Consider the following 72,089-nt stretch of genomic DNA (forward strand, 5'->3'; position numbering starts at 1 on the left):
AGAGCACTTATAGTTATGTGTGATATGTATTAGTGATTACTGATTGAAACAATGTATTTATGTAAGATATTGATTTTTATATTTTGTATAATTTGTGTTCATTGTTATAAAAGTTACTGTTTAACTTACACCAGGTCTATTTTAAAATGTTGGCAATAAAAAAGGCTATTTTAGAACCATATTCTTGATGCCAATGTCTGAAATTGTATGTAAAACTAAGCCAAGTGTAACCTGAAGACGATTCATCCATAATAAAGCACAGAAGGAGGCCTATGTCATTAGGTTGGTGCATCATAGAGAATCACTTAAAGCTGCATGTTTTAATGTTTGTGCATTTAGTCCAGAAACCTGTCCTGATTTTCCTTTGCACCTCTGTATGTGAGTTTGTTTGACTAGACACTGCGGCTGCTGCTGCTGCTGCTGCTGCTGCTGCTGCTGCTGCTGCTGCTGCTGCTGCTGCTGCTGCTGCTGCTGCTGCTGCTGCTGCTGCTGCTGCTGCTGCTGCTGCTGCTGCTGCTGCTGCTGCATGTAGTCTTTCAGGGAGCCAGGCTATAAGCTAAATCTTTGGCTATATGTGGCTATACTATATTAGCATTTCTCCAGCGAGGGGCCCCTTGCATGCAAATCAGCGGCCAGCTCCCTGATCGCGAAGGACAGCTTACTAGGCCCCTTGAATTGTTCCGGTCAAACAATGGCTTCCTTTGTCAATGTGTTTCTCTTTCTCTACATTGACAATACAGGAGGGTACTTCTGGCTCTCTGCTCTTAAGACATGTTTGCAAAATTACATCACTTCATAAGGCTCTTCAAACAAGTAGCTGTGCCATAGTTTCCAAATAGCTAGGATTTTAGCCACATTTTTTCGTAATCATTTGGCACTGGTTAAAAAGAGAGAGAATGCTTTTCTGGCCCATCTTGTTTATGACAAGCACGTGAAATGCCCTAGAGCAGTTGCGAACACGCTTATTATATTAAATATATGCTACATATGCGTGCTTATATGACGCGTATAGTGACATTGCGCTGACCTTTCTCCTCTGCGTGTCCAGGCCGCAGCAGAAGCCCAGCTGTGCCCATTCGGCCCGTCAGTGCTTTACAAATCGACATAATTCAAAATTTCTCAACACCTCAAATACACAATTAAATATTGTATAATATAGATTATTATCATTATCGTTTTATTTTATTTTTGCACTTACAGTAAAGTCTGTGTGAGTAAATGTGCACAAACCGTTGCAGCTTTATTGCGGTGCATGCCTATGTTACTATATTTAGAGAGAAAAAAGGGCTGGTTTCAGAGTGAGACGAACATGGATTGAGTCCTAATGTAGCCCATAACTTTGTAGGAATCACGCATGTCAACGTGGTGCTAAAACGCACAGCACGTTTATCCCAGAGAACTCGTGGTCCAGGGGCCATAGCGCGCACCACTGGGGCCGACTCTGCTCCATCTTTTGTTGGCAGCTATTGTGGGGGCTGCGTGTTGGGATTGGGGGTGTAATGAGGAGACTTCGACCCCCCGATGGGGGTGCATTTGCTGTCCAAAGACCGTTAGACAGCGGCTGAATGAATGGGGCCTGGATGTCATTGTAATGCACATGGACAACTCCCCCTTCATTGAGCCTCAGAAGCGGAGGCCGCTGCTCGGCGCTGGCCGGCAGCAGAAAAGCGAGAGCAGCTCTCAGTGGGCAGCGGGCTTTGGGTGCAGGACTGTATTTGCTGCACACACCACGAGGCCGGAAAGCCACAAAACGGAATGGACCTGATGGATCAAGCAAGCGCAATACTGTGGATGCACGCACCGACCGCATCAAAGACGGGACAAAGGATTTACGCGTAGGTTGGACTCATTTAAACAGGCCAATGGGAAGTGCACACCTCTGCGGCAGGTGGTCTCTACTGTAGCTTTATTAGCCACTTCACACCGCACTTAGCATTAGAAATACTTGCATTAGCCCTGACTTATTGATGGTAGGCCTAATGCAGGTTTTGAAATGTAGATTGGTGAGACAATGGCGCAGTTAAACATTAAATAAGATAAATAGCGCATTTGCGATTCTAAAGGCGACATTAGGAAAGCGGGACCAGCGTTTCCCCTTGAACAGCGGCGCGCCCCCTTTGTCCAACAGTAAGAGGCAGCGACCAAAACTTCCGGGACCCATGCCCCTGTTTGCAAATATTTTTTTTTTTTAAAAAGGAACTTTTATTTTTTGTATGAAACAAATGTACTTTTATTAAGCATAATCACATTCAAAGATAGTCCCACTGTCGGAATCTGTATGTATTGAGCTGTGTAAGTTTAAAGATAAGTTTAATTCAAGCTAAACGAATTAAAACTAAATGGTGATATTCTCACCGATGCTTGGTGTGTAGGCCAAGTCCTAGACTTAGATGCATAAATTAATATTGCATATATTGACAGAGTAGACCAGAAGGATTTACTTGCACACTGTGCACAGGTTTATGAGCTTGTGTGCACGAAACGTAGGCCTTAGCAGTAAAACTCTCTGAGAGGATCCATTAGAGAGAGCTGTGGCCTGGTTGCTAAATATTTAAAGATAAAACACGTTAAATGTGGTTGCCTATTATTCTGGTGATCACCTATTGTGCGTAAAAAGTGAGAAATTCAAATGTGAGAGAGATGTGCATTTGTGATAAAGCTGCCCCCCTCCTTAGCACTGTTGTTCCTTGAGAACCCCGATTGCATCCTATAGCCATGTGTTTTGGTAAACGTCATCCACTACAGCTCTTTATCAGCAGAAGCCCATGTCTCCTTCTGCGTGTGCGGCTGACACGCTGCAGAAAGTCAGGCAGTTGGTTTCAAGGACATTCAGGGCTGATGAGGATTTAGTTTTAATGGGGGTAGAAAAGAGGGGGGCTTGGGCCCTGGGCCATGACGTCACGATACGTCCATGTAATCCTCTTGCGTCGAAGCCCAATCAGCGGAGACTCGGAATTGTCTGGGATGGGAAGAGAGGGCGCTCTAATCCTGGAGACAGTGATCACAGCCGAGAGAAAGAGCGCGCGAGGGCACGCGGCCAGCGCACCGGATTGTGCCTCAAAATGCTCAGATTAAAACGCAAAGGAACCAAGTGATTCGGGAATTCGGGACATTACTGAAAAGGGAAGAGGATTTTTCCCCCACTTCTTCTTATAGGCTCTATGGTAGAGACGCGTAGGGAAGTGATAGAGTGCCCAGTGGCCAATAGAAGAATCAGATGTAGCCTTATGTAAAGCCACAGTTTGTGTATCCTCTCAGATGCACGAGAGAGAGGAGGGCGTTGATCACCAACGGAGGAGCTGTAGCCAAGCCAATGGACCATACAACACGGAGTGGATGTACCTTGCTTGCTCTTGGGCTTTGTTGGGTTAGGAGTCTGTAGCGAACTCTGCTGATGGTTGTTCCATCATTTATGGCGACACAAGAAGCTTAAATGCTGTCAAAATATTCTAGATTGACTTTGTTAGAATATGACAGAAGATGTTATGCTTTGTCTATATTTTAGCCGAGCTGCGAATTTGCTGGTGTTGTACGCAGAGCTGTGGCGCAGTCATATCAATATCTTTGCATAGAGGTGCAGAGTGTGCCCGCGCGTCATAGTGCTGCTGCAGGCGATAAATCTGCTTCCAGCCTAAGTGGTTGTGCGTGCGTGTGCATTAAGTGTTCTGGAAATCCGCTTTAGAGCTGCATTTGTGTTTCATGCACGCAAAGGTGGGTTGTAGTTTAAAGTCGTTGCGATGTGCTCCATGGAAGAAAAATTGTGTGTGCGTAAGTCACGCGAGGTTAAAGGCTCTGTACCCGCAAGCGAGGTGACAGGGCGCCTTTTGGATGGGTTGTCACTCTGCGTGTTCACAGCGGACCTTGATTTAATGTCCATACAATTAAGGCACGCGGTGAATGCCAAGAGAGGAACCTACACTGCTTCGCACTCTATGCGCACATTTGGTAAAGCTGAACATGCTGTCCTGGATTGGATCAGAGGGTCCTGGTGCTGGACACATTACGCACAAACGCACGCTTTTATACGTAATGTAAGGTGTGGGACTGCTTCTGTTTGTGCTTTTGATTTTGACTTGTTTTGTGTTTATTGGTTTGACGGCTCTCTGGACATTGACAGATCGGACACGGGCCTGTGGGCCTTTTGAGGGCAAACTGAGCTGCTGCATGTCAAATTGTACCTTACAATTCAGTGAATCCACTTCGATATTGGGTCTCTAGTGATAATTTGGCAAGTTAAACAGATAATATGTAAACATATATTACAAATGTGATTTGTAATGCAACGTCGTTTTACCCAACAATACGATCGCAGTCATAGCCCGAAATACTTATAGACTGGCATAAGCGTCTCATCGACGGTGTTTATAGTGCCCCCTACTGGATGGGAAAAGGCATAATTTACCATTTTCCCCATGACGTTAATGTTAGTGTACACTTCTTTACTGATCCATGTGCACTGCTTGTGATTATTTAATGTAGTATTTATATAAAGAATTATTGGATCGCTTACATATATGGCATGTATGGCTTTCATTTTCATAAAAAGGTGTATTTTAGACAGTGTATAAAGGCCTTGCAAAATGTTTCTGGCTTTAATCAGAATTATTGCACTGATGACCATTGAGATAGTAAGAGATTGGGAAGTATAACATTTAGTACTAACGTTTTTAATGGTATTAAGAGTTTTATCCTTCACAATTTAAATAATATTTAACCATAGCATATTTGACCATAACATAACAATCAGTGGGCTAAAATGATATGCAATTTTTTGAAAGTTATGTGTTTATTGAATATTCATGTTGAAGTTAAATTGAATTAAGTTTGTGGTGATTGTCTATTTATGTGAAATGTGTGATATACTCTGTAACAATGTAACAATGTAATCAAATAAAGCCTTTCTATGTCAAATTGTTTCTTATGCATTTTGTGAAAACAATGGCCCATTGCACCAACAGCTAACCCCTTCAAATGCATTAAATTATCTATATATATATATATTTATATACACACACACACACACTTTTTTTTTCTCCATTTTCTTCCGCTTGTTCTAGTTAGGGTCGAGATGACTGGAGCCTAGCCCAGTGACTTTGGGCCTTAGGCGGGGTACACCTTGGACAAGGGCCAGCTCGTGGCAGGGCTGTTTCCCTTTTGTAGAAAATAAATGTGGTGAGATAGATCACGTGGGGGTGTTAAATCAGCACCCTGGAGAGCTCCGTGCGTATAAACACTGAGATACAGTGTTAAAGTGGGTCGCTTTGCCCAGTCCGCTGAAGACTATAAAAGTCTAGTTCATCCTTGACAGGGTAAGACAAAAGAAGGAACTAACTGAGCACTGTAATCCTTTCAGTGACATTTAAGCCCTAGGACTGCCCCATGGAGCTCTCTAAGGTAATTGTAGCTTTAAATCCGCTAACACAATTCACAACATCAAGACAAGGTAATTGCTGAATGGACAGTTTATTAAGGCTTGATTTCCTCTCGAAAGAAAAAACAAGATAGATCTTTTTGAACAGGTTATTATGCCCACTACAACTGTGGTCTATGACATAATCAATATTTATTTAATATTTCATGTCCTTCTTGTAGTGTAGATACATACTTTTATGGCTAAATCTTTTACACCATGTCTCTGTTACATCATACATCTTCAGACATTTTCTCTTCTCACAGTGCCATTGTTGAGCCCTTCCCATGCACTCAAAACCAGCTTTCCTGAGGGCAACGCTGATGTCTTCGGTCCCGCCCTTCACCTTGTCAAAATGTGAAGGACATATTGCTTGGCTCAAACCTAGCTACCCTTTTTTAGAAGAAAAAAAAACAGGTGTGTTAAATAATTTCACTAAACTACAAATGATATACTGGCCAGGTAAAATACAATGCTGCTAACATGTGGGTATTATTAGTGGGTAGTTTACACTAGTGTAGTGCACAATAATGGTTTTAAGATGGCATGTTGTGCCACTAGTACACTTTGAAAATGTTTATTTTCTATCCAAAGAAGTACCATCCAAAGAAAATGATGCAACATAAAAAGACATTTCGGAACACTATGCAATCACTACTTGCAGCATTCTTGGGAATGAGAAATTTGATCAGTAAAATACTGAATTATTAAATAGAACCAATAGGAGTGACTGTCGATTACACACATCACTGTGTCCTAGGATTATTCTTATTAGTGGATTGCAGTTTGACATTAAACCACACACACTTGATGTTTTTAGAAATATGTTTTGTTAATAATGGTTTCGGCTAATATCCAAGAAAGACGCAGAAACCACTTTTTTCTTATTTTTTCTTACTTGATGGTAAATCAGTTACATTAATTTTAGGTTATACATCTTTAGGCTTTCTCCATGTATATATAGATATATATATATATATACTTTTACATTAAAGCTTAGCATTATGACCAACGTGATAGATTCATCTGAACCAAATCTAGGTGGGGAGGGGCAAGAACAAAGGATTAAGACAGAATGATGGTGAATGAACAAATATATGAACCCTCCCCTTTTATGAAACAAAACACCATAGCAACAATTCATTAAATGCAGCAGTAATATTACATAATTTGAATATTAAAACAATTTAAAATGGCAAGTGAAAGATCTCTCTGACTGGGTTGAGTAAAGAAGCTAAACCTTCCAATGAAACATAGAAGTATCTCAAAGACAATCAACTGAAAGCATCGCCATGGGGTGCCAAAGATGTCAAAAGTACAATTTCTGATTTAAATGAGTTCTGGTTGTGGAGGACACATCAGTCCTTTGCTTTTCCTCCTCTGAAATGTCTCAAGTCCTGTGTGACTTCACACTATCCCTGATTTCTCCAGCAATGTCACTGTTAAAGCAGTTCTTTTGAAGAGTCATCAATAATTAGAAAAAAAAAATTAAGGCTCCAGAAAACAGGATTCTGAAATGAAAATTGTCAGTAGTAAGCCAAAAAATATATAGATTCTGTTGATCTGAATGAAAAATAGATAAACCCATCAAGTTTTAATATCTCGCAGATAGTCCGACATTGCCTTTGGGATCCACTAACCCTGTTGGCACAAATTCTGAAGCATGGCAATGCTGCCCCCATGTGGACAAAGGGGTCAGGACACATCCGTTCCTGATGGTATTGAAAAAAAGTGGCAGATCTTTTCCGTGGTGCAGTCAAACCCTGATTTGATTGACTTTGAGGGGATTAGCAGGGGAGATAGGACCAGTCCTTGAGAGAAGACGACAAGATGGAAGGAGGAAAAAAAAAAGTGTGGTGGTGACCAAGTATCACATTAAATTTTGTTTCCCTGCACAAGAAATGGATTGCAAACGGGGCAAAGAAGCACAAGTTTCAACATTGGCAGAGATTTGCCAAGATAACATGGAAAAACATGAAGGGCTTTGTTGCATTTTCATCTTCAATCTCTTAAATCAAAAGTTCTAGAGTAACTGCTGATCAAGCCAAGGAAACGTTTTCTATTGTTTATTCCTGTTTTGGCGTTCCTGTAAGAAACAAAAGACAAACATTTAAAACATTTTAGAAGAGCAAACTTTATGCAATTATTGAAGCATATCAATTGCATTTATCTAGATAAAACTAGATTTTACCTGATCCAACCGAGAGCGATTCTGTATCTGAGGCGGTTCAAAAGTCTGTCACCAAAAGCAAAAAGGAAAAACAATTAAGTCTCTTGTTTAATTATGTTAAGTGAGTGAAATGTTGTACCTTGCGCACCTCTTCCTCCTCCTCCTGTCTCTTCTCGTAGTGGGAGAAGTCATCAAAGATGGAGGTGGTGTGCTTGTACTGCGCAATGATTTTCAGCACCTGCTTGGCCTTCTCCAGAGGAACCTCCTGAGTATCGCGGGAGTTTGTCACCGGTTTGTTGTCGTTGTTTTCTAGGCGGATGTGGCGCAGCTGGCTGTTAGGCACGTCTTTAACAAACAACCAGTCCACATCAAACTTGCCCTTCCACTTGTCCTGTGCCCATACGCCAGCGCTGGTGCCATAGTCCACTGGTGAGCGCATCTCTGCCACGCCACAAAAATGGCCGCTGCCGTTGACGCTGTACAGCAGATAGACTGGACCTTTTCCATTCATGGCTCTAAACGCTCCGTCCAAGCGTTTGTTGCCATGCTCTGTGCTACACCATATGGAGTACTTGATGGACCGATGGATATCGTCCTCAGAGTAGCTCTTAATAATGAAAACACGACCGTTCTTCAAATTCCACTCAAAGTCCTTGGGGTTGTAGCTATGCGAGGCACGCAGTTTCTCCAAGACTGGATGGGACTCTCCACCGGGTCCCTGAATTACTAAATTCTGTGGACCACCATTTCCTCCCACCATTCCCATAACACTGCCGTCTTGGCCAGGACTGCCCTGCCCATAGCCCTGGTTCCGGTTGCGTGGGGCGACCCAGCGGGTTTGGGCCTGAGGAGGCTGGGTGTGGTTTTGATAGTGTTGCTGTGGGGGTTGGTGGTGAGGTTGGGGCTGTAAGGCCATTTGCTGCATATGGGGCTGTACCAGAGACTGTGGAGGGGGCTGCAGTTGACCCTGTTGCATGGGGGGCTGCAGTGGGAGACCATGGGGCAGGCCTAGGGGTTGCTGCTGCAATGGAGCTGTGGCTACTTTAGTCACAGGACCCTTATCCCAGGTTCCTATGTTCATGTTGTGTTTGATCGGAGGGGGAGGAAGAGCACCACCTGGATTGGACATCCCTGATTTCACTTTTGACTTCAGCTGCTGGGGTTTGGCTGGCTTACTGGCAATGGCAGCCCAAGACGTTGGTTTGGGGGGTGGCATGCCGATGGGTGTGGCTCCGTTCCCTGTGGGTGCAACAGCTGGTCCCCCAATCACAGAACCCACTGCCTTCACCCCTGAGCCCTGACCCGTGACATCTCCACCGATCTTCAGCCCCACCATACCCTGCTCTAGACTGTTCATGCCAGGGGCTTTGTTGAGGGTGTCACTATGAAAGCCTGTCTGCCCATCGGGCACCAGAGTGCCCCCTAGTGAACTAGGGGGATAACTGTAGCTGCCACCATACGCTGAACTTTGAGTCTGCTGGCCCTGGGAACCACTAGTGCCCCAAGCAGAGAAAGCAGGATTTTCAGGAAAAAAGTTAAACCTATGCGGGTAGATGCTGCTTCCCAAGCCCCCCGGCTGCCCAAACACTGTGTCCGGCATAAAGTGATGGTCTCCATTACTCAGTGGTCCGTAAGGGGTGAGGTAGGGAATCGGAGGGTCCCCACCTGTAGACCAAGGTGCTTCACTGAGAGGGTATGGAAATCCAATAGACGGCGCGTAGTAGCTGGACAGGTAAGGGTCTGTGATGGACTGGTAGCTGTTGTTCTGGATGGCAAAAACACAGAAAATAATCAAAATATAAGCATGTAAAACAGTCCTACATATTCAAATTAAATAGAGACGTATACCTGAGTTGATTGCCCAGGTGTAAGGTATGGCTCAAAATCATTGTCGTGGACAGTCTCCTTCTGATGCAGTGAACCATTTTGCACTGAAAAATATACAACATTTAAACAATCAAATAATTAAAAAAGGTCAGAGGCAGACTTATTTGAACTAATAATCGAAAGACTTAGACTTTCTCAGTTTCATTTATCAAAACTAATAAAAAAAAATGACAAATACTAAGTCTGTCACTATGTTCGCCATGTTAACATATGGTCAAGATAATAAAATAAAACAACCAGAAGAAAAGAAAATAATTCCAATGGAGGCTTTCGAAATTATGCCGTATCATTGATTTGATGATTTGCTCCCCAACAGACAGTGAAAAAGTTTGATTCAACTTAGGGGTATCAAAATATTGTAATACGTAATTACATACAGCAGATGTAAATATATTGGCAGCAATACTATTTTGATACATTGTCAGAATATCCTGTGCAATAGACAATTATGCCCTGTTATCATGACATTGAGATATTTTCTAATTATGCAATTAATTAATTTATCCCTCCATATTTTGTGAATTATTCTTAAATGTAATGGAGCAACTTGCTGGTGTAAACCTGGGTTTGTTTAAAGAGTAAACTTAAGCTTTTATTATACTGATTGGACTAAAAAACAAAGTGTACTGTACATCATACAAACACAATAAGTAAATCCACCTGCTGCAATCAGTAAACACACACTGATGGTCATCATGCACTATGAAACAAGAATGATCCAGTTTAATTTACCTTTAGATGCTTGCCCCTTCGATCTCTGCATCAGGTTGGATCATGCAGAAATAAACAGAAAATCTGTTATTTTTTGGGAGGTTAAATATTCACAATCCAAGGGTTTCATATGATAAAAAGGATGTATAAAATAGGAAATAAATCCCATCTTTTGATGAAAGTCCTCAATAAGTCACCTATAAAAACAAAGTTGCCTCTTTTGTTATGACTTCCAACTCGAGGGACAATCTCACATTCCCTCTTGAAGAGACAAAAGGTATTTTTTGAAAGACCAACAAAAGTACGATTATATAAATATAACTATTTATATATTTATTTTGGCAATGCTCCCAAGCACAGTGGCCAGTAAAACGAACCTTATATAAACGACAAAAACACGTCAATGTCTAATATATATGTTTAAACTACACTGTGGCAGATGACATTCATTTACAGTTATTTTGTATAAGTGAAAGTACACATTTCTTTACAAAACTCTGTTGCCCAGTATTTTAGCATTAGCTTTAAGGTTTCACGCCAGAGACACTCTGGTAGGCTTTTTTTTTTCTTTTCTTTTTTTTCCAATGTAGCAAAAACAAACGTTACCATCTTTTAGATGAACATGTCTTTTGACAACAGTTGGACAGCACCTTTTAGTGTGACATAAAAAAGACCGATCTTGTCAGATAACCAAGTGTTAGTGGCTAGTTAGCACTTCCGAGGAATAGCTGTAGCCCAGTGAATGCTAGCACAATTAGCCCCGAGCTAACAGTATATATGAAGCTCATGCGAGGAGGGCTACTTCATCCTTCCTACCTGAGGGTCAATGCTCGTGGTCGACATAATTCATTAAGCAAGTCCTTGGATTCGCGCTGAGTCCGGGCTTGTGACTGCGTTTCCAGCCCCGTGAAAGGAAATAAACTTTACAGCACAGTTGCAGTTAGCACTCACTGCTAATGTGGCTAGTTATGCCGCTGAGCGTAAAGGCTCGTAGTCTTAGCACAGGTTCAGCTGTGTATTTTCCGATCAATCTAACTTCTACACTGCAAGTCTCTCGCTTCGTATCAGGAGATGAGGCGAGTATTTGTGCTGGAGCTCAGCCTCTGCTTGTATATGACCGTGTGGACCTGTTGTGTCTCCTGTCTTTCGCCCCCCCTGGTCGCCTGATACTTGTCTTTTTTATTCCTCAGAGCCCTCCTCAGTTTCGTTAAAGCCCCGTGCACTTCCCCAATGGCCGCTCCATCCGGGCTTTGAGACTCGGCTGTAGTTCGGCCCGATCACCGCGGGGGGCGTAAGTGTCGTAATGGACCAGATCAAGAGAAGACTTCTGGATAGAAGATGCAAAGAGCCACTCTGCAAAACTGAAGGGGTTTCTTATCTGTTGTTTCCACTGTTAGTCATCCAAAATGTCGATCATTACCAGATTTATTGCCAAAACAATTTACAATGAAGTGGACGAACCTGCCTTGATCACAAAGCTTTTTTGTACTTAGTTGGCCAACATTGTAGTTGCTCTCTCCCACCACTAGATGGTCACATTATAAACTTAAAGACCGCCCCGAAACAATTTCTACGACAAAGTCTGAGGAATAAAGTCTGGCGGTAATGCAACGCTCGGATGCCAACCGCCATAAAACAACAACAACAACAACAACAACAACAATATTTCTATTTCACTTGATCCATATTTCCAATAACATATATTAAAAATATTATCTATATACATTATATATATATATATACATATGTGTATATAATTTTCTATTGAGTTTTTATTTCATAATTTTAAATCAAATCTTTGCTAATTAAATGGAATTGTATTTAATAATATGCTTGTTATACTCGGGCTGAAATCTAAATATTTGTATAAATTGTAAACACTTATTTACTGTGACTGGTACACAACATTCAAACTAATTTAATTGGGTTATTTTCAAGCAGCTATTTCCCAGGGGGCGGAGCCACATGGTGTGTTTGGCTGTCATTCATGTAAAACATCAATAGGCTTGCCTTTCTGGCATGTAGTGGCTGTTCTGGAAGGTAGTTTCCTGTAGGTTACTGTCCAAACCCCACATTCTCAGTGGATGTGATGTGCTACCCCACTATGGATCGCAAAACAGATGACTGGCAGAGGACAAAAAGGAATACAACACCTTATATTTCTCAGTATTATGGATGACAGAAGGACTATGTTGCATTTACTCAAGGAGCCTCGGATGAGAAGGGAAAGAAATAGACTTCAGACTTTCCACAATTGGCCATCAGATGCCCCTGTTTCATCTTATGACCTGGCTAAGGCTGGCTTTTTCTTCCTCGGTCCTGGTGATAAAGTTCAGTGCTTTTGCTGTGGAGGTGTTTTGAGATGTTGGGTGCATGGAGACAGTCCGGTAACTGAACATAATAGACATTTCCCCACCTGTAATTTCCTTTTGGGGAGAACTGTGGGAAATATTCCTCTTCAGGATGGTTCATCAGACTCAGTGGATGGGCAGCTCTTGAGTCAGCTCCAAAGGATGACCATGGACGACCAAGGCACCACGGGTCAGGCAGTGTACCCCGAGATGGAGGCTGAGGACACCCGGCTAACCACTTTCCACAACTGGCCCGCAGAGGCATCGGTACAGCCAGATGTCCTTGCAAGAGCGGGATTTTTCTACACAGGTTATATGTTAGGTCTCATAGAAGTGATTTTCAAACATTTCATCAGTACAATAGTTTGGAAAATACAGCTCTAAAATATATATACCGTAATTTATTTTTAACAGAAATAGGAGGTAATAATAATGTATTTCAGAGTGTATTAGTAAAAGGTTTGCCCCTCTCCTAGTTGTTGCCAGAGAGAGCTGTCTTTGTCTGTGAGTTCATGTGTCGTTGTGCTGAGTCATGAGGTCAGGGACAGAATGACCCAGGCGCAGCTGGGGCCATTAAAGAAGCGCTATCATGAGACAGGAAAACAAGAATTAAAACTTAATAAGGTAAATTGTGTATAATATACAGTGACATATTATGATGCATTTGTTTTATCAGGGCATGGGGACAACGTCAAGTGTTTCTTCTGTGATGGAGGGCTGAGAAACTGGGAACCAGCGGATGACCCCTGGCAGGAACATGCCAAATGGTTTCCAAGGCAAGCTGACCTTTGGGTTACAAAAAAAGTTCGAATTTATTGAATGTCATCATCAAAAACAAATATAATTTTCTATTCTTAGATGTGAGTTTCTGATCCAGTCCAGAGGCCAGGGCTACATCAGTAATGTCCAAGAGGCCCATTTCCACCTAGGGGAAACTGTGGTGAGTCTTAGCTATTAATTAAGTTGGTTAATTATATGTTTGTTGTTTGTAAGTGCATCTTTTATTTTTGTCAGAGTGAATCACAAACTTCAGCTGCTCGTGAATTTGGCTCCAGAAATGGTAAGTAGATTAAACATTTATTAAAGCAAATTAACTGTACGAAAGACAATTATGTTCTTCCCTTTATATGAATTCAAGTGTATACCCTACTAAACTACATCAATTAAATATACTAGAGAAAACGGGATGTAAATGATTCTGTTAACATGGTGATGGTGAAGCGTCTTCTTTGTGTCATTTTAAACAAAGATGGTTTCTGTGAAGGTTGCACCTGAGCTAATAGCTGTAACTGAAATTATTTTGAGACCTCTAGTCGAACAAATATTCTATTGCTCAACCCTCATGGGCTCTCAATAGAATTCTATATTTCGTTAACACTTTTGTATTGTCGTTTTACCACAAAAAAATGCAATTTAGAGAGGTGATCTTATTATCTAAATGACTTTCTGTGTTTGTAGATGTGGTTGGTGGATTGGGAGCGTCCTCGATCATGCTCTCTCCTGTGGTACAGACAGTTCTTCAAATGGGATTTGAAGCCAACCTTGTGGAAAGCCTGGTCAAAACCAAGTACCTTCTGACTGGACAGTTCTATACCTCTGTGTCTGATTTAGTCACTGATGTGCTACAGGCAGAGGAGGAGGACAGACAGAGGGGAACCACCAGTACTGGTAATACTGTAACTATTCACTTTGTACAAGGCGCAAAGAGTATTATTCACACTCATTGTCAAATATATTGTACCTTTTAGAGCCAGAGGTCAGACAGGGGACAAGTACAAGAACCCAAACCACTATTAAAGAGAAAGGTAAACATTATTACAAACACACATATACATATATAGTAGATTTAAATGCATACCCTTTTTATTTTAGATATGTTATTTTATCATTGTTTTATGTTGCATCAAATCACCAAAGCAAGTTTTGTGAATTTATATAAAATAATCCCAGTGAGATTTTAATTCTCATTCCAGAGGAATCCTGACTACCGGTAGATGTTAATGTTCTCTCATTTGTTCCACCCACAGTGAAGGACCCCAGTCCTGAGGAGCTCCTGAAGCAGCTGCAGGAGGAGCGGACATGTAAAGTGTGCATGGACAAACTAGTGTCCATAGTGTTCATCCCGTGTGGTCATCTGGTGGTGTGTGGAGACTGTGCTGCCAGCCTGCGACACTGTCCCATCTGCAGAGCGGTCATCAGGGGCAGTGTGCGGGCCTTTATGTCCTGAAGAAGAGTTGTCCTTATAGTGGAGTTCAATGAGTGGTGCTTTGTATTTCCTTCTGTCTACACTTTGAAAATATTGGTATTGAAGTTTGATAATGAACATAATTAAAATTCCATTTAATGCTATATTCTGTTGGTTTTTTGGGCTCCCTCTGAGCGGAATGTCTTTTACTAGTCAATGGCCATAGTCACTCAATGAATTTGACAAATCTACATTTGCCATCAGGGAATCTGTGTGAGAGCAGTTGCCTTTTAATGTATGCTTCTAGTGTTAAAGCACAAAATATAAACAGATATAATGCAAATATGATTACAAATTACTTCATTTTATTAACAAACATTTATTTACATAAACACACAAAACAACAATGCACAAACAGGTTTGATTATTCAGACACCAAATAAAAACAAACTAGAAAAAAAAATAAAGACATCATCTAAAAAGAGATGGACTTTGTTTTTGTGAAGTTACACATTCACAACTATCTCCAGTCTCTGGAAGGCTCTACCAAGTGGAAGACTGGTCTGATATATGAGCATGAGGTGCTTTGTGATATTTGATTTACTTATAAATTCTACAGCAATACAAACAATCGGTTCAAAGAGGAAGATTACAAGCAGACTGTAACCAAGTTAATTGTGCTATAGAAAACACAATTGACATTCATTCAATATAAAAAATCCTCATTCAAAGAAAGTAGTTTTATGGGTGAGTGGCCGTACATGTTGTACTTTATCACCTTTAACTCCAGGGGGCAGTGAAGAGTAACAAAAGAAATGTTGAAGAATCTTAAAATGAACAAAAAAGTACAATAGGATTATTTTCCCCAGACATGCCTCTAAAAATTATGTGGCTATTTTTCACCTGTCTGTATTGTAAAACATGCTATTTTTAAACAATATGGAGATGGTTTGTGAGATCATGACTACGGTACTTGACTAATATGCTGCTCCATTCCCTCCACTGTACTTTCCTTTAGTACAACTCAGATGCTGACCTTCAGTTGTCAGATACACCTGAATGACAAATCCCTCATTGTTTGAGCCTCAAATCATACATAACCAAGACAACATAAAATACAATACTGGCAGTTGCACTGAATTGTAGAGACTCAAATAAGCTCATTACACAATAAAGTATCTTTCAAGTTAAAAATATGCTGCTGTGTAACTTCTTGTCAGATTTGTCAGTACTCGACGGATCAAAAGTCAGGGAAAACAAACCCGCCCTGAAAAAAAGTCACAGAAAAAAGGGCTGTTTGAGGTTTCCATAAATAAAACATGCCCATCTATGTATTTTGCACTTTAATATGTATTTTTATACATCTAACCCCTCCCCTTTTCTTGCTTCATTATTTATTTACAATTAATCTATTTTTATGTCAGATGTTTGGTTCTTTTGGTTTTTGGCCTCCTGTTACTCAGTGCTCCGTCTTGTCTCTTTCTGCCCTATTCTTGTTTCAAAACTGGGCATAGAATAAACAGACAGAGCCTAATTGCCCATTCTATTCACGATGAACTGTGATCGCCCCTAAAGCCAAGATTTGAACCAGCAATAACAGACAAAACCATCCAGGCACAGATTCTTGGCAAACATGAAATGGCCTAAAGTTGTGCCAAATGTGAGCCTATAATTAAACCTTCTCAAGTGTCATCACGCATAGCTCCTTAAAATGTCTTCTTATGGTGTAGAAAACACAACTTAATCACGAATTGAAGAAACCGGAACATAACAATGGAGAGCTCAAGCGAGATGCCTGAGGAAACTTGCTGCATCACATCCAGGGTCTTTTTCATTTACGTAGACCTAAAAAACACACAGAACAAGAGCCATGGGTTAGAGCTGTGTATTTGATTTTAACTACAGGGTAATTGTATTTGACTAAAAATATATATGTCTGTAAAGGCAGATACTATGCTCAGGTTTGTTGTAAGTATGCTTCGGTCAGGATCAGGTTTGTCAATTAAAAAAAAAAAAATCCAGATAGTAATAGATATCAAGACAAGCATCAGCACTTAATACTTATTTTCAAGTATAAAAAAGAAAAGAAGAAAAAGTGAATAGTCTTGATCTACATCAGAACTAGTTTGAAGTAACATAGTAGTAATAAAAATGTTAGTTTGAGTTGAATGTCTCTTGCATTCATTCCCAACAGGGGAGTCGGGACCCCAAAGATTCTTAGGGGGCCCCATGGGTTCTCAGAAAAGAGGTTCAAACTAGATTGTGTACCTTTTGATGAAAGGAAGGTTTATTAATAGCGTCTATATAGTATTATATGCTTATGGTTGTTCTATATTTATTAACCAGGAAATATTTGTAATTTTCCTAATAAGACAGTAGGATGTTCGGGTCACCAACTGATCTTTGGGTAAAATAAGGGTTGCTGGGAGAAAAAGGTTGGTCTATTGTGAACTTTTTATTTATTTATTTTTTTATTAATTGGTATTAAACCTTTCTTGTGGTATTAAAACCGAGTTTGAATGTGTTGTATTGTGATAAAGTTCAATTGCCAATTCGATAGAACGACAAAGTGATATATCACAAATACTTGGTTTTATCTTTTTTATGTTGTTCCTCAAGTTTCAATTCTATTTCAATTTTTTTGGGTGTATACGATTTTGTTTTGCAACTTAAGAATCACTTAATTAAAAAAAATCTTCAAGCAAACACTATACCATACTATACACTATACCCAGGGTCCTATTGAAGATGATTTTCTTGTGTCTCTAGTTGCGTGCACACATCCAACACACACACACACACACACACACAATGGCAATAACATGAAAGGCCACCTCATTCCCTTAAGCCGTGCCAGGATTGTGCTTGTTCACTGTGAAGTTTATTCCAAAGACACCGGACATGATTCCAGTCTCCGGATACTGAACCGGCAACCACACAGCAGGATTGTGCCTCCACACAATACTCAGACAGGTAGTAACAGAAACATACTTGAATGAAAATGATAATAATACATCAAACCAACAATGAGGTGTGATGGCAGGACAATGATACTTACGGATACATGGGCTTTAAGAGGAGATGGGATGGTTTCTCATTAACATGGTACAAAGGGAATGGGTCAAATCCACCAATAAAATCAACTGAAAAATATGAATAATAATAAATCAAAAAGAAAATATGCAAATTGTAAAAGTACAAGTAAAATAAACATTGGAAATGATCGTGACCTGAGCAGAGGTGTAACAAATGCTCATAAGAACAGTACTGAAAGAAATATAGGCAACTGTAATCTATTGTTTCATTCATTAATTTATTATAGCTAAGATAATAAAAAAGATAAAGGATACGCTATCAGAAATATTTTATAAAACTTGCAGAGGGCCGGATTATGTAATTATGGGGGAAAAGTTGTATTTGTTTATTATTTTGGATGTACTATGTATTTTCACCTACATATTTAATGTGTTTTTTGAATTAATATACTAGAAGTGCATCCAAATTAAAAAGTGTCATGCGTGTACTGTACTGCTGATGCAAGGAAAGGACCATATGTGATCAAAGAAAGGTTTGTGCCTCTAGAGGTTGCACAAAAGCCTGAAAACGCGGCGCTAGCGCTTGTAGACATTATTGTGTTGCTCATGGGTCGGAAAAGTCAGGAAATGTCTCAATGACAGGGGGCCAATGAGATTAGGGGAACTTTCCAGATGCAAGTAGGGATCAAAGCAAACAGAAACAAGTTTAAAGAGAAAAAAGCAAACTCAAAATGAAAGGGGAAACATTTGACAAGATCAACAAAGGCCAAATCAATGACATCCCGATAAGCAGGTGTGCGCCGCAGAGTGGAGATATGAGCAGGATGAGAGCGCACCACATGTCCTGCAGAGAGGAGCTCTACTAAACTTTGACCCCAGACAGACTGTTTGATTCTACGGCTTTATCTGGAGACTGCAATACAAGCACAAAAGGCTCAGAATGGCAACTTCCTGCCCTTTGTTTTGCTTGTGATACAGTCATGGAGATAGTTTCAAATTAGGTAAGTATTTGTAATTCCCTGCTGGGTTAAAAGTGTCTGACGGTGTTAAGAGTGCAAGCCTTATGCAGATGACAGAGGTGCCATTCATATGTACGTTATTATTGGTGATGATAGAAAATATGAGTGATAAAGACAGGCTTGTTTGTAACACACTAAACGCTGCTGTTTCTCTTCTCTTACACACCATCAGTCCTGAGTAGGATATTTATGGGCTGCGCTTTTGCAAGGTTAAACTCAAAACTAGCCAAACAAAGCCATATTATAGCTCTCAAAAACTCTCAAAAATATGTTTACTTTTCCATAGATACTTCAATATTTTATGTGATACTTTTACTGCATCTGTACTCCTACTTTCACCAACTTGAGTATGTCTTTATATCTCACTTTGAGACCGAAAGATTGATTCCACTTCCACGTCTTCTGTTTCTTTGGCTGCAGACGGTGACTGTAATCTTTTTCACCCATCTCTCTATTCACTCCCTGATCTGTCCCTGTGTACCGTGTCGGAGGATTTTCTGGGGCTGTGACTCAGCAGAGGCCCGGCAGCACAATTAGCCGACATGCTAAAGTGAGCTTATCCTATCACTACGCGGCTAACTGCATGACCTACTTTACAAAGCGGATTTTCCCCAGTGCTGCCTCTCTACCGGTGTGCCTGCTCTCTACTGATAAGTGTCTGGAACAAATCTGACACAACAAACAGTGACTCAGGGATGGGCATTGAACCAGGCCAATAGAGATACACTGGTGAAAGTGGGTGTGTGCAAACAGGAGCTTTGTCAAAATAATGTCAAACAGCATCAAGCAGCGTGCATTTGCTGGTGTAGCATGTGTCTGAGCACATAAAGGCATGGTGATGACGTACGCCCAAAATAGTTTCATTTCCCTTCATTGTCTTTTGTTGTAAACATTAGTCTATAGCAGAGGAGGGCAGTTATCTGCTCCTCGAGGACCAAATTTAAATCCAGGCAAGTGGCGGATGGTCCGACCGCGATCATTGGCATAACGAAGTATTATCTATTCATTATAAGCACTTTTCTGTAGAAGATAAGCATTCAAATTTATTGTATTATTAATTTCATGTCATCTTTATTAAGTGGACCCTGCTCTCTGGTCCCGGCCCCTGACATCTGTAGATGTAGGTTAGTGTGACCAGACGTCTATTTCCCCGGGACAATCCCAGCAAATGTATCCAAAACCATTGATTTGTCCCAATTTTACACATGACACGTACGTCCCAATTATCCCAGTATTCCAACGGCCAACAATAAAAATAGGAATATATTGTCATTTCTTTAGCCGAATGAGAGAAACCACTCAGTTGCACTGACAGAAGTTTCAGATTATATTCTGACTCAAGTGAGTCAAAGAGATGTAAATTATTATGAGTATTAAATAATGTACTTAATTACTTGCCCTTTTCACAATTGTATTGTTACCCCTCCAACCCAGGCATGTCCCAGGATTTCATTTTAAATCTAATAACATTGGTGTAGGTTATGGTCAAAACTATCCCCAAAAATAGAGATTTCTTATGAATAGAGAATACTTTAGTTGTTTTCAGAAGATGGCTTGGATCTACAGGCTGCAGTAAGACAATGTAGTCCCATGGCCTATCAGTGAATTTACTTTTCCATTTCCATCATGAGTTAGTTACTTTGTCAAGAGTCAAACAAAAAAGCAAAGCAAGTTCTTTTCAATGAGCATTGGTTAATAAATGACATTAGTCTTTGATAGTCTTCTAAACCAGTTCATTCATCTTCTTACTCACACATTTTCACTCTGACGTTCACTGACCAATTCAACCAGTACTGTCCTCGATGAGAGGATGAAAGGAAAGTAATGATTTCATGTCACTTTTCCACTGCCTAATCAAACATTGAAATAGTTCTGTTCAAATGGATACCGTAAAACACTATAATTTGTTTCTACAACTCCCCTCACTCTCAGGGTGCAGCTTGCGAGTTTATTGACCAGTGCCAGCCTAATGATCCTGTCAGAATGAGCTCTGAGACCTACAACATCTTACAAGCTCACGCCTGGACAGAAGCTGTACTGAAGCGAGTGAGAACTGTGTGGGAATCAAGAAGAGAAATACAAAGTAAAAAGAATGGCAACGTTGCAGAGACGGACGAGAGCTGGAGAGAAATGCTTTAATCTAGGCATGAAATGAGAGCGCACTATTCTGGTAATAGGGACGTGTGCGTCTGAAAGAACAAAACGTCTTGTACGAAGGACTTATTACAAAGAGTTGGAGCTAATGAAGCGGTGTCCAGATTTAGGAAAACTAGCATAGGTATTCACAATTGAAATCTCTGGTAAATCTGACACAAAACTCAATATTCTTGGGCTTTATTAATAGCAAAGAGATTACGCTTATTCCTGTGTCTACCTCACATCGCTGAGTTTACACTGTTGATCTTGCATAAAACTACTACAAGTACGTAAAGGGACACATGACCAGTGGATTACGGGTAGAAGCTATATTTCGGCCTTTTTGTACTTGTATTGTTCGTCTTTTTTTCAATCGTGCATGTTGTAATTGCAAACCGTATGAACGCCTGCTTTTAGATATCATTGTGTAGGTCATGGGTCTGAAAAGTCAAGGAAAAGGTAATTGCTGAGGAAGGGAAAGAAATAGCTGTCTTTCCAAGTTGGAGCGAGCCCTGTGGGATTACTTCGGGGTGACTGGTGATTAAGTGGTACAGACTGGAGCTGAAAGGGATTGTTGGGTGGGGACGCGCTCCGCTCACAGACGGTGAATGCCTGGTATGTGACCGCTTAAGACGAGGAGAGCTACAGTAGGGCATGTAAAGACGACACACGGGCGAGAGCTTTGAGGCAGGTTTGTTCAGCCAGAGGTGATTTTAATGGACCTGAGCTCGATTGCAGTCTCCTCATGAATGCTTGAACAAAAAAAAGGCTTAGATGTAAAGTTACTTGTGGGTTACTTGTACTTGTTTGTATTGTATGTACGAAGTGGGAGGTGTTCAGCTGACCTTTCCTAAAATATGAACCTGAGGCTAATGGGGTTGAATTGCTTAGATATTTACCAGTGCAGCTCTGGTTTCACCATGTGTTCTGATGGTTTGAGTTTTTCTTTTAGTAAGATTGAATATTATTTGAAATAGTATAATGATATTTAGCGTTTATTCATTGATTGGTGAATAGATTACGGTCTATTTCATAAAGTTATGTCCATTCATGTTAATATAACCATAATATTTTATTACTGATTACTCTTTTTTATTGACCAAACATACTCCCCAGGTTTGCATGCAGGTGTATTAAGTAGTACTGTAGAAAAGTCAATTTGGATCAATTTGTAAACTATACATTCAACACCTTTTCTCTTTTACATTTACATGAGTACTATTTAACCTTATCTAGAATAAAAAGGAGGGCCATGCTGAGCCAAAACGCGTTGGCGTCAACAACCTCATAGAGTGCTCGGATGGGAATAATGAACAGACACAATTGCTACACTTTTTTTTAACCCAAAATACAAAGCTGTTTTTCCTCATTGTTTCGGTTTGACTGAAAATGTGACATTGGTCAATACATAATAATAACTATTATCTTTTAGTGGGATTCAGTGGGACCTCTTTTTCCAACTAAAATACAAAACAAAAGATACAATAAAATATAGAATTGAATAAAATACATGTAGCTGGTGATGGGGGGAGGGTACAACTCTGCACGGACAGCTGGAGTGACAAATATAGGGGAGCATTACAGAGATGAAAGTGAGGAGATGAAGAAGGCACAGTGCAGTACTGTGTGTGTTGTGTGTGTGTGTGTGTGTGTGTGTGTGTGTGGTACCATTTGAATATGCATGTTTTTTAAAGAACTTACAGCTGTCTTCCTCTTCAGTCATGGCGCTAACAACGTAGCAGGCGTACACAAAGCCAAGGAGCTGTGAAGACATAACAATACGGCACGTTAGGAAAATAAAAATGACTAAATAAGTATAACATGAATATAGTATGATTAATTTGGGATAATCTGCACAGGGCTGTTGGTGGATTGTGAATTATAAGATAAGATAAGATATTCCTTTATTGTCCCACATGGGGAAATTTCATTGATGCAACGCAGGTAGATCCAGAGGTAGAAACAAGGGGTAATAACGTGTCACAGGTATGTCAATAAAATATTCAAATTATACTTGCTAAACAATGTTATTGTCTTTGTCAACAAAGACAATACAACAATCGTATGGTTATTTCTTTAGTTGCTTTAGACCAACCAGACCACAAGAAAGGAAGCAAATCATTAATTAATTATGACGTTTTAGCACATGCTTTAAAATCACCTACGTGTTCTACTCTGATTAATAGTGCTGACAGATTTTAATAAAAGATTCTCAATCCCCTAAAAGTATAAATGAACGTCAGCACCTCTTTTTCAGAATCAAAGCGTTGTGGTAGCTGAAGTCTCTCCATGTGCACCACTGTACAAAGCAGCAGACAAAGGGTTTGGGCTCGTGTGCGCAGCTCATAGTGAAGAGCCTGTGATCCTGGGATAGTCGCTCTCCACACTCAACCATGCACCCATCATCTGGCACTGGGCCAAGTCAATTAAACCAATCGGCCTCATCCCTGCTCTGCCAGATCTGTCTGCATGCCAACAGGACAGATACACGGCTCCATAGAGGAAGTAGTGAGTGTGGTGTGACTGCTATTTCCACACCACTCATTTATCCTCGCAGTATAAGCCCAGTTTAGGTATAATTACAATAGGTCCAAAGGCTGTTTAGAGACTTTTGAATTCATCTTTGATCTTAATGTTTGACTGACTTTGCGATTATATAGAAAACTAAATAAAATCTTAAAGGACTCTGACAACTTAATCACAAAAACATTGACTTCCGCCTCTTCATAGAGACATTTCACCGCAACAAGCAGCGGATTGTCTTTTACATGTTTCCATTTTCGAAAAGTGTCTATGTGACGTTTTAGAACCCAACATGTTTCACTCTGTCTGAATTTTTCAAATAAATGCAACTAAGTACAGGGATGTGGGCGGGGATAGGAGGTGGGTGAAAAACAGATATTTTTGAGCACTGTAGAGTCTCAGTTACAGGTCACTACAGTAAGATAACGACGAGGGAACACATTTGTACCAAGGTTAAAAACTAATTTAAGTTGATTTGGCATCACATGTCTCCTTTAAACGTCACAATGTAACAAGATTTTTTAAATAGTTCCAAACTACTACAAATAATCCCTGTCTGATATCTAATTCATGGCACATTTTTAGACACTGAATGATGTTTTCTTCATTCACTCCACACCCGGTGATGGTAAACTACTTTGTCTCTGATAGACACAGCACATTCATACAAGGGAAAGGTAGGTAGGTACTAAGTAGGTAACAACAACTGGTCCGAAATGGGATCAAATTAAAGGTCTAACCACTCAGCCACAGCCGCCCCAAATGCTTGTTAAATGCTTTATGTGTAAAATAAACTTTACATGTAAGACCAAAAGACTATGACTGCCTCTGTGATCAACCTTGATAAGACTTTGCCATTTCCTCACTCATTTTCCTATCTAATTGTCGGTCTCACCCCATCCATTAAACTGGCACCAAAATGGAAGTGAATTAGCATATGTATACAGGCAGTGTCAGACACAAGATGGTGTTAACAGCAGGGGGCACTCTAGGTTGTGTGTGCATGTGTGTCCCACTGAGTTAATATGCAGCAGTGTGGTTCATTTACATAATGGGCCCTGATTGCTGTTGTGGTCTGGGATTTACAACATGTTACGGCAAAACATGTCATAGCAGCAAGATTCAAAATAGAAAGAAGAGAGGAATTACAGGGTATTCTGGGGATGAATGACATGCTTCTGAAATGGAAACAAACAATGACTAGGTTGCTAAGTGTTGAGTGGTGTGACCGAATGTTTATGTGGTTATGAAGTAATCTTACGGTAAATGTGTCCGCAGAAGTGATACAGACTATTATGTGTGTGGACTTTTTTTTAAGTGCAAAGGAGGAAGAAATTGGAGAATTCTGTGCTCAAGTGGAGGCGCTGAATCTTAAAATACAGTGTCTGCTTCATCTACTACTACTACAACCAGATACACAAAAATGTAGGGTATGAAAGTGATGTCTCGCCATAGTTCAGAGCCAAATGTAGCACGTCCGTAAGTGCTGTACTATGTGATTGGTGAAGACATAATTCTTGTAATAGTCGTGGCTAATCAGTGAAAGCGCTGCTCTTTTTTGCTCTAGGGCTGCGCTGTCCTGGAAATAAGACCATGTCCCCAATAACAAGTGACATTTCATTTCATTTCCGGTGTTTTAATTGCTCTAAATAATGCTGCATTTACACAGCTCTTTGACTTTCCCCGGTCACTTTGCAGCATTGATTTGAAATGAATTCCATGATAATTTAGCTCATAAGCCAGGCCATAACAGAGAAATGATTAGTTTTACTAGTTAATAGGAAAAGGCAAGTGCTTGTTAAGGTAATTCTAAAATGTTTGACTAAACCAGAACAAATATAATATGATACTAATAAACAGGAAAAAAAAATAATATGTAAAAATCTTTAAGAATGGCCAAACATAACAAACTATAAGGAAGCAATGGTGCGTTTCAAACTGAATCCCAAACAAGAGCAGATCTAACACAGTAATATCTGTATGCTAATCCAAGACGCTAACTCTTCTGGCCACCTGCTTGTCTACATGGAGATTTCATTATTGCTTTGCTTAAAAAAAAGCTTTTTTTATTACTTGAAAAACACTGTATGCTGGCTTGCCTGTCCACAGAGCTGATCTGTAACTTGGCCTAGTGGCTCCACAAAGATTGGCAAGTTTAATGCCATACTGTGGATCATTCCTGGTTGAGCAGTGACATGTCCATAAAGACAAGCAGGTGGCGGATCCTCCATCAGAGAAGTTATGCACCTCTAAACCAAATCAAACTTTTTCAGTCCCCCCATAATAACAACAGTTTGTGTTCGTGACCCCCAAAAACACCAAAAATAGGCTCCCCACAAAGTGATAGAGTAGGCTTTTTTCGATTGGGCATGCCAGAAAACTTTGTAGGATGTCAAACAGAATACATTTTCAATATTCCCCACATCATCTGAGGACCTCCTGAAATAATTTCACGGCCCAAATTACTGCATATTTGAACTCAAACAGTGAACGAAACAAATGATATGAAAGGTTCTGTGTTTTTGTTTTTTTTCCTCTGCAAGAAGAGGCCCCACTGTATGAATGAAGACGTGAAGAGGGGGGCCAGCTGCTGATTGAGGGAAAAGGGTTTCTTGTATTTGCATAAGTTAATGAGGGTCAGGTTAAACTAAATGTGCCTTTCCAGTGCTCGTCTCCTCCTTTTTTCCATTTAACAATGTGTAGTTAAGACATGGTGAAGTTATCCCTAAAAAACAACCTCATCATTCAATAGACGATGTTGACCCTTTGTACCAAAAACAGTTAATCGCCTGTTCAATAGAATTATAAACGGCTTCATTGAAATTCATCATTAAAACCTGTGCAGGTGGGAGTTAGTTTAGAGCACCCACATATGTAAATTAAAAGTTTTTGATGGTTGTGTCCAAGAATGAACTGACACTTCTCTTCACCCTATTTCTTGTATCAATCTTATCAATTAGCATCAAGGGCTCCAGAAAAAACATAGCCTCCATCTTGGCCTTATTGACGCCTATTCACAACAAGCCGATCCACAAACTCATTAAGACACTATTGATTAGGGGTCGGAGTCAAGTATAGTCCCAGAATACTAAGATCGTGTGCACCGTAGCAAAAAGGCGTACAGATGTTTTGCAGGTTAATTACCCGGCGCCTTCTGGAGTGAGGACTGAATTAGGTCCAGTCTGTGTGTGTTTGGCAGCTGCATGTTTAATGACAAAAACATGATGAGATAGGGACTGTCGAGACCCCCATCCACCTGTTCATTTACCCATCAGCCCCTCCTGTTTCTCCCTCCATATGTGTATGTTCACGAGGACAGAGCTACACTGGACCCTGCGGGGATAGAAAGTGTCTGAGCTGCTGATTTGCATCTATCTCATCAAATCACAGCGTATGAGCGTGTCAAGGAGAGAGGAGATTCTCTTCTGATTTTTCATGTGCGAATGTGCTACAAGAAATACTACTCCATGTGAAGAAATGTACCATGTAATTTGTAGTAGCTCAGTGACAGTGGTGCAGTGATAGTACTCTGTAGGTCCAGTTCGTATTCGGCTAATCCCTTATCAGGATTATTTAACTCAATATAATTGTACAAATATAATAATCGGGACCATTTTAGAGGCAAATGGAGTTTTTCAGTTCCCCTGAATATAAAAAGCTTTAATATCTGGTTTGCATAACTTCATAATTAAGCTTGATATCATAAAACTGGTCACAGACTAGATGAATTGTGATCTGTTTGACAATTTGAAAGAGAGAAAATGTTACTGTTGTTTGGTCATCCTATCAATAATCATGAATAATCATTAAATCATCGTTTTACTGAAATCGGTAGTATAGGTTGTGGAATCTTACTCACACTTTATTGCACAGAAGTAATCTACTATAACAAGAGTCAATTACATTTCTGCCCTTTTGTGTTTAATGTTCTGATTCATTCATGAAAACATTTACAGGCACATTTGAGCACATTCTTGATGCTTTGTTCAAATATCATCTCAATATTGTTATCAAGATAATGAAAAATCATCAATATCATCCAAACCCAATGAGGTATTTATCCAGGTTTGAATGTTGTTCAGTACTTTTTGGTATGCACTGAGTAATATAATTCTCAAGTAACAGCAGCCATGGCATTTCCTTCCATGGTTATTCCTTCACCCTCATATGAGATTTTCTGCCGGCTCCGACAAACTTTTAACAAGACCAAATATTAAAATGAAATTAATCCATGCAGCCAAATCCATTTCGCTGTAAAACAGATTAGCAATTAAATCTCCTGACTGCGAGGGCCTTTGAAGTTACAGTGGCAGTGGCAGTGCCTGTGCGAGTGACAGACTGAGCCCAGCCTGACACAGAACCTGAAGGTGCTTCTCATGTCTGCTGGTTTACAGACACACATTAATACATTTAAATATCAAAGACAACATCAGTCTCTGGTTGAATTTACGTCTAATATTTCACATTTAACAAAATTATCTTTGTGATATGCATTTATACAGGCATATATACAACCATCTGTATTCTATCAGGCCTGTGCAAATACAGTCATATTTAGTGATGATAGAGGGTATGTAAGTCTTAATTGTGATAACCATGTTTTTTGTTGCATGAATGAATTGTTTATCTCGGTTCAATTCAGTTATGGTCACAGTTGATTGGAGTTCCATCCCTCTAGAGTCCTTAAATCTAATATATATGGTTCAGCTTCATTTGGGAAGCTGAATCCATATCAACCTAACCCCAAAATCCTATTGATGTGTGCCTAATATACATCAAAGTGCAATCACACCACAGGCTAATAGAGCGATCTCATCTCCCACCCTGACCTCAGAGAAAATAAGGGATGTGGGGTTCATAAACACACACACTAGCACACACACACACACACACACACACACACACACGCATATAAACACGCACACACACACACACACACACACACACACACACACACACACACGTGTCTGACCCCTCGCACTCAGAGCTAATGACTGTTTTGTCCAAGCTGTGGCTCTCCTTCGACCGGAGCCCCTTTAATCAACCAGGGACCCTCCCACTCCGACTGCAGAGCTGCACTACATAAACATGTTCATAGAATACACACATGTGAGTATTGTAACTCATTGAAACCAGAGCGTAAACATTTTTAAGTAATTTAATTGTATTCATTATAATTTAATCAAAGGTGCAGTATGTAACTTTCCTGGTGGGTCGTCCACCTGATTATATATGAAATATATATTATATAACAGTAACAAGAACTAAGTCCTAAGCCAGTGTTTCTCAACTGTGGTACATGTACCACTTTTTACTCCACTTTTTGTTCTCTTTTGGGTTTGTCTTCATTTGGAACTATTAAAGCTGTAAAAACTGCCTGTAGTCCCATTGTTAGTCCGTTTAAGCCATAGTTTAGACCTAGAATATTCCTGTTTTTGACCTGGTTTAGATCTGGTGGTACTTGGAGGGGAACATTTTTTCTTAGGTGGTTCTTGGTGTGAAAAGTTTGGAGACCTGTTCTAAGAAAATAAACTCAATTACTACCAAAGTTATTCAGAATTTTAATTACTACTCACTAATGAATAATTTTATTTTTGGAGCTACTCTATATCCAAGAACTGTGTCCAAGGTATTTCTCTTGTGGATCATTAAAGTTTGTCTAAGTCTGACAATGAATGAAAAACATTTCCCAACAAAGTAAGTCTTGTGCATTTACTTACATCACCAAAGGTTTGTGGACTGGGAGGTCCCTGTCCCTGAGCAGGAGCTAAAAGTGAGGCCCCAGTCCCTAGTTCACTCTATGAAAATAGAAGCAGCAGGAACTACATACCAGGTTCTTACAATGCCAAAAAAAAGAAGAAGAAAGAAATTGTATTGCCTGTGATGTTCACAATCCCAAGTGTGGCATTAAACTTATATCTTGCATTGAATTAGATGCAACACTCTTACTTCAGGGGGAGTTACCTCTTCACAGATCTGACTTGTTTGATTGAGTATTTGACAGCTTGTTTCCACAAAGATAGTTAAGTTTCGTGCCATTCATTTTCTGGCAAAGCAATAACTTGTCCATGTAGAGTATATGTATAGTCTGTAAATCATTCAAAACCAATTTAATTTCAAAATATGTATCTGGATAACAACATTTTTGCAGAGTGCGAACCTTCAACCTCAAATGTTTGTTTAACTTTTTTTTCTTTGTAAAAATGAAAGTTAAACAATGTTACAGGAAAAGGAGGCAGGAAGACAGAAGTTAACAGTGATAGTATGACAAGGGACAAAAACAAAAGGAAGTGTGCAACGGACAAGAGAATGACAAGAGCATTTTCGACATTATCCCCTCTCCAATCCTCTTGATGCACACTTCCAGGGCAAAGAGGCAATAATACAAAAACACCAGCATTTCAAAAGACTTGAAAAGGCACTGACAGAGAGTAGTTTTAGTTAACAGTAAAAGTGGCAGGAAACTAAGGAATAGGTTTGATACTCAATCACTTTTTTTGATACCACAAAGACATCATTTTCAACACAAAATAACAGTACTTTTGTTCTGTCACTGTCACTGGAGCAAAGGTCAAATTCTGCTGTATTTATGTTTTTTAGTTTAGTTTTTTATTATTGATACTTGGTCAAATGTCTATCTAGTTTTGATCACTCGTAGCTGACAACCCTACAACATCTGTCTTTGCTACAACAATAACATAAGTTGTACATACAGTGATATAAGTGAAAGAGTACTGAAAATGTGTACTCAAATAAAAGTACAGCACACGGCAAAGTATGCATGAAGAATACTACATTATGGGCTAGATTTATTAAGCGTTTGAACAGGTGCAAAACAGCTCAACTGGAGCAAAAAGCATGTGCATCTCTGAGAGCTAATGAATGTGCAAAAATTGGCATAGAAGATTTTAATGATGGCATTTTGCAGGTTCTGTCTGATTTATCAAGACTACGAGGAGCAAAACTGCATGAATGTTTAGGACGTCTGAAAAGCAGATACCATATTTTATACTATGAGTCGCACCTTTTTACATAGTTTTGGCCCGGGTGCGACTTATACTCCAGAGCGACTGATATGTGATATTATTCGTTATTTTCACACTGGCAAATGCAAGAGAGCGCTCTTGGCTCTAAGCGACGCAGAAGAAGAATCTGCACTTCCTCTGGAGTTTGTGGAGTTGTTTAGAAGTGACACAGAGGAAGAAGAATTCAATTCAGTGATTTGGGGTAATACTGATGCTTTGGTAAACTTGTAAGCATGTTCTTTATGCTATAGTTATCTGAATAACTGTTCATATGTTACGTTAACATAACAGACATTTACGACAGTTCGTTATCTGTGTGTAATATATAGACTTCCTATAAGTGATCTGTTCTTCTGTATCTACCTCTGTATCTACCTGCGTTGGACCAATGAAATTTCCCCATGTGGGACAATAAAGGAATATCTTATCTTATCTTATCTTAATGTAGCTAAAGGTGCTACGTTAGCACACGTACAACTATTCACCATGTTCTCTAATCTGTTTCTGCATTTCAAGATGAAATGTCTGTTCTAGGTCTTGGATTTTATCAAATACATTTCCCCAAAAATGCGACTTATACTCCAGTGCGGCTTCTATATGGTTTTTTCTTCTCTATTATGCATTTTTTGGCTGCTGCGACTTATAGTCCGGAAAATACGGTGTACATTTTTTGGAGAACAGAACAGATGTGTAAACTGCAGTTTTCACATCACTGTGGCGTGAATAAAAATGTCAAATGATTGTGTACGGCTCATTTACAAATGATAAAAAATGATAATGTGTTGTTTTGAAGGAGAGGTTATAAAACACGCTTTACCTGTGACTCTTTGGCCTGGATTCGAATAAGAAACTAAACAAGTGTTGGCCAAACTAAGAGGCTAGTGAACATCTTGTTCATAATTTTAGTACAACCAAAATAAGATTAGTAGCGCTCCCAAAGCCACAGAGCGCTCTCACAGCAGAGGCAACACACATTTGCACATATAGTAGTTTGTTCATGCAGTGAACTCATTTACATATCATATATGCCATTTCTAATGATAAATAAGGTGCAACACACCCACTAAATAGTATGTGCGCATTTTAAGTAGTACTTGCAATAAAGCACAGTTTTGGTAAATCCGATTTTTTATTTATTCTTATTTTTTTTACCCAATTTTAGTAACATTTAGGATCAGTCTTTTATACAGAACATGATCATTAAACAGTTAAAGCTGATTCTGTTTTAAAAAAAGGTGTGATATATAAAGTATATTAGGATTTATACACGAGGACAGCAACAATGACAAATGAAACCACATATTGATGTTTCCTTTAGTCATAAATGAATAAAAAGGACGTTCTTGTGCTCAGTATGACCTCTCAGCTGGTTGTAATGTAACCTGTTTGGTCCACAGAGAAAAGCCCTGAGACCTTCTCGTACATAGACTCCCCTGTTAGTGATGAATAGCAGCCGACAGATGTCAGTGATGCCTCCATTACAGGCCAACCAATCCACATTTTTCATCTTAATGAAACATAGTCCTCTGAGCTTGGAATAAATATTTAATAGCCTCTCGCTGTGACCTTGAAAACCGCTTTCCCAAAGACAAAGGGGTGTGCCCCTTGATTATAATTCTTTTCATTATTTGCCTGTATGTTTTATGCCTGGGTCCACATGTTAGCAGGTTAACTAAAAATGGACAACAAATAACTGGATATACACGGCAAGATAGTGTCAAAGAGATACCATCTCAATTCACAAGGTTGAGCAGAATTATTAGTTTAAACTTACGAATTGTGGAAGATCGAGGAATCGCCCCTGAAAAACGTGATCCTTGTATTAAATATTTACCATTAAAAGTTAATCCACTGCTTTTGAACAAAAATGGTGTTTTAAAAAGGATAAATAATAAGCTTATTGCTGAGTCAGGTGCCAAATCATTTGTTAGTGGAGGTGTATTAGCAGAGTGAGAAATTATAGGGCTGTAAAATGACATGAACCATTTTACTGCCATTCTCTGTGGGGTGATGGGCATGACACAGTTTATTCAGTCTCTATAAGTCACACTGTTTGTTTACCAATCTGCCATCTTTTAAATGCACACACAGCATTTTTACTTGGGTCAAAGGACAATTGCTTACGTTAAACCGATGTACCCAAACTGTGAAAGTAGGAATGATGTATTTAAATCTAACTCCTAACAAACCCTTTGGAACATTATTAATATTCACATGCACTCGTTTTCGGGCTTCAGAACTGCTATTTCAGAGGGCAACGTGAAACTGGGCCAAGCCAACAAAGTGTATTCAATCAGAGCGCTGCTTTCGGCTCTTGCATACTGGTTCACAAAAGGTACAATAGTCTGGTTATTATATATAAACACCATGCAGCAGTTTCATTTTGTCCCAAAGTGAGCTTTTACCATATACACTCTATGAGTGACACTCTCTCTCTCTCTCTCTTTCTCTCTCTCTCTCTCTCTCTCTCTCTCTTGCTAAGTGCAAGCTCAGGAGCAGAGCCAGATGTGGAGGAAAGCAGACACAGAGAAATCAAGGACAGAGGGGACAGTAAGCATTTTATAACGCGCCCCGCAATGAACACCCGCAGGTAACCCACCCGGGTCAATAGACAAACCGTGCATCACTACTGAAATTATTCTGTGAGTCGTTAAGAACTAAATAGCAAAAAAAAATCTGTAATCCCACCGAGTGTTTTCAAATAGAGTGATCAGAACAAGCCTGGCTCTCGTTCAGCAGGAGGTCAGCCAGAGGAGCAGCAGTGTTTGTGAGCGCTCATGTCGGCAGGATGTCGACTTTGGCGTTTCAAACTGAGCAAGACAATAAGGGCCTATCGGTGTCGAAGGAACCTGTTAGCAGCTGGCAAGTCTGAGCCACTCTCCCAGACAAAACAACCGATCAATGTTTCATTCAGGGAGCAGCAGAGGCAGGCTGGGGTACACGTATAATAACACACCAGTGTGCCAGTGTATCAAGGACAGGGCTTCAAGGCAAGGTAAAACCAACAACCTTCTGCCAATCACTCATAATCCGGTGTTCAATGGAGGCTGTAGAATTTAAGACTGTGTCAGTGGCTTGTTTACACTTGTATTTCATATCATCACATTACAATATTTGTATAGTGGGGGTTTAGTGACATTTCCTCTAGCGCCCCACTGGGGAAACTGATTTTCCAGCGGTCTCCCATTGGAGATTGGACGGCCACAACGAATTATGGAGTCTATATATACCAGCCTGAGCTCCAGTATAATGCAGTACCGGAGCCGCACCCCCTGAACGCTCTGTTTCAGAACCTGCCATCGGGGCAAAGACCGGAGACAGTTTTATCCCAGCAGCTATTGTCCTCTTAAACAAGCTCACTCAGCGATTTATCAATCCATTTTGTCTATGTTTTTATACTGTGTGCATGTATGTTTGACATCTCTTAATCATTGCAAACCCAAGTGTATGAATGAAGACACCTTACCTAACCATCTAAGTACTAACCAGAAACTGCCCTGCTTAGCTTCTGAGAGCTGACAAGTTCGGCCCTTAACAAGCAGGTATATAAAACGGAATTAATACAGTCTTGTCGCAAAACTAAAATCTCAAAGTAATTTTTTATACTTGATACTCAATACGGATTTCCGTACCACAATGACAATTCTAAAATGCTCCTTTTATAGACAACAGACTGCCAAGTTTAACACAAAATAACAGAAATATTCTTTAAGTTACCATGAGGTCTGAGCTGATCAGTGTCATTCTAAAAAGAAAGGTCAAATCTGTTCTGTAAATGTGATCTTTCTATATCGATACTTGCTCAAATGAGTATCTAGATTCAAACTTGTTTTACTTCATAACCCGATGAATGAATGTGATTACGGAGACTCATCAAGCTCATACAAAAATGTATTTTAAATCACAATTGGTCAAAAGGTTCAGTTTTTAGGAGAAATGTAACTTAATGGTGAAATGACATCATAGGGCTGGTGCCGGTTTGTTTCTATCATGTTTCTACATCAGTCAGAATCTTTTAGATATACTTACCGCTACAAGTATTTGTGTACCGCTGTGTAGTACTTCGATATACTGGTAGTCCACGAAGCAGCCCATGACGCTGATGTAGGACTGGGCCTCAGGTGTGGTGCGCATCCCTGGAGCCTGCTCCAGCTCTCTCCTCACGCAGCCCGGACCATGTTCACTCCACCACGAGTGATGCGCCGAAATGTTGAACGTCAGGAAGTCACTGTCCTGAGAAAATAGATCCAACAAAATCAACAAAAAGTTATACACACATTGTTCCATATTACTACATGTTATTATGTAATTAACAGTAATTAAGATGAAGCAAAAGACACCAAACATATGACTACACAATGAGCAAAACACATACGGTATATGAAGTAGAGAGGGCAATATATCAAAAAGTATAAAATTGTAAGAGAGGGCAATCCATCAAAAAGTATAAAATTGTAAATGTTTGTTTTTTTTCCTTTACATTTATTTCAAATTTCAAACAAGAGTATAAAATTATTATAGAGTCAATACAAATTTGTCAGATACTTTAACCTCAACTAATACATTTAAAGACACATTTTAACACATTTCCTTTGAATTGACAAGCAAGACTAAACAGGACTAAATCAGGGAGAAACCACGACTAAAGTAAGACTAAACAGGACTAAATCAGGGAGAAACCAGGACTAAAGCAAGACTAAACAGGACTAAATCAGAGAGAAACCAGGACTAAAGCAAGACTAAAACAGGACTAAATTAGGGAGAAACCAGGACTAAAGCAAAACTAAACAGGACTAAATCAGGGAGAAACCAGGACTAAAGCAAGACTAAACAGGACTAAATCAGGGAGAAACCAGGACTAAAGCAAGACTAAAACAAGATTAAACTAGGGAGAAAGAAGGACAAAAACAAGACTAAAACAGGACTAAATCAGGGAGAAACCAGGACTAAAACAAGACTAAAACAGGACTAAACCAGGGAGAAACCAGGACTAAAGCAAGACTAAAACAAGATTAAACTAAGGAGAAAGAAGGACTAAAACAATACTAAAACAGGACTAAACCAGGGAGAAACCATGACTAAAGCAAGACTAAACAGGACTAAATCAGGGAGAAACCAGGACTAAAACAAGACTAAACAGGACTAAATCAGGGAGAAACCAGGACTAAAACAAGACTAAAACAAGATTAAACTAGGGAGAAAGAAGGACAAAAACAAGACTAAAACAGGACTAAATCAGGGAGAAACCAGGACTAAAACAAGACTAAAACAGGACTAAACCAGGGAGAAACCAGGACTAAAGCAAGACTAAAACAAGATTAAACTAGAGAGAGAAAGACTAAAACAAGACTAAAACAGGACTAAATCGGGGTAAGACCAGGACTACAGTAAGACTAAAACAGGCCTAAATCAGCGAGAAACCAGTACTAAAGAAAGACTAAAAGTCATATGAGACCAAACACACAAATGAATAGATACTCACCCTAATCAATTTCCCAATATAGCAATCCAACCCTGCCTTTGCATCTGCTCCCCAGTGTAACGACATGCATTATTAAAACACTCAGTGATGTCAAGAAAGCTTATGAACCTAACCACCAAAAACGCGTGTCAAGTTGAAATAATTCAAACAAACATTAACATCTTTCTACACATTCTTAACTCTCGCAAAATGGGAATTGGTTTCACCTACGTGACTGTAACTTGGTACAATCATTGCATGGAAACAGAAAGTCCAGTTTGCCAGAGCAGTACATAATTCCAACAATATGGGCACCGCACACAAATACACAAAAGTCACAGAAAACCCCAGAGGAAAAGTGTGCCCTGCTTATTTTCAATTACGTGTGTCAATATGTCCGTGTATTCATCATATCATAACTATTTCCAAAACAAGGGCACCGGGAGGTCATGGAGAACGCAGAAGACTAATGATGTGACAGATGCCATTGATTGGGGCTGGGAGCTGGGGAAGCCATTCCTGTGTAAGCTGTGGGCCGAGTCCTGACAAGCACACATCAATAGTCAGAACACTTTCGGCACGCTACTGTTGGGAGGGTTATTGTTGTTCTCACTGGCAGCCACACCGAAGCATCGATCAATTTTGGGGTATCGTATGCACGGGTAGATGATGATATGGCTCAAATTCTCTCTCTGAACAGAAGTCACTTTTTGAACAACTTTTGAATACAGTGTTAGAAAAGCCATGGTCAAACTGTTCTAATTCAAGAGCGATAAAGGCTGCGATTGGCCAGACTCACACGTTAGCCTCAAAATATATGGCAACATTTCAAACCAAAAACAATGAATATCTCAAAAAATTACTTTTCCTGACTTTCATTTGCACCTTTTTTCATAGTTTTGGCCGGGGTGCGACTTATACTTATTGTTATACTTATATACTTATTATTATTTGTTATTTTCACACTTATATATGTTTTTTTCTTCTCTAATATGCATTTTCTGGTTAGTACGACTTATAGTATGGAAAATACGGTATAGTCGATCCAGGAATGTGTTAAAACATGTTTTTGCATGTATTAGTCAAGGTTTAATTATCAGAAAAATGTGAAATGGCTGTTAAATAATCATGAAAGGGCAGAAATATCACCCTATACCCTTATTTGAAAGTGTATAACACAACTTTTTTACATTTTTAATCAGCTCAATAGCAGCATTTTTTAACAGTTCACAATATTATATAAATGTCTATATACTGTCCACCTCTAATCAGAAATGTAGCGTGGCTTTGCTAAAAACAAGAAACAAATTATGCACTAACAAAAAGTCTTCACAGCAACGCCCCATGACGGGGTAACACTGTTATTAGCCAATTACAGTAACAATGTCAAATAAACTGCAAACAGAAAAAGTAGGATAAACTCTTGAAAAACGAAATGACCAATTGCTCTTCTTTCAGCGTACAGTCAGTGCTTGTACGGTCTCCAGGAAAACACCCCGGGACGCATGTGGACAGCTAGAAATCAAAGCTGTGTTTGCTGTTGCCTTCTGTCTGTCCTTATTGCCCTGTGGGGGAGGGGTAAAGATCAATAGGAGGTGACAGAGCATGTGGCCTATTACCCCGGCAACCTGCAAAATACACTTGGACTCAAAACCATGTCAAAGTTGGTGAAATCAAACCAGACGGGAGAAGCAGGACTTTGGCTAACGATAAAAAGTGCTTATGTGTGTGTGTGTGTGTGTGTGTGTGCATGTGTGTGTGTGTGTGTGTGTGTGCGTGCGTGTGTGTGTGTGCATGTGTGTGTGTGTGCGTGCGTGTGTGTGCGTGCATGTGTGTGTGTGCATGTGTGCGTGCGTGTGTGTGTGTGCATGTGTGCGTGTGTGTGTGTGCGTGTGTGTGTGTGTGTGTGTGTGTGTGCGTGTGTGTGTGTGCGTGTGTGTGTGCGTGTGTGTTCTCCTCCTGGCCTCCATATGCAGTGAGGGAGCCCGGGCCGCTTCCATCTGTCCAGTTAATGCCCAAACCGCAGCCCCGAGCAGCTGGCCTCTACAAGCCTCATTATTCAGCCAGAAACACACACATTTACAGATAGAAAAGAAGAGAGGACCAGCACACACTTGATGGAGTCCATCACACAATGACAAAGTCAGCAGAGCTCGGAAGGTGTTTCTGAAATGCATTTGGACGCATGAGCTACCGTGAGATGAATGCTGCCAACCCCAATTCATTCTTTTCAGTGGTCAGGAAGGCAATGGGGCAGAAGAGTTACCAACAGCGATGAATGAGACACAGGTCTGAAATTCCCTGTTAAATGTTTCATATTGTGTGACAGATAATTTATAATTTATCAATGCTGAAATTCAGGCTTCATAAAATGATATAAAGACATTTTTTTTTAAATAATGGTTGGCTAGCCACTACTGCAAAGTTTATGTACCGGTACTAAAGAAATTGCACACAAAATACATAAAAAGTCACTTTTAAGACCTCTCAGCCTTTAAATTACTTTTGTACTTTTATTTATTAATCTTCTAGCAGCATACTTGATTAAAACTTTATCTAATTCAGTACAAACTTGAAGGCAGATTTTGTGGATGAGAAGTGATTGTGCTGAAGGAGCAGAATCCTGCAGTGATTTATGGAGTCTGTGATTTATGATTTATGTTTTACAGCCATACGAGACATAAATTATACACTAAAGACAATTGTGTTTACTTTCACTTGTTTCACAGGAGTATTCAGGTTGTGACATGGGTTAAAAAACATATTACACACAGTTATAGCGAGCCACTATAAGAGCATTCTTTTTTCTTGAGCTGTTTCATGTTCAGAGATGCTTTTGACTGGGTCTGTAACATTTATCCATATTCAGGAAGGTCTAATGTTATTATATAAATTTTATGCCTTCAAAATCTAAGTATTTTGCCATTATTTAACGCATTCAAAAAACATGGATCACACTAAATGTACTGCTTGCATGTTTTTACACACTATGATTCTTTCAGATATAGAATACTGTTTAACCTTCTGGTCACTCTCTGCTGGCACAACACTCAAACTATAGAATCTATTTTTAAAACGTCACCACTGCATTGTTTTAGTTGCCTGACCAGCCAGTCCCTCCTACATTCTGTCCAAATGCTGAAAGGTCTGGAATCGGTCCATAGGAGGGCGTCACCTCTCCAAACATGGGCTGGTCCAACCTCCGCCGCTAATTTGTGTCACGTGTCTCTCAAATGCGGAAGACGACTCCTCTCAAAAAGATTTAGTATATTCAGAACAAAATACACAACTTAAATTTACCTCAGATTTACAGAGTTTATTTGCTTGTAGACTCTGTAGAAATCGGTGACGTTTCTCAGTCCTCTGTGTTATATTCATTTTATTTTTTCCTTGTAAGCCGCCACGTTTGTTTAGACACGAACAGACCATGAGCTTCTCTGATTGGTTGATCCGCCTATCAATCATGCCCTTTGGAAATCGGAGCGGCTGGATATGATTCCAGACCAAAACGTCTTTGTAAAGTATTTCCAGAGCCTGAGGTCTTGGCTGGTCAGGCAATCGTTTGGATAAATATAGTTTACTAAGTTTTGACAGTTTTGTTCATTTTTAGAATGTATGCTTTATATTCGAAGTTCAAAGCTCCTCCCCCTTTGAAGGACTTCCATCAACTGTGAGGTTCCACACAGACGCACCACATTTGAACAAACTGTGCTCGGTGTCAAAGAGATTCATTATCATCACCTCAGACTGTGGATGAAGGAAAACCAAGTCTGTGAGCATTTATAACCAGCCTTTTATTGTCCTGTATTGTATTAATTTTGTAATGTTCGGTAATTGTCTTCTATGTAAACTACCTAGAGATGACAGATGGATGTCAGAAATGAGCATTTTAGCTATAATCTGGCACACACAGTGCAATTTACATGTGTTCTTTAATATGCACTGTCCTTATCAAATAAATACATAAAATAAGATAACAATAAAGATAACAACAACTAATTTGAATGTGAAAGAAACTCAACGTTCTTCTATCCAAGTTTCATCTTCTGTCATATAAGAGAGAGAGTAACATCCAATCATGTCCAATAGTCAAACTAACTCCAAAAAAGGCAAACAAACAAAATATAATGTGTTTTAAAATCTCATCTTAACTTTAGATTGACTTCTTCACCAGCTCACGGCCTAAATACATAAATTACATAAATAAAGGTGATACAGGGCGCAATATGACGAACAAGAGCAACCGTTTTTCCACTAGAGAACAATGTTTGACGTCTCACCTTGGACAGTCCTCCTACGTCCAGGTAAAAGCAGATGATGAAGACGTTCCAGGCCACCCATAGAGCAGCCCATACGGTGTACTGCAGAGAGAGAGATGTTAGCAGTGTGGACGATACACATAACACATCTACTTCAATGATTTAAAGAGGATATCGATGTTTTTATTTTCTTCAGGTATTTCGTATTAAACAAAACTACAACATGTTGATCTAAGACAGCTTCATGACAGAAACAGGTCCTGGTTCATTGAATTCCTGCCTGAAACTGCAGAACTGATAAACTAACGACATTTTCACAGTAAGCAGCATATTTTCAGTGTTTTATTAATGAAAAATGGGTCCTCTTCATGTATTTTTACAGCGATTTTATAATTCTATGGCTCACTAAACATGAATAACAGTAATAGACAATTTCCTTTGGACAGTTGTTTTGACAGAAAGTTCCATTCCCCCCGAGCACCTTATGACCTCTAAAATGTGAAGTTTGTACAGTTGGAGTGCAGACAGACACATGGAGGGCGAGAGGAAGAGAAGCGAACAGTCATCAAGTGTTTCGGTTGTGAAATCCTTTGAGTCATCGTTCTTAAGTGTGTGTTCAAATGTCAACTGTGTCGAGGGCAAAGATAAACGGTTTCTCCACAACACTGGAGCATGTTGGATCAGGAACTTTCCTCACATAAAGAAACAACAGTATTATTCATACCGCTAACCCTCGTCTGAGCCGGTTTGACTACACTTCTGCAGGTCTGTTATTTACACATCACATTCTGCATTTTCCTGCCATAAACTTCATTGTCTGAACCTCTGCAACTGCACAGGGGAATATTATAATGCAAATGTGAATATAGTAGACATATACCAGTAGTTTGAGAGAACCAAGCTTCTCTTAAGTAGAAAAACACTAACTGATACTATCACTGCACTATTATTGCTGTAATAACTACTACAATTATTGAGCAAAATGAACATTTCAGTAAAACAAAGTGATGTTCACATATGCAGACTTCCTTAAATGTAATGCAATGCAATACTGTGTGGTAGCAGACATTGACCTTCTCTGTTCAAACTCAAGCCTGAAGCGGTTGAGTTCCTCATCCGTATAATGAGGCCTAATCAAGTGATTTAAAGGTGTCATACGGCTAGAGCACAAGAGAGGCTGGAGCGTGAGAAAAGATGTGTAATAATAAGAGAATAAGAGAAAACCTGTCTAATCTCCATCTCTTCAAACTATTTACTCATATTTACTAACTCATTTTTCTCCCTTTCTGCCCTTATCATCTTTGTATATTCTCCAATTCTGTTCAAATCTAAACTTTATAACCTCTCTGATACGATCTCCAGACATCTAAGGCTGTTGAATTCAACCCCAACGCCATATTGATCCTAAATTATCTTAATATATTTAGCTCTGTCGCCTCCAGTTATCTAACGTTAAAGAAATTGTAAAATATACTCACCACGACAATGTAGCGTGGGCGGTACTGGATCGTGCCAAAGAGGCCGAGGATGACTATAATGATATGGAAAAAGTTGGCGAGGATGGGAGCCCACTGGTATCCAAGGAAGTCAAAAACCTGCCTCTCTAAAGCCAAAACCTGAAAAAGGAAAGAAAAATACATGTTTAAATTATAACATATTGTAATATATTGAAATGATTTCTCCTTGGGATGAATGAAAGTAATTCTGTATCTGATAAATCTGCTGCACTGAACAACACAAGTCAACTGTGGACACGCAAAGCAAACTAGATGTGTAACTTTGATATAGTGAGAAGCTTTTGTCTGCTGAACTAAATAACGAGTGGTTCAAGTCTATGTTCTCTTCATTGAGAACGCTTCCTGAGGTGGAAGTTTTACATCAACAATTAAAATGACATCAATTGTACCTCCACTGAGCTGAAGACAAGCTGTTTCCACTGTTTCTGCCAATAGCCTTGAGAACATGGGAGAACTTTATGAGCGGTGAGGGCATGCTTTATAGTACTAACATGGAAAGCTAATGGTTTTATTGAAATCAGAAAACAATGACTGCAATGGGCAAATTCCGGTTGGCCAACAAAGACTCATGTCAGTCCTTCGATGAAAACAAGACAGAAAAACAGTTTAATCATCTACTAAGTCCCACAAATCACTCTCAAATGAATAGGAACACATCATTCAGGTTTTATTTTTAAAGATGTATTCATCTGATTAAGAAGAGTCATATATTTTCATTAAACTTTATTTTAGTTTTTTTCTAACATGATTTTATGCAGTTGTAAATCCTATTATCCTCCTCAGCTATATTCCATTCTGGGTAGTAACGTCTTTTAATTCCATTCTCTACCAATTCAATATCATGTGAATGTCCGTCTGAGCACGTTGTCAAATATGTTTTGATGTGTCGAGTCTGTTGACATGTCATTTCCAGCCAAGCGCTACAAGATGAACGAGGATAAATCTTGTCACTGCTGCAATGACAGGAGCGCACCACCAGGCCCACACCCTGGTACAACTGAAGTGCTCTTTTAATGGAATAGGATGCAACACGAGTGAGAGATAATTAAAATAACATGCCGCAATAACTTCATGGACAAGATGAAAGAAAGGAGAGGGCAAGAAGAATTCAATGCAAATATGACTTATTATAGACACTGACCCTGTTGCAACACGCGTCACTTTTTGACACGTTTTTGAATACCTCAGTAGTTATCACATAAACGTTTACTTCTAATTTAGTAGTATATTTTAAAGTCCAACAGTGCACTTAGTTGAAGGAATAATGGAGGATTTTTTGGCGCCAAATCTGAGTCTCATTTCCTCGTGGCGTGGGCAGCAGAGATGTTCATTCACATGTCAATCATAGGATGCACCTACTGCTCACCTGCAGCCTCGTTGGCTCGTCCCCAGGAGACCAGCATGTTTCCCTGGCTGCGCATGCGTGGTTGATATGCCGGTGTGTGTCTAAACGCATGGATCTATCATAATATGGTTCCCTCAGTGTACAGGACAAAATTAAGACAGAGAAGGACAGTTTGAGCTGGGTCAGAAGAGACGGAAATCTGCGAAGACGAGAGATGGGACGCGATCCGTCGCGCTAGTGAACAAACGCACGTGTAGCAACGAAGCTTTTGTATGCTTCCGCACGGGGTAAGTGCATTAGTTATTAGTGTATATTAGTGTTTTAGTTACTATTTCCACTGTGAGTAAGTCTACAAATGATAAACGCATTAAATTGAAGTTAAGATTAAAGCACCACTTTTTTCTGTGTTATTTCATGTTTTGTCCTTCCAAATGAGATGTTACGCCTGGACAGATACACTTATAGTTACTTGAGAAGCAGTTTCCCCAACATGAGTGACCACTTTTTACTTGAGTAATACTGTTTTGGACAAATGGCGTTCTTGCTTTTACTTCTCATTGGCGAGTCTACCCATCTCTGGAAACCAAGCACAAGTAGGCTAAAGAAAGTTAGAGAAGACCATGATGCCCTTGGTTATGATGTTACGTCTTAGCAGTTTATACACCATCCGACCAAGACCGTCCAGCCCTCCACATTAACAGTCTGTGTCTTGCCGCCCGAAAAAAGACAAGGCTGGAGGAGATAAGGCAAGTCAAGAAAGTGGTACATCTTCCTGACGGCTCTGGGTCATGCTTTGAGAGCTCAATAAAACTCTCAGAGACTAATGTCACAGCAGATGTGGAGCTGCCAGCCTCTGCTTTAGGCGGGCACTTAAGGATGGAGCGAGACACTATTGCCACAAGAACGCGACAAGAGTGGCTCCACGAGAACGAGAAAAGGCAACCTTTTTGACACGATCTACTGCATAATGAATAGATTTTCACAATTTTGGTCCGACTTTTTTATTTAAGTTCTTCTTTCTTTTTGTCCGAGTCAAATGTAAACACAAGAAAAACCACTCACGATTTCATCTTGTGAGATCGACTGGTTTGAGATCTTCCCTAAGCTGGTTCTACAAATGTATAATTCAGAAGTTTATTACCATAACTAACAAAGAGACAAAGAGAAACGGACCTCACGTTTCAATTTGAATTTGGACAATTTGACAAATGAGTACCCTCGAGGACAAACTTGTGAGAGCAAAGAAAGCCACTCCGCCATTGTGTATCCCCTATTTGAAGAAAGACTTGAAATATGTATAGAATATTTAAAAGCATAACATAAATCTCCAGGCGGACCAAGCACTAAGACCAGAATAGACAAACGTGCTCTCTTTTTTGTTCGTTTTTGCTGTCCAGATAAATGCACATTTTTTCTGGATGTTGTTTACTGTCTACAGCATTTGTGTTGTTGGTATTTTAATAATTCATTTCCATATCCTTATTTTTAGCAACAGCAAAACCTTATTTGCATATGTGTTGTCTTCAACTTGGAGTTTGAGCGGCGATATCGGCTCAAGCCACCGATGAATAAGCAGAAAATACAGACAGAATTAATTTTAAAAAATGATGGTGTACTTGTTTTTGCCCATTATAATTGTTTAATAGATACAACTAGGAATATTTGCCGTTGTAGCAAAGCAAAGATAGGTAATTTCAATTCAAACAGTTCAAAAGTGCTATTAACTATCATTTATCATTCAGAAAGTTAGTTTTAAAGAGCGTGTCACGTAGAGGAATGATAATCTGTTGGACAATTTGCATGAAAGTTAATTCATTGTTGTTTGATGTCAATAATCGCGAATAACAATCATTTATTTTAGACTGTGAAACGATCTCTAGACACAGCCAGACCACGTTTCTGAAATCCTTCGCTTGAATTTGTATTAAAGAAATAGCGGCGCAAACGTCCACACAAGCATGTACACGCTCTCCTCTTTCATACTGCAGCAGCTATCACGTTCACTGCTAACTCGATAATCCTACGAGATGACAACAATCAATCAGGACGAGATGGACACACGTGCGCCCTAACGACACAATTAGACAGCAATTCATAGGAAGCGTCTTAGTGCAGAGAGTGGGGCACAATTTGATCAGAACGATACCAATACTGTTCCAGGAAGAGCAGGCGGCTTCGTAACGCTCCATAAAAGCAATATCACAAATGACTCCCTCTAGAGTGACGGGAGTGCTTAGTGGGAGAGGAAGTTAGCCACAAATACTAATGTTATTACATTTTGGCGTAAATACTCCAGGAATAGGATTGAGGTTCAACTTTAGGGTCACTTTAGAAGGTTTAGTGAAACCCTGGGAGACAGAACTGCCAAGAATGTAACTTCATTCACTGTTTTCAAAAGTAAATGTGATGGGACAGTTTGAAGGTATAGTCAATTTGAAGTTTGGCAACAAATTATGTCTTTTTATGTTTTGATTTATTTTGTTTTTTCTTCTTTTTTTAAACTTAAACTGTTTTTCAATTTTATGCCACAAAAATATAACATATAATGGAAACTTATGTTAAAAAACCTTCAAATACAGGTCAAATAAGTCACATTTGTCAGAAACTTAAACCTGAACCAGCACAATTGAAGCAGTGTTTCTCAAACTGTGGTACGCAAGCTCCTTTTGACACAATTCTGACAAAGTTTTGGGTTTGTCCTCCTATGGGCTAGTCCTTCTTTAGAACTACATAAATCATTGTATAGTCCTTTTTCACCTTAGTTTAGTTTATTATTGGTGTTGTTTTTGGACTTTTCTGTTGATTACTAGGATACTATAAATATATACATTTATAGTAGTAGTAATTTCTGTAAATATTGCCCTACGCTATTAATGTTTATTCTAGATGAAGGACTTGGATATGCGACTTCTTCTTCTTCTGTTACTTTTAATGGCAATTGGCATGAAACTGAAAATGTGCACATTTACTGCCACCTACTATAGTTGTGTGTCTAGCTTCTTCTACCGCTTCCTACTGTAGATTTACGTCTTCAAAGTATGTGTTTTACGCTATAGTGTAAAAAGGAGAGAGAGAGAAAGAGAGCAAGAAAGAGAGGGATAGAGCAGATACACGACTTGACAGACAACAATTCATTCCAGACCTTGTCAATCTAACTATTGCACAGTAAAAGGCCAGATGAGGGGGATACAGTGGTTAATACCATGCGAACTAAGACGTTTTTTAGTCTGAAAGTCTGTTGTATGTGCCTTTCTTCTGAGGGTGTGTTGTAGATGTACCACATTAAAATAGGGACTATAAACTGGGACAACGCCTGGAAATAAACATAGACCAGGACTAGATCAGGACCAAACCAAGTCTACATCAGGACCAAACCAAGTCTACATCAGGACCAAACCAAGTCTACATCAGGACCAAACCAAGTCTACATCGGGACCAAACCAAGTCTACATCAGGACCAAACCAAGTCTACATCAGGACCAAACCAAGTCTACATCGACCAAACCAAGTCTACATCGACCAAACCAAGTCTACATCAGGACCAAACCAAGTCTACATCAGGACCAAACCAAGTCTACATCAGGACCAAACCAAGTCTACATCGACCAAACCAAGTCTACAACAGGACCAAACAAAGTCTACATCGACCAAACCAAGTCTACATCGACCAAACCAAGTCTACATCGACCAAACCAAGTCTACATCAGGACCAAACCAAGTCTACATCAGGACCAAACCAAGTCTACATCAGGACCAAACCAAGTCTACATCAGGACCAAACCAAGTCTACATCGACCAAACCAAGTCTACAACAGGACCAAACCAAGTCTACATCAGGACCAAACCAAGTCTACATCGGGACCAAACCAAGTCTACATCAGGACCAAACCAAGTCTACATCGGGACCAAACCAAGTCTACATCGGGACCAAACCAAGTCTACATCAGGACCAAACCAAGTCTACATCGACCAAACCAAGTCTACATCAGGACCAAACCAAGTCTACATCAGGACCAAACCAAGTCTACATCAGGACCAAACCAAGTCTACATCAGGACCAAACCAAGTCTACATCAGGACCAAACCAAGTCTACATCGGGACTCAACTGGGATCAAACCAGGATCAAACAAGCACAAGTGTGAATGCGCCCTGAGTGACTTATCAGTAAATGGCACTTCCGTAACCGGTTTCTATTGGCGATGTGTCATCAATAGTACACTTGAGAGACATGATCAGAGGGCGCTGCAGGGCCGTGAGTCATGCCGCTGTCATCGAGCTCAGACAGAGGCTCCGGCAGCGCGGGCCTGGACCACTGCCAGCAGATCAGAGGAACGATGACTCTTCACATCACAACATGATCACATTACATCTTAACTAACACGACTTTCCACTGCTCGCCAACAGGTTCAGTTTTTGATGTGGATGTAACGGTGAATGAATGTAGCAGTAACTGAGATCACCGAACACAGACAAGAATGAGAGGCTGTGGCGTGTGGGTTGTTTTCAGCATTGAGGCCAATAGAGCTCGGGATTGTGACGTCATCGCTCAGCCTAATGTTAAACCAATGGACATGTTAAGAGATGTTAAATACAAAATTCAAAAGTGCTTTAACACAACAGATTGACACATGTATTGACCATAGTGGCTCAGTTGCTTAGCAGCTGTATTGCCACATAAAAGGACTGTGTGTTGTAGATGAAAATATAAAAATGGAATTAAATTAAACATTGCAACTACTTGAGACAAAAAACAACAGAGGGAACAACGGAGACCATAATCCTTTGCTCTATTTTAGTGAAGACCAAATGGAGACATTGTGTTTTTGAATGGCATGTCATTATTGTTAGGCCATACTCATGTGCATACAACTGATGTAAATAAGAGTGTTTTGTTAGTTAATAATTAACAATTAGTATTATTTAGTCTTATGCTAGCTATTTTTTACTTTACTTTATTATTATTATTATTTTATTTTTATCTTTATATTTCATTTTATTTTTTGCTCCATTCCCTATTAATATATGAGAGGAATTTTGTTAATAGAGTTATTTGTTTTGTTTAAAAGAGTTCTTCTATTAAAAAAATTCCCCATGTGTGGACAATAAAGGATTATCTTGTCTTATCTTATTCACACCATAAGCTTGTCAAAATTGCATATCTACAGTTCGGTTTAGCAATAAAAATGTTATCATGATAATATTGTACTTGCGATTTGAACATTGTTACATTCCTAAAAGAAAACTCTCTATATATTAGCGTACAACGGGATCCAGAATACACACGTCTTCAAATCTTTGCAAAGAGTGAGTCTGGTCCCCACGCCCTCCGCCGCGCCACACAAGACAAAAGAAAAACCAAACGCAAACAGTACTGTACCATAAGATTTGTTTATTTCCATGACACATGTGAAACAAAAGGAGTGTATTATGTCAGCTCAACTTCAATGTGTTAAAATGTGTCTTTATAAATAATGTTAAAAATGCAGTATGTTTACAGACTGTGCATCAATGCATTTTTGAACTTGAAATTAAAATGCATTAAAACTTTTCTGGGTCATCACAAAAAGTTTCGCTCCTTGAATCATGCATTGCCCCGCCGCCTGCCTGCTGAGAACTTTTTCATTATTTCCATAAAAAGCTAGCACCAACTTGATGTGGATTAACCAATGGCCGAGGGGAGTGAATAGTTTAGCGCATTTTCACACAAAGTTGCTCCATGGCTAAAGGGGACGCTTAAATGTCGCTAAAAAACTCAGAAGAAAAGATTAGTTGTGAGTCAGGCGCTGGCTATTTCGTAAGTGTCCAAGTGCGCTCTGCCTCGACTTGTCTCCTCTTCCCTGCAGCCTTCCTCTCTTGCCCTTCCAATCCTATTTTCACCTTTCGCCTGGATGGAGTCATTGTGCTGTGGTTTAGGCCCTGTGTAACAAATGGTGTGTGGGCTTGTGTACATGGGGAGTTCTATGCATTGATAGCCCTTGGTGTTTTCTGGTCTGGCCGAGCAAAGACAAGGATTAAAGGGCAGCGAGCCTTCGGAAGCCGTCTCTTCTCTGTTTGAAATGTGGTCGCCTCGGTTGAACTGGGGCTGAACACTGGGACTACAAAAGGATTGCCTTGAAGTTTGGCCAAAAACATTGATTACAGACTGTGATTCTTGAAACTGAACTGAAGATTTTGATTACCTGTGATCCATCATAATAACCTTGATAAAACAATTAATTGAAACAGCTTTGATCGCAGAGAATGTGCGGATACTGGAAAGAGAACGCCATTTAGGAATCTAAAAACTAAACTGGCCAAGAACACACTCTTTTCCTTATTTTCTTAGTAAATTCTTAATTTTATGCATTCCTTCTTTCACATATTATATTATTCATTGTTGTGTTGCACCTTACCACCAAAGTCAGTCTGTAATTTGTGAATTCTCTTCATCGTCAACGGCAATAAACCTTTTTCTGATTCTGATTCTAAAGACGTGAAGTCTGGAACCAGGTCAAGTCCTGATTCCAATGAGCGCAACTGACAGGTGGATAAACCAATCAGAGACATGCACGATCCGCTCGTGTCAAAACAATCATGAGCAAAAAACTAAAAGAGAAACATGGACTAATAAACAGCACTTCTGCTAAATCAATAAGTGAAGCACTTTGGAGATTTGAGAGGAATTGTTTGCTGCATTAGCTCAGTATACAAACAACTGTGCCCTGTTCTGGCTCGAAAGGTCCAAGGTCCAAGTACTCATCATTTTGAATCTAGTTTAAGTCACTAACAAACACATTTAGGGCATCTAAGCATTTTATCCAGCGTTTCCTTTTCTGCCCTGACAGGGAACATAACCATCAGCAGCAGTTTGTGCCGTCACGCCCCTAATTGAGTCAATAACGTTGCTATTTTCATCACATCATCATCTCTGCTTCTTGAAGTCAGCTTAGCACCCCGCAGTCCCATCCTTTTACCGCTAAACACCAGAGCTGAAAACACCCGTGACCTTATCTGACAATCACCAATTTTGAGAAGATTTGAGCGAGATGAACATGCTAAAAAAAATAACACCTCTGTACTCACTGGACTAGAAAGAGAAGGATGTTTTTTGTAAATATTTGGAGCTACATTTCCATTACGGCCTCTGCGGTGTCACTGAGGTGGAACACACAAAGCCAAACTGAGAGGACGCACGCAAAATCAGCAGCCCAAGGATTTCACTATAACCACGTGATTAATGGTCCGCTAAATTGAAGACATTAAGATGGTGCGGGGTGGTAAAAGGGGCCTCCCGGGACAAAGAGTGTGTTATTACGTATACCAAAATGCAGAGTGCACAAGCGATCCAAATCAGGACCCACTGCTCCTTTCCCAAGTGACGAATCTCCAAAGTCACAGAAGATTTCAGATTTTCAACAAACATCAATGACAACCGGTAATTTACCATTTTGGGCGGGTCGTGTGTGTGGTGGAGTTAAAGACTATATAAAGTATAGGGTTGTCTATGTTTAGAGAGACAGTTGCCCAAGAGCGGGATGTGTACCATAAAAAGCAGTTCTCAGAGAGCCCGATCTGTTTTTGAGCTAAGAGGATAATGTAGTTTCCATATCACATTTTAGATTAAATTGTGAACGTTGTTATGAATAAATGCACAGTTTGAATATTGACTATATAGCATTTTGTTGGGAAAAAAATGTATATTGTACACTTTAAAATAAGGGAATATGGTGTTATTCCTGACATTTTGTGATAAATTTGACAGAGATTTCATATTTGTCTGATAATTAAACCTCAACTTATATGTTTAAATATATTTTTGTCATAATGCCCATCCCTAATTGTAACGAACTAACAAAAAGCTCAGTTTCTTTGTTCTTCTCACTGTATTCAAAAACTCAATCTGGAGTATTTTGCATGTTTTAACACTACACTTTTTCATTTCACCAACAGTTTTAATGCTTGATAATGATTGAATGATTGTGTTGGTCTTGTGCTGCTTCTTGGCCAGACGGTCATAGTAAATGAATGTGTTCTCAACTGACCTACCTGGTAAAATATTGAATAAATATATAAAAAAAAACTATGGCAGGAAGAACACACAGTACCTACAGCAATCCTCTCACTATTCTAGACCATCACCTATAACAATTATTAATGAGCATTATTAAAAACCGCTCACACTGACACGTTTCTCCATTTGACAGTGTAATTACCTCCAGGTTGCTTCCTTTTATTATAAAAGTATGGTATTAACCCCAGCACAGGATAAAACATGTTAATAAAAAGGATATGGAAATACCTCTCAGGGGTCGTGCTCATAATTGGTCAGAGGTGAAGGGGTCAGCCATCCCCCTCCCCCCCATCGCACTTTATTTCTCCCTCTGCGTCTCCCTGGATCTCATTGCCATGCTGATAAATCTGATCAATAATTTAGATATATTCTAACCATAGAGACCCAAACGGGGAATAAAATGGGCTCTCGACAGCGCAGGGGAGTGAAATAAAACAGTAAAGATAACACAGGCCTTTGTAGTGAGTCCACAAAGGATACGAGAAAGAGGCGGGGTTAAGGCTTTCATTATACATTCAACTCATGCGTCTCTTCCCTCCACATCCAGGTTGTGTTCGCTCCAAGGTGCACTAATGATATGCCGAGGGGAGCTGCAAAAGTCTACTGCCAGAAAGGGATTTTATTATTCAGACAGTCTCATATCTACAAGATACTGTTTTTTTCACTTACGCTGACAAAAACTTGCAATAAGGGAAATCATACAAATGTGTGGGAAAAATGTGGCTTTCTGTAAAAAGGTTGTAATTTCTCACATGACACAACGAGCGCTGGATACGCCATGATAATTCTAGTATCAAAAACATTTTTGTCTCAAAAACCTGAAGAGGAAAACTAAATCGTTTGATTCCTGCAAGGTGCGTTCGATTGTTTTTTACAGCTTACAATTTGCTCAAATAAATAATCTTTTGTTGACTGAGTGCCAGGACAAGGCCAAGTTGAGGGCTACAGTAGGACTATAATTAACAAGAACATAAACAAGATTAAAAAAAAAAAGTCAACACAAACAAGCCAGTGATGACCAGAGGAATCTATGTAAACAATACATCATATATTTGTGTTAAAAGTATCTTAAAAGACTGCAGTAGGATGGTGGTTACACGGTGGTGCTGCAATAAGAAAACAACACATTTGCAATTGCTCTTTTTAAGAATTGGTTATAAAAAACTAGTCTGGATGTGCAGTTTTTCTATTGCAGATGAGCCTTTGTTGAGTTACAAGAGCAATCAACAGAGACTGGGTCAAGACCACAATCAGGACTGAGCACAAGGGGTCATGTGAAATCAGACACACACACACACGCACACGCACGCACGCACACACACACACACACACACACACACACACACACACACACACACACACACTGCTGTAATTAGTCACCTTCACAGCCTTCAGTGGAGAGGAAAATGGCCCAAAGACAATGGATGACAAGGTTAGGAACTTAATTTTTCACCCAGAAGCAAGGTGTTATCCTAAATGAAACACATTAACACTCCTCTGCTCCAGCCTTAAAATCACAATCTATATTAATGATACAATTGTTTAGTGGTGGTAATACTTCAGCAGTGATGTGTACTTAATTGACACAGTATAATACAATATTAGGGTATAAGACAATGATGGCCAAAAACCTTAAGTGATTTAAAACAAAAGGAGGGACTGAGCACCACATTGTCAAGTTTAGAAATACTGATGGGTTAAGTACTGCAGTATTCTAAAGCTTATGTCCAAAAAATGTGGTCACCGCATGAGACAAACTGTGCATTAGGTCTATGGGACGAGCTGTGCGTTAGGTCTATGGGACGAGCTGTGCGTTAGGTCTATGGGACGAGCTGTGCGTTAGGTCTATGGGACGAGCTGTGCATTAGGTCTATGGGACGAGCTGTGCATTAGGTCTATGGGACGAGCTGTGCATTAGGTCTATGGGACGAGCTGTGCATTAGGTCTATGGGACAAGCTGTGCATTAGGTCTATGGGACAAGCTGTGCGTTAGGTCTATGGGACAAGCTGTGCTTTAGGTCTATGGGACAAGCTGTGCATTAGGTCTATGGGACGAGCTGTGCATTAGGTCTATGGGACAAGCTGTGCATTAGGTCTATGGGACGAGCTGTGCATTAGGTCTATGGGACAAGCTGTGCTTTAGGTCTATGGGACAAGCTGTGCATTAAGTCTATGGGACAAGCTGTGCGTTAGGTCTATGGGACAAGCTGTGCATTAGGTCTATGGGACGAGCTGTGCATTAGGTCTATGGGACGAGCTGTGCATTAGGTCTATGGGACGAGCTGTGCATTAGGTCTATGGGACAAGCTGTGCATTAGGTCTATGGGACAAGCTGTGCGTTAGGTCTATGGGACAAGCTGTGCTTTAGGTCTATGGGACAAGCTGTGCATTAGGTCTATGGGACGAGCTGTGCATTAGGTCTATGGGACAAGCTGTGCATTAGGTCTATGGGACGAGCTGTGCATTAGGTCTATGGGACAAGCTGTGCTTTAGGTCTATGGGACAAGCTGTGCATTAAGTCTATGGGACAAGCTGTGCGTTAGGTCTATGGGACAAGCTGTGCATTAGGTCTATGGGACGAGCTGTGCATTAGGTCTATGGGACGAGCTGTGCATTAGGTCTATGGGACAAGCTGTGCATTAGGTCTATGGGACAAGCTGTGCGTTAGGTCTATGGGACAAGCTGTGCATTAGGTCTATGGGACGAGCTGTGCATTAGGTCTATGGGACGAGCTGTGCATTAGGTCTATGGGACGAGCTGTGCATTAGGTCTATGGGACAAGCTGTGCATTAGGTCTATGGGACAAGCTGTGCTTTAGGTCTATGGGACAAGCTGTGCATTAGGTCTATGGGACAAGCTGTGCATTAGGTCTATGGGACAAGCTGTGCGTTAGGTCTATGGGACAAGCTGTGCTTTAGGTCTATGGGACAAGCTGTGCATTAGGTCTATGGGACGAGCTGTGCATTAGGTCTATGGGACAAGCTGTGCGTTAGGTCTATGGGACAAGCTGTGCTTTAGGTCTATGGGACAAGCTGTGCATTAGGTCTATGGGACAAGCTGTGCGTTAGGTCTATGGGACAAGCTGTGCTTTAGGTCTATGGTGACACACACTTCTTTGTGCACGACAGGTCCAGAGAGACTTGGACGGGCCTTCCTTAATAACAGCTGCAGTTCCACAGAGACATGTATGAAAGAGGTAAAAGACCAGTTACCAACCACTGTCCTAAGGCCAATCTCCTCCATCACACTGGCACTGCCAAGGAAACACACTGATCACACAAGCACATTCAGGAACAGGTACTGCGTTTTGGAGCAGATGAATGACAATTTGGTATGAATTGAATGTCAAGGTGATCTAAGTATTCTGTGGCTCTGACATAATGTTGAATACAATCGTTTCAGCACCTCCACCGCTAAAGAATCTGGTAAGTGTTAGCTTTGTGCAGCTGCAATCTCTTTCTATAGCAGTATGAACTATAATACTGGTGTAATATGTAGAATTGGAATATCAGTGAAATGAGCCCCAATGTTGTGTATGACGTTAATCAAGCACATGGTCGTTAGGGATAACAGGTTTTTTTCTTGGAAGCGCTCTCATTTGAGAATATTTTCCTAGAGTGTAGCATTGCGATGTTTTAATGTTTTAATGTTAGGGTTCTGTCCAAAGTTCACATTAGAGTCTTAAGTATGAACTGATGAACTACAAGAATCACACGCGTTTCAGAATATGTTATCATAGATCAGAATATGTTATCATAGATTGTCATGGATGAAGTCTGGGTATTTTCTTGTTTGTGGAGGAGCCAACCCCAAATCACAAAGCACTTCACTGGAGGGTCAATTTAAGGTCGCCGCAAACACAAAACACAAATTGCCTCAATGATTTTCCTGTACACCAAACCAAATAATCAAACAGACAGAGTTAGGCCTGGATCCAAGAGTTGCTCATTGTCAGGAGGTTGATGGAGACTTTGTCATCCGTCCAGCTCCACTGTCTGGAATAGTTAGGCTACAAAGGGAGGAATAACCAAGGCATCTCAATCAATAGCGGCTCATTATGGGCTGCCTTCTGTCCCAGAGAGATGTGCCCCATGCACCACTAAGGCCTGTTGATGAGGAAAGCAGACCACAATTCAATTAGACCATGGCCGAGATGCCAAAAGACGTTTGATCAAAGCACTCTGTCTGGATAATTAGCACGGAGCATGGCGGTTCACAGGGGCTATTTTTACATCTGAGGAGCGGGACATGTTGTTTTGTTAACGGTAGTTTTAGCCCGTAATGGACAGGGGGAACGGCCAGACTCATTGGCGATGCATAGGTTTGGGTCGGGCAAAAGAGCACAGTCCCGTGTGTCTGGTGCGCAGGGCGACTCGCACGCTCATGTGGACATACGCCGACACCTGCGCAGAGACATACACCCCCATGACCTTTGGGAGAGGTGGGACAGCGCAGGTCTCGCCCCTCGTGTGGGTTAAGTTGTGGAGGAGGAAATGTCAGCTCATCCAGAAATGCTGCCTCAGGGGGAAATAATGCAATTTCTAGGAGCCTTCTGGGACTTTTTAGGCAGCCCACTGACAGTATAATAAAGTCCTCAACAAATGGCCGACCTCTTTCACTCTAATGAGGCAAAGAGGTATGAGGACTTTGAAGGGAAAACAAGTGTGACCCTCGAGATGAGTTCACTTCCTCACACAAACGGCCCTAAATGACATATGACCTAAAGACATGTAAGGTAATATTTGTATTGCTAAAAACGTCCTTCTGACAGAGATTTCCACATAAAACACAAGTTAAATTGCATTAGTATGTCAAAAGGAACATCTAAATATTGACTGTAAGCTCACATAATGCATTCACTTAAATGCAGACAATCTTCTCTCTGGTTTATATTGTGATGACGAAGAGCAGAGATGGGTTTCTTAGCCTGGAGGCAGCAAAAGGCTTCGAGAAAACGCTTCCATTTAATACGGCTTACAATATAATGAAAAATGCTGCTTTAAATGAACATTCATATTGCTCTATTTGTATTTCGTGCCCTTAAGTAACTCTCCGTGCCAAACCCTTACACGTTTTATTAACTTCTTTGTGTTTGGGTAGATTTTACGGCCCCTCCGAGCTATGAAAGGTGGCATTTACTTGCAGGGCTTCTTCTGTGAGCAAACTCAGTTTTAATACCACCATAAATAACATTGTCACACCCTGTCAAGTAAACTCCACTCAGAGGTAGTGACAGAGCCAAGCTGGCCTGCAGTCAATGGGAAGCTACTATCTTCTTAAATGTCACAGTCCACACACCACTGGTTTTTAGGTTTAAGGCTATCCAACCAGTGTAGCTTTTGCTGTGGATTTCAGAAATGGATCTGTCTAATCCAAAAATAGATTAATAAAGCATAAATGTAAAGTAATTATTTGTGTAATTGAGGGAAACATCACAACACAAATGATAGGACATTAAACATTAAGTCCAAACCACTTGTAACTTTCTAAACAGCAGAACAGTGATATCAACCGCTTTGAAGGAAATGGTTTAAAAAATTGGGATGAATCAAGGGCACAGTGTCCTAAATCTGTCTGTCACTCGGACTGCATACCGAGTAAAAAGTCATGGTTCTTCCATATTAAAGAGGCACCAGACTTGGAAATGCCACAAGTTGATTGAAAAGGTGGAAAATGCAGTGCCAAAGCTACAAAGCAGACATGCAGTTACAGTAAATGATCAGTGTCAATGCAGTATAGACACACTGTGACATGGTAATAATAGTCGCCAACGTAGCACTTGTATAGCACTTTTCAAGACACACAAAGACGCTTTACATAAGGAGACAAACAGTAGATAAAGTGAGAACAATGAGGCTTACAAACATGAAAAAAAACAGAGAGAGAGACAACTATAGTCTCTGATATACTGTACCCTGTAAAACTCAAGTCACAATGATGATAAATCTATCTAATTAAATGAATGGGTCTATTCTTTCAGGGAGTGGAGTAACCTGTAGGCATACATTTTGCGTGCGCACCTAAAACATGTAGGCTTTAGAGTCACTGAAAACCTTTAATCAATCCAAACAAAAACAATCCTATATAACTTTTTTATTCAAAACATGTAATGAAGCTTGTTTAAATTGTCTCCTCACTCACCAGTTGTAAAGTGCAGATGAAGATGAGAGTGCATCGCCCGCTACAGCAGCCCATTGTGAGAGGAACAACGTGCGCTTCTACTTTATAAAGGCTCGCGCTTGGGACCTCTTCGCGTTGCTGACCCCACTTAAGCTTGGTCCAGGCTCCCGGGGCGTAGACCCATTCTTTACTTTAATATTCTAAAGCGTTCTGTCTGCTGTGGTCCGCGGCACCGTCTGCTCCACCACGCACCGGGGCGCACTTGAGGTGACTGGCGGACTGGGACGGTGCTGGAGCCGGTGTGTGAAAACGCAGGGTGGGTGGGTGCTGTGGGTGGGTGCCGCGGATGGGTGGGGGTGGTCCTTCTGAGGGGCCGGTATGGGGGGGGGGGGACGTCATCGAGCGTCCACATGCTGTCTGTGTCTGTTGAACCGTGACCAGAAAGACACGTGACAAGAGATAGCAATTAAACCGAGAACGCTCAAAACAAAGGCAATTTATTACCATGGCAATAGGAAGATGATGAGGCGACGAAGCTGAGCGCAACAGACACGATTTTAAAATGTTTGGCAAGTGTTAAAATGTCACTGTTTCTCCATTAAATAACGAAATTGAGCTTCTTAGACTGGAATATTATTGAAAACATCCTTTTAGTTTGTAGCATATGGGAAAATAACCAACCAGCGCCCTCTCCTGGTCAAAAGAAGTAAACAGATGGCCCCATTCTTTTATTCCTTGGAAACACTTACAATCAGTAAAGGTCGATAGGATTGTGGGCTTCATTTAAATTCAGATTAATTGATTGTAATTTTAATCACGTTTATTTAGATCACACTTAATGAGGGCATCAATAGGCTATAAAATGGCCACATAGCGAAAGTATAGTAGCTTAAAGGAGGCATATTATGATGTTTTTATTTCTTTCAAGGTAAGTACTTGGTATTAAGTCGATCTTAATTTTACATGTTGTTTTACACATCTTCTCCAGCTCTTCTCTTGGCATTTCTCCTGTTTCTCCTGTTCCTTTTTCTGATGTTGCCATCACTTGCTATTGCCATGTCAACCACAACAGCTTTCCTCTGCTGTTTATCCAACACCACAATGTCTGGTTGGTTTGTATCTGGAAGTCCCATAGGATTTTGGCTTGGTAATTCTCCACCACCGTTGGAGGTTTTTCCCAGTTTGACCTTGGGGTTTACAGCCCGTACTCTGCACAGAGGTTCCTGTACACTATGCCAGCCTCCTGGTTATGGAGCTCCATGTGCTGTCCCTGCCAGCATCTTGCACCCTGCAGTTATGTGCGGGATGGTCTCAGGGCCCCCTTTGCACAGCCTACACCTTGGGTCTTGTCTGGTGTGGTAAATCTGGGCCTCTATTGCTCTGGTGTTCAGGCCCTGTTCCTGTGCTGCCATGATCAGGGCCTCTGTGCTGTCCTTCAGACCGGCTCTTTCTAACCATTGGTAGGATTTCGTGATATCAGCCACTTCAGTTATGTTCCGGACAGGTGGTACGTCCCATGTAGGGGCTTGTCCTCCTATGGTGGTCCATCCAGCACCTCATCCTCTGTTCCCCATTGCCTGAGACATTCACTGAGGACATCATCTGTAGGAGCCTTGTCCTTGATGTACTTGTAGATCTTGGATGTTTCATCCTGGATAGTGGCTCTCACACTCACTAGTCCACGACCTCCTTCCTTGCGGCTACTGTGGGGGCTGGATTTGGGATGGAACCCTCCATGCATGGTCAAGAGCGCCCGTGTCTTAACATCTTAAATCTGTATCGCTTCCTTTGGCCACCTTATTATTCCTGCAGGGTATCTGATCACTGGCAGGGCGTAGCTGTTTATTGCCCGGGACTTGTTCAGGCCATTGAGCTGGCTTCTGAGGACTTGCCTTACTCGTAGGTATTTAGCTGTAGCCGCTTTCCTTGTTACTATTTGCTTGTGGTATTCCAAGGTACTTGTAACTTAGAACTTGTAACCCTCCTAAATATCTGCTATTGTTCCTTTTGGGTATGAGACCCCTTCTGTGTGGACTACCTTTCCTCTCTTTGTTTTTTGTCACCATCCGACTTCCACTGTCTGTGGTCATCGGAGCACTTGGGGCAGTCCTCTTAGAAAAAGAGAACGATACCACACGCATATATATATATATATATATATATATATATATATATATATATATATATATATATATATATATATTAATATTTATATTATATAATATAATTGCAACTAAGTACAGCACAGAGTTTGTTGAAAACATTCAGGAATAATGAGTGAAAATGATGAGGAAACAGTTGTAACAAGGTTAAGACCTCATTCAAATCCTTTAATTAGGTTGTAAGCCTGTTGTTACTATTGGCTATTACACACCACTTCAGTTTAAGCTTCTCCTTTAAAATCTAAAGTCTCTAATTGAGACTGTTGTTCTAAGCAGCTTAATGTCTTTCTTATTAACAAACCTAATAAATCTTTCACTGCAGGCTGAAAGTGGGGAGACGTCATATCTCATTTCATCATGCTGCACTCCACAATGCTGCTAAGTGCCACTGTTCTCTCTCTCCTGACTACTCCTCCAAATCATGAACCCACCTGAGACTGTGCTGCTCCTCCCCCTTTTCCAAAAATAGCCTCCGGGTGTGCAGGGCCTGAGCGGACATGCAAACTGGGCACTTTTCAGGGAGACCAAGTCAGTGCATTATCATGCTGTTTATTAGTAATGAAACTACTTCTCCTGAATTAACCTATTGTGTATCATGGCAGATAAAGAAACACAATGTGGCTTTTATCATTGATGTAATGATAAAGGCACACGGTAAACAACATGACCTTACTTTTAAAAATTCCTTCTAGATTTACATTACTATTAGTATTATTTTTAACTTGTAACAGCATGCTATACTTTACTTACTTATACATACTTTTTTAAGCATAATGTAAAATATATAATTATATAATTTGGTTTGGTATAATGGTTTCTGGTTTGAAATTCCAAAATGCATAATGGTATTGGCTAGTCTAAGTTAGTCTGTATCTGAATGTTTGGGGTGTTAGTCTAATGAATATATGTAAACAATGAATAAATTATGTTGTTAAATGCACTATGTAACATGTCTGAAGAGTGTTCCCTACCTTCTTGTCTACATGGAGATGATATTGCTTTGCCTGGAATGATCAACAGTATGGCTTTTGTTTCTATCTTCATGGAACAGCGCCTCCAGACCAAATTACAGGTCAGATCTGTGAAGAGGCGAGCCACCGCACAGAAAGAATGCATGTTTTTCAAGGTAAAAAAACAAAACAAAACACCTGGATTTATAATAAATACAAGATTAATCAACATTAATATGTTTAATGTCCCACTGTGGAATATTCCCAGCAAAGCAATAGCATCTCCATGGAGACAAGCAGGTGGCAGAGAACCCCACCAGAAATGACCTACTGTACAGTCAAAATGACAAGGTAATATGTTTTGCTTCAAAATGCAAACCGCAGAAATGAACAGAAAACTCAGAATTCGAGCAAAAATCTTGCTTGGCACTTCTGGGAGCAAACGTCTGCTCTGTTTTCAAGCTTGTCCGGATTGAGCTCCACAAATCGATTCCAAAAAGTAACATCAGATTTAGCTACATTAAAACGTTTGTAACTTTTGATACAACATTTTGATGACGCCTGCACGGGGACTGGCACTGACGCTTATCACGTTTAGAAGCCATTTAGTGCAAGTTGCACCATAAATAGACCCAAACTGTCAGGATCGGCTCAGCATTTGTACATGAAGTCCTTATTCACAACTGCATTCATAATGAGAACATGTTTTTAAGCATGTGTTATGAAGTGGCGTGTGTGGATGGTGCAGAGCAGAGGCTGAAACCAGGTCACTATTAAACCTCTGTTCCCAGACTTGATGGGGTGCACTGCTTTTTGCCCCAAAGTCCTCAAAGACCTGCTGACTGTGTATGTGGGCCGTGAACACTCTTCTGACAGTGCGTCTGGAGCCTTGGGGGCGCGGTTCTGCCTCAGACACTAATGTGATGTGACAGGGCAGCAGTGTGCTCTGCTCTGGGACCTGCTTTTGTGGAGACAACCTAAGAGTCTGCAGTGGACAACAATAGGACACTGCCTTACTTAGGGCATTCAAAACGTCTCAGTCCCTTTTTAGGAGTCAGGCTTTTTGGTTTGACAATGCATGCACTGACCTCTGAGCTGGATTTGGTGCTTAGAATCCAACATGAAATCCATTTATATTCAATTTTAGAGTAACATGATAGCAACATAAGAAAAGAGAAACACTTTAAACATATGCACATAGAGTTGGCTCCATTTGAAACCTGCAGCGCTGACTGGGAGCTGCTGTCTTTATTTAGGCCTTGCTCATAAAAGTTTAAGGATTATGCATGTGCCCTCAGCTGTCTCATTTTATGCAAGAACAACATCAATACTAGCATAAAATACAGCTGTAAATTCTATAGTAGCCTACAATTAATTAGTTACAAGGCCAATCTTTCGTTAAATATATTCAGAGTATTTCCCCTTGGAGAATTTGGAAATGTAGGTTTATAACAGTTCACCGCTAGAGGGCGTTATTCTGTCAGGTCGATTTAAATTCAATTGAATGAGACGCTTTTACAAATGTATAAAGTGCGATATCGTCAGTGCAGATGCAAGGAAAAGGCAACATCCTTTCAAAATAAAACAAACTACTTCAAACGCACTAAATATTTGTTTAAGTATCCTACTGCCTTGACTGCAATCTTTCTCTATACATTCTGTTGCAAATAAACGACAAAATAATGTACATTCACTCTTTTTGCTGCGTTGTACAAAGTATACTTGTCATTGTGGTTGCTTTTAAAAGACCAATGACAGATAGTTCATACAATAAATCATCATCAACGAAGTAAAGCTTATATTTATATTCGCTGCGTGTATAGCTATATTCATAATAATAAGCTTGTCACCGGAAACGCTCGTCCTCGCGCTCTTCCTTTGACACTCCTGCAGTCACATGGCTCAGTCTAAGCAGGCGCTGATGGCATTGGAGCCAGTGGAGACAGGCGCGAGGCGAGCCCCTCCGCACGCGCGTCAGCATCGCCTCAAATAGAAACCTGCCGCTTCCACTCGCGCTCTCCACCCGCGACACCGGAGCGCCGCGGCCGCAAAAAACAACAACAACAAAACAACACCAAGCCGGGCACGACTCGGACACGACATGCAGCTGTGTCCACATGTGATGCCGCGCGGGAGGTGCGACGGGAGGCTGTGAGTGACCGAGGAGGAGACCGACCGACCCGACGCCCGGACACCGACGCGAAAAGAATGATAGAGCGGACCGAGGAGACGCACTGTCCCAGGAGAACTCATCCCGCGAGCCGGCCGTGAGGAGACAAGTGATGCGCCTCTAACGCACCGGGGAAGCTGGTAAGCGCCTGCACCCATCACACGTAGGTCCCCCCCCTCCAAAAAAAAAATTCCCGCCCTCTTTTATCCCACCTGTCTGATCGATCGCGCACAGGTCGCAATAGTGAGGTGGCGTGAAGGGTCACTCACTTAGGGAAGTTGGGCTTGTACCGACACTGTACCGTCAAGTGCACCGCGGTTTGGTAACGTGCAGCTGATTCACGGGGCGGAGGAGGGGAGGGGAGGTGGAGGAATCTTGGGGTCGATCGTGTTCCTTTTGAAGTTTTGATTAGAATGGACATGTGTTGCTCGCAGTGGACACAGAGCCTAATTAATATGGTTTGTGTGATGGGGCTGCCCGTCACACACACACGCGCGTCGTTAGGATCCACTGATCTGCCTGGAGGGCGTGGGGGGGGGATGTGATAAGGCAAAGGAACCAGTCCTACTTTTCGCAGCGGGCCTGATTAATTATGGACTCGGAGCTGATGAACTGTTCGGCATAGATAGAGTGGAGTGGAGAGGCGTGTGGAAAATGGGCTCTTATCTGCCAGATTTGTCTTTATCCTGGAGATGAAGGGAAGCTCCTCTCCTGCAATGATTTTGTGAAATGGGAAAAAGATGGCAGCAGGCAGGATTTCGCACCTGTAATAATCCACGTGACGCACTGGCCGTGGTGCTGCAGGTGTGGGTGGAGGTGAGAGTGTGCACGAAGCTTCCAGAAGTGTGCTCAGTGCATGTCGATGAATGGAATCCTCTTACTATGCAGCCAGGGTGCCCACCTATGGAGAGCGGGTGCTGTGTACTTCACCTCATTAAACCCTTTGTGTTGACTTTAGCTGGAGGGTCACCCCTGAGGCTGCAGAGGGGTGTGAGTGAGTCATGCCCACACTCTTTACCTTTGTGACAATATCGTTGGCAACTTTGAGATCCTCTAACCATCACAACTGATCGCTTCAACATAGTCAGTTCAAAACTTCTTTTAAATCTTACGACACACTGCCTGGCACAGTTATTTAAGTTCATTGATTTGTATAGGTTTTAATATGGCGTGTGTTCCTTTTAGGTCAAGTTTGACAAGAAGATTATTTTGTACTGTATAGTGATATTTTTAAGTATCCTCCCGCATTGACTGCGATCTTTGTCTATAAGTTCTGTTGCAAATAAACAACGACATAATTTACATTTACTCTTTTTGCTGCGTTGTACAAGGTATATTTGTCATTGTGGTTGTTTTTAAAAGACCAATGACAGGTATAAGATAAATCATCATCAACGAAATAAAGCCTATAATATTCGCTGCACGTATAGCGGTATTTATAATAATAAGCTTGTCACCGGAAATGCACAATACAATAGTGTTTTGTGTCATTATTTTGGGACATAGATACCAATTGTGACATTGATTGGTATTGGAAATTAGCCTTAGTCTCTGGCAGATTATCTATATACTGTATATTATATATTTGTGCTGAATCTGTCTCAAACAATAATGAATAAACCTCATCTTCTGGATTATGTTGGGTGGATGTTGTGCCTTTATGACCAGAGCCCTGAGGCCTCCCACGCACACTCCACACACAGTCCCTCTTTTCCCAGTTGCTATAGTCTCTCCTCTTCTCGCCGCTCACGTTTCTCCCTGGGCACTCTCAATAGTGGGTCTGTATATGTATTAAACATCAACCATGTCTATGGGCTTGGGGCGGAGCGCTCACAGCCTGTGTCAGCCTTTGGGAGGTGACAGAACAGTCAGATGGCTCCCACAGGGCACAGAACATATCCTGCCGCTGATTCACCCATGGCGACAGGACTTCGCATTTCTCTCCACCTCTGCTCCCATCCACCAGTCTGAGCCATCACGTCCCTGTCCACCATGTCCACAGTCTGCAGTTATAGCATTGATTCACTTATTGTTGGAGACATTTGTCCGGAGATGAGTCTGGTATGAACGCTATGGGTTATTTTGCCATATGCATCGTTTATGCTGATATTAGTTCTATTCATGGTGGCATTGGTGACACTGAGGTGATGAAACAGGCAGGTTGGAGTGTATTCTTTGCTGCAGTCATTGCTGTTACCTACTTTTTACCCTTTCTTCTGAAGTAGTTGAATTGAAAGTGAACACATTACAGACAGTACTGTTTACAGATGATAAATAAACTTGCACGTTATTTGCACATTGTAACTTCCTGTCACTATTTGCAAATGCATTAAGTAGTGCATTTTGATAGAACATTTTTTCCTTCAACCCAGTTATGCCACACAACCACCACTCTGCAAAGGTTCTAGGAGATACCTTTTTTTTTACAATGTATTTTTTCACAGTTGTTAAGGGTTAGAGTTAGGAAGAGTTCATTTGGTCAAGTCTAGGGCTTTGGAGAAGATGAACTGGGTCTCGGGAGATAAAGAAGAAAAAAATTGCGCAAGTTATTATGAGGAAACATTGTAGTAGTCTCTAATAATAAGCAAGCACTGAATAAGTTATATTGCCTCAGTTATTTGACTGTATTTGATTTGACTGTTGGCTTGCTATAAAAACTATTCTCGTGAAAGTTGTGCTATTTCCGCTCTGATCACCCATGACCAAAGGGCCTGGATCAGCAAAACGTGTCTACTTTATAATATATTTATGAAAAAAGTAAAGTAAAGTTAAAGTTAACGTAAAGTTAAAATAAAGTGCAACACTGACTCGTGAAGACATCAGTTGGATGAGTTGTAAGTGTAAATTGAATTGAACACATCAGATGTGTAAAGGCAGGTGTAGTTGGAAAGTGGGGGTTATCATAGGAATAGGAATAGCATTAAAACGGTTCATACTGTTTTGCTGATATATGTTTACTTTGTAACATAATGCATTTGCATTGCAACAATATATTTGTATGAAAGAATAAATGCAAACTCTCATTATAACATCTTGTAATATAGTGATGTCATTAGGTAAACACAGACACAATCATATGCTTGGATCTTATTGCTCTTTTATTACATGTCAGAAAAGCAGTGCAACCTCTGTTCCTGTTTATGAGGCGCTCTCCTGAGCAGCCTCTGCTCATTCTTCACTTCTGCTCCACTTACAATACACACTCTACAGTGTGGTCTCCTACAACATCTAGATCATTTTAAGCCCTGCTTGACAAACCAACTTTGCCATAGAAAAAGTGCTTATTTAACTTATCAACTTCAGTGATAGTTTTAAGTATGCTTTCAATTCAGCAATGTGAGCATTTTACCTGGGCTAACCCAAATGATCCCTGCAAAACATTTTTGTTTATAACTTATTTACCTTTTTAAAAAAAGTTAACCAGTGTTTTAGCTCAAGAAGAACATGTTTTAAAATATTTCATAAAGCCTGGCAGTGGCTTTAAGGAGGAGATATGGGTGTTAATTTGGGCTCAGCATCAAACCAGGGACTGCTGCTGCTACAGGTGCTGCTGCTACAGGTGCTGCTGCTGCTGCTACAGGTGCTGCTACAGGTGCTGCTGCTGCTGCTACAGGTGCTGCTACAGGTGCTGCTGCTGCTGCTGCTGCTGCTGCTGCTGCTGCTGCTACAGGTGCTGCTGCTGCTGCTGCTGCTGCTGCTGCTGCTGCTGCTACAGGTGCTGCTGCTGCTGCTGCTGCTGCTGCTGCTGCTGCTACAGGTGCTGCTGCTGCTGCTGCTGCTGCTGCTGCTGCTGCTGCTGCTGCTGCTGCTGCTGCTGCTGCTGGTGCTGCTGCTGCTGCTGCTGCTGCTGCTGCTGCTACAGGTGCTGCTGCTGCTGCTGCTGCTGCTGCTGCTGCTGCTGCTGCTGCTGCTGCTGCTGCTGCTGCTGCTGCTGCTGCTGCTGCTGCTGCACCTCAAACACACAATCACCCAGTGTGACCGCCACGCCACAAAAACAAGGCGAGCTATAAGCTGAGGATGATGTCATTTAAATAAACCTATTCTGTGCTTTAATTAATCATTACATCTACACAAATAGCACTGAGCCTTTTATGTTGTAATAGCTAAACACATACTGATAAAATATTTATTGACTGTCCTTTTTCTTTTCTTTCAAATATATTGTAATTTCCATTATCTAAAAAAGTGTGATGTGGAGAGAACATTTATTTATTTAAGAATACCTATTAAGAATTAAGAAACAAATCCAAATCCTTAGACACCAATTCACTCTGCATGCTTTATTCTGCTTTGGCACAACCTTATCTTACACATTGTATTATAAGTATATGTATATGTATATGTATATGTATATGTATATGTATATGTATATATATATATATATATATATATATATATATATATATATATATATATATATATATATATATATATTTAGTATATAAGTATATATATATATATATATATATATTAGTATATAAGTATATATATATATATAAGTATATATATATATATAAGTATACATAAGTATGGCACAACACTTCAAAAAAGAGCAATAAGGGTAACACATGAATTTGGATGTTTAGAGCGTTCCAACTCACTTTCCACTTTGCTCTTACACTTTACTAAAGCTGAATGATCTGATGTACAGGGCAAACACGATGCTCTTACTGACAATATACACAAATGACTTAAAGGCAGAGAGGGGATCAGTTGAGATCATTGTAAAGCAAACACATAAGAACAACCAGAAAAAGGTTTTGTGTCTGTGTGTGGAATCCAACTATGAAACAACACAAGCAACGCAAAAGCAACTACTATTGCAAAACTATGCAAAAATACATTATATTCTTGTAGTATCTGAGCACAAGCAAAGGGCGTGTGACAATCACCCGGTGCTGTGACAACTTTGTCTTATACAGGTATTATTGTATATAATATCATGAGTTTTGTAAATTTGTATTTATTTGTTTTGTACAATGTAGTGAATATTTCGGGTTGCAATTAATTCAAACTTATTTCTTCTTCTTGTCATGTTTAAAGTATTCATGCATGTTACAATTAATGTATGAAAATGATCCCTGATCAATTGCTCGAAAAGTAAAGAAATCATGATCCAGAGCCCTCTTGGCTGAGTCTCCTGCAGTGTAACGTTCAGTGTGTGCACTTGACACCTCTGATCCCCTCGGTCTGGTGCAAGTGCAGCCTTTAACCAGATGATTAACTGCACTAAATGTCATTTCCTGTTTAGCGAGTGACTGTTTATCGATTCTTTTGTCTGACAGGTGTTACTTACGCGGACCACAGTGGGATTGTTTCTTTAATCATCAGCTCCATTGATGGTTCACAGTAAATGGAAAGACCCTGCTGTTGCGTACACTATAGTGGAATATACTGCATGGGTGACATCACTGAAAGCTCCCATGGTTTATATATATATTTATATTATATGTATTGCTATAGAAGACAAGAATGAGAAGTGCAAAGAATAGGAAAGAAATGATGCTATGCAAAGCTGCTGAACCGTACATGTGTCACTGTTTTTGGGGGAAAAACCTGAGGATGAGGTAAGTAAAAAGCACTGGACACTTGGGGGGGTAGGGGAAAACAGGAATTTTAAAAGCTATTGCCCCTCAAATGTTGCACATCCTGGATTAATTCATTAAGATTAATCAAACATGCATGAATCAGTCTAAATACAGGTTGGAGTGAGTTAATGAAGAGGAAAACCATTATACGCTCTTAAATTATAAAATACAAGACACGTCGCAAACAAATATAGACAAAGACCTGTCAATGCAAATGAGTATTCTCCTGTGCTTACGACACATGCTGTGGTTGAATCCCTGCCTCATCTTTGTCATGAATGGAAGTACAGTACGGTGAAAGAGTCTAAAGGACTGATCCTTTATTGATTGTTTTAGTAAGAGAATCCTCTGGCTTTTAGTGCTGCTGCTTAATCAGAGTGGATTGTGAAAAAGAGAGTGATCGCATCAGCCAAACTTCACTCCTGAGGCTTTGAAAAGAATCAAAACATAAGCAAGACGATGGCAAACACTACATTAGTTTCTTTTCATTGTGTCACTCGTGGGATTGTTGTGTTAAATCGAGCCAAATTCATTGTCAACATCACTGTCCAGATGTTTTGGCTTGTTTTAGCTCTCATCTATTCCCCTTGATGATGAAAAGGCAATGATATGAAATATGTTGGGCCTGGCCTGGGATGCTCAGAGATATATGGACGAATAGGAATAAAATCTAGTTGACTAGATGCTATTTTTTAACATCATTTCCCAGTCTGTTTGGTGGCATCTGCCATATTCACCTTTCGTATAGTAGTATTGTAAGTTCTAATTAAATCTGTTTCTACCACTAGTACAAACGGCAACATTTGTCCGTTGCCATTCCTTTTCGGTGTCGTACAATGAACTGCTCATCTTCATGGTAACAGCCCGACATTTAAAGTACTAAATACAGCGCAGGTGTGAGATGTTCGCACACCTCTGGAGAGCTTGTATGCACCTGTCACCTTGCACACCGAGGATCACACAATTTAATCTGCCACATTTTGTAGCTGAGCCCCGGTGCAGGGAGTCAAAAGCTGTTGTGGTTTTCACAATACAGTACGTCTATTTTGGCACGAAGTCGAGTGTCTTCAGAGGAGCTATTTTAGGAGGCAGCGAAACGTGTTGCATGTGAAAGTGAAGTGACACAACTGTGGTTGGGACGCATCTGTCAGCAGCAGAAACATGTACTCGAGTAAGGGTACTGTGTATTCAAAATAACTTTACTCGAGTTGATGTTCAGTTCATGTTCATCATCTACTCGGATTTTTAGTTTGATATGAATGTGATTGGAAGGTAAAATGTAAAATATATTACTTAATAAGGAGTAAAATTGTGGTGTCTGAAAAGTATACTAAGAGAAGTACAATTATTATTATAGTCACGATCACAAGTTAACGATAATTCTCAATTACTGAGACTTTGACCAAACAACAGTGAAATCCTTCTCTCATTCTAATTGTCAAACATGTTAATGCTCTACAACTTTGTGACCAGCTTTACCAAAGTCAACTTTCTGAAATACTGAAGAAAATTTGGGCTATAAATTGAACTAAAAATACTTAATTCTGCTTCTAAAATTGTCTTGGGTATTATTAGTTGGTTCTTATTATATATTGACCTGAATAATCACGATTATCGATTAACCTAATAATCTTGACATGCTTACAACGGTATTAACTGTGTGGGACTATATTTGAGTCATTAATTATTTTATTTATGAATTCACATGAATCCACATGAAAGAAGGCCAAAGGGTCTCTGTCTTTCTGCTCATATAATTATGATGAAATTCTGCTGCACTTCCGCACATGGACTGTTATCAGCACTTTTGATGATAGTATGATCTATGACAGCTCCATCTCAGAATCTATAATATGTCTGGCCAGCAAAAGAAGCCTTCCAACTGCAAGTACAGACTTTATCTATAGGTTTGTAGACTCATATGTCATGTCATTTTCATACTGCTGTAGTTTTCATTTCATTGGATTGTCTTGTGTTACCTGTATTTTGTTTCAGTTTTTCTGCATTCTCTCTCTCCCTGTGTCCTGTTATATTCTGTATGTGTGTGCTTAAAACCTAAAAATAAATATTAAAATAACAATAAGAAAACTAAATTAATATTAAACTAATTTGACATAAACAGTCTCATATAAAAGCGATTTACATTTAGGTTGAAATATACTGAAATGACTACATTTTGCTTCAAAGATGTATTACCGTATTTTCCGGACTATAAGTCGCACCATTTTTCTTAGTTTTAGCCAGGGTGTGACTTGCACTTATATTTATATACTTATACTTATACTCTGGAGCAACATATATGTGATATTATTTGTTATTTTCACACTTGCAACCGCATTTAATACTCCAGTGCAACTTACATATGTTTTTTTCTCCTCTTTTATGAATTTTTTGGTTAGTGCGACTTATAGTCCGGAAAATACAGTATTTCTAACTCTTCCAATTACATTATGACCTGAATAATCACAATTATTACCAAACCAAATCATCTCGACAACTTTAAAGGCGTCGCGTCCACTGGCAGCAGCCGCACACATGTTGGCTTTTGTTTGCGCTTACACTTGTCCAATGAACGCCCTGCTGCGTCTGTCCCCTTCGCTCTGTCGCGTGATGGCTGTGAATGCTGTCATAGCCTCACCGCTAACCCAATTAAATACAGCGTTCTAACCCAATTAGCACAAACCCGGACTATATTAACCCTGCTCTCTCAGCTGGTCCTGAATATTTACCCAGCGAGCGCCGCACACAAGGGCAGAGGGTCACGCATGGGGCGGAATCACGCAGATCATTTACTGCCTCCGCACTGAGAAGCTCGCTATCTGAAATATTAATGCCATTTGATGTAATGTAATGTTTCCAATCCATACAGCATGGGTTTTCATAAAGGCAGACTTAAAGGTAGACTGAGCTGAGCACGGACGGCTGCAGATCAGAGGCTCTGGTTCACAGCGGGTCCAGCAGAGTCTGCGTGTTCCACAGATGTAAGCTTTATTGTCTCGCATTCGAGGCCTCGTTGCTTGAGTCATGTTTTCCACCTTATACAGACACGCTCACTGCTCAGTTCTTACTTTGAGATGTTTAGTGTTACTCTTTCAGAAACGGTGATACACGTCGGGTACGAAAGTGTCACAAAGCACTTACATAAAGCACTTATGCCACAAATAAAAAAGAAAAACACTACTCTAAAGTTTGAGAGGCATAAGAAGGCATAAATAATCTCAATTCATTATTTAAAATAATTGGAGATATAAATTGTGATGGAAAGCAAAAAAGAGTACTGTACAAGTTTATCTGTACTGTATTTAAGTAAGTTTTACAGTGGTTTTACTTCACTACATTTGAGCAGGCATCTGAACTTTCTACTCCACTCTGCATTTTTGAAAAGGACTGATAAGTAAAAGGTAGTTCTCATAGTTTGGTTTGACGGTTCCTCTTAAATATATTGAAAAGAAACGTTGAAAACTTGACTGCCTAAAAGATCAAAACAATTCTTTATCAAAATTATCACATTTAACTCCACAGTTTTAAGAAATCTGTGTGAAATACTTACTCGAAAAGTAACATTTTAAACATGAATGTCACTACTTCTACTTAAGTGGATTTCTATATGTTTATTTATTTATTTGTAGAGCACAATATGTGATACTTTTACTTGATAATTTTACTTGTTTGATCCTGTGTCTGTATTTGACTTAAGAAACAAAATGCAGTAATTAAAAACATTAACAAACAAACAGTAGTAAAATTAGTAGAAAGACGGATGGTGCAACTCTTTAAGCTCCCCAAATCCATTCATTTTAATATATTGTTACCGTAGCAACAGAAGAGCCATAATACATTGATAAATTGATGAAAGCCTACATATTAATTTCCTCTGCAGGATTATGTTTGATTTCTATTTAGTGTTTCTAAGCGCTGAAGTGTGCGGGCGTGTAGTAAGTCAGCAGCTGCAGCTCCAGAGCGGAGGTGTGTGGTAGGTGGCCTTGGACGAGGAGTGTAAGAAAGAAGTTCTGA

The 72,089-nt window shown here is 40.2% G+C and overlaps 3 protein-coding genes across 5 annotated transcripts; 1 reads left to right on the forward strand and 2 right to left on the reverse strand.

Annotated features, from left to right (window-relative positions):
• Positions 1-5,444: 5,444 nt before the first annotated feature.
• On the reverse strand, positions 5,445-11,442 carry LOC140363279 (YTH domain-containing family protein 1-like). Of its 2 annotated transcripts, none has more exons than XM_072449756.1 (6): positions 10,995-11,442; positions 10,200-10,224; positions 9,429-9,511; positions 7,729-9,345; positions 7,602-7,646; positions 5,445-7,496 (listed from the first exon to the last, which is right to left on the reverse strand). In XM_072449756.1, the coding sequence occupies exons 1-6, from the start codon at positions 11,019-11,021 to the stop codon at positions 7,470-7,472; spliced, it is 1,824 nt and encodes a 607-aa protein (XP_072305857.1). In that variant the 5' UTR covers positions 11,022-11,442; the 3' UTR covers positions 5,445-7,469. The 2 variants fall into 2 exon arrangements, with proteins under 2 accessions (XP_072305857.1, XP_072305856.1); XM_072449755.1 differs by having other exon boundaries at positions 7,720-9,345.
• Positions 11,443-12,280: 838 nt separating this feature from the next.
• birc7 (baculoviral IAP repeat containing 7) lies at positions 12,281-14,861 on the forward strand. The gene is made up of 7 exons (XM_072449757.1): positions 12,281-12,839; positions 13,206-13,305; positions 13,388-13,469; positions 13,544-13,589; positions 13,988-14,197; positions 14,278-14,334; positions 14,557-14,861. Exons 1-7 carry the CDS (start codon positions 12,299-12,301, stop codon positions 14,754-14,756), a joined length of 1,236 nt encoding a protein of 411 aa, XP_072305858.1. The 5' UTR covers positions 12,281-12,298; the 3' UTR covers positions 14,757-14,861.
• A 196-nt stretch (positions 14,862-15,057) lies between these two features.
• On the reverse strand, positions 15,058-57,480 carry nkain4 (sodium/potassium transporting ATPase interacting 4). 2 transcript variants are annotated; one of them, XM_072449758.1, is made up of 7 exons: positions 57,227-57,480; positions 41,651-41,788; positions 40,194-40,274; positions 34,482-34,685; positions 22,606-22,666; positions 17,773-17,857; positions 15,058-16,559 (listed from the first exon to the last, which is right to left on the reverse strand). In XM_072449758.1, exons 1-7 carry the CDS (start codon positions 57,278-57,280, stop codon positions 16,550-16,552), a joined length of 633 nt encoding a protein of 210 aa, XP_072305859.1. In that variant the 5' UTR covers positions 57,281-57,480; the 3' UTR covers positions 15,058-16,549. The 2 variants fall into 2 exon arrangements, with proteins under 2 accessions (XP_072305859.1, XP_072305860.1); XM_072449759.1 differs by lacking the exon at positions 17,773-17,857.
• Between the last annotated feature and the right edge of the window lie 14,609 nt (positions 57,481-72,089).

The sequence above is a fragment of the Eucyclogobius newberryi genome, unplaced genomic scaffold (assembly GCF_026437365.1).
Source record: "Eucyclogobius newberryi isolate DKJ021-1_F unplaced genomic scaffold, fEucNew1.0.hap1 SCAF_17, whole genome shotgun sequence".
Classification (NCBI taxonomy): Eukaryota; Metazoa; Chordata; class Actinopteri; order Gobiiformes; family Gobiidae; genus Eucyclogobius; species Eucyclogobius newberryi.

Excerpts from the sequence above, each read along its gene's own strand:
- LOC140363279 (XM_072449755.1), bottom strand. The coding sequence starts at position 11,021 with ATGTCGACCACGAGCATTGACCCTCAG. Across the intron at positions 10,225-10,994 it reads CCACGAGCATTGACCCTCAG|AGATCGAAGGGGCAAGCATC; the intron begins GTAGGAAGGATG and ends AACCTGATGCAG. Across the intron at positions 7,497-7,601 it reads ATCGCTCTCGGTTGGATCAG|GAACGCCAAAACAGGAATAA; the intron begins GTAAAATCTAGT and ends TGTTTCTTACAG.
- birc7 (XM_072449757.1), top strand. The coding sequence starts at position 12,299 with ATGACTGGCAGAGGACAAAAAGGAATACAACACCTTATATTTCTCAGT. Across the intron at positions 14,198-14,277 it reads GAGGGGAACCACCAGTACTG|AGCCAGAGGTCAGACAGGGG; the intron begins GTAATACTGTAA and ends TGTACCTTTTAG. Across the intron at positions 14,335-14,556 it reads AACCACTATTAAAGAGAAAG|TGAAGGACCCCAGTCCTGAG; the intron begins GTAAACATTATT and ends TTCCACCCACAG.
- nkain4 (XM_072449758.1), bottom strand. The coding sequence starts at position 57,280 with ATGGGCTGCTGTAGCGGGCGATGCACTCTCATCTTCATCTGCACTTTA. Across the intron at positions 41,789-57,226 it reads TCATCTGCACTTTACAACTG|GTTTTGGCTTTAGAGAGGCA; the intron begins GTGAGTGAGGAG and ends TTCCTTTTTCAG. Across the intron at positions 34,686-40,193 it reads ACGTAGGAGGACTGTCCAAG|GACAGTGACTTCCTGACGTT; the intron begins GTGAGACGTCAA and ends CTATTTTCTCAG.